Source organism: Capra hircus, chromosome 21 (assembly GCF_001704415.2).
Source record: "Capra hircus breed San Clemente chromosome 21, ASM170441v1, whole genome shotgun sequence".
In the NCBI taxonomy this organism is placed as follows: Eukaryota; Metazoa; Chordata; class Mammalia; order Artiodactyla; family Bovidae; genus Capra; species Capra hircus.
In genome coordinates, this window is record NC_030828.1 from 30,260,504 (window position 1) to 30,331,692 (window position 71,189).

The window sequence follows — 71,189 nt, forward strand, 5'->3', positions numbered from 1 at the left end:
GTCTAATTGAGAGGGGAAAAGCAATGTTTCCAAGAACAAAAATGAGCAGCTTAATTTCTCTTGGAAGTTAAAAGTCATTTCTCACCCCCACTGACTACCTGGAGGAGGGTATGGTGCTCGCCTCAGCCACAGGACCCAAAACGAAGCCAAGGGATCCCAGGAAGGTGAGCAGCGGCCTCCCCTCGCTGACAGCGTTCCATCCGCAAAGTCAAGGCTGGGCTGGAGCAGAAGGCCTGCAATTCTCTGATAGTGCTGCCTGCCACGCCCACGTCACTACAGTGAGTAGCGATCCTGGTTCCCAGGCACCCACTGGGAGCTGGGCACAGCGGAAGAAGCCAGGGTCTTGTTACCGCACCAGGCAGGGAGGGTCCTGCTGCAGTCTCCAGAACCACTCTCCTACCCGACTCCCCACGCCCATTGCGCCCACCAACCTGGACCAACCTGGGTGGTTCAGAGGAGGAGGGGTCTCTGCCCACCATTGGGAGACATGGGGGACGTCGCTGCTCCTATCTAACGGGCGTCATCTGGGGGACGTCACTGCTTACTCTTGGGAGACTTCAGGGGTTCCCAGTTGTGGGTAGTTGAGAGACCACCATCCACAGCTGGGGCCAGCAAAGCACCACTGTACGCACCTGGAAGGGCTTTGGCTCACCTCAGCCTTGAAGATGCCCCAGGGGGTGCCAGCAGCTGCAGGGCCTCGGGAAATGCGGCCCTAGCACAGTAGAGGGCCCCTACCCACTCAAACCCCCTAAAAAATGCAACAATACGAGGCAGGCCTCAGGGCGCATCCCAGCCATGACCAAACAAGAGGACGGCCACACCCCCAGGGAGAGGCCGGGTGGGGAACGCGGGGCGCAGCCCTCCCAGTCCAACCCCTTGGGGCAGGGTTCCCGCCGACGCTGCCCTCCAGACCACCCGATCCTCGAGCCGGCCAGACCCACGGACCCGCGGAAGGGAAAGGGGACGGCCTCGCGTCGGCGGGACGGCCGTCGGAAGGCGCCCTCCACGCCGAAGCCGTCTTCCAAACACCCCAACATGGCCCGGGGCGGCAGTCAGAACTGGAGCTCCGGGGAGTCAGACGGGCGGCCGGAGGAGCAGACGACCGAGGATACCGGGTGAGCCGGGGGGTGTCGCGCCGGGCCGGGGCATCGGGAGTCCCGGCCGAGAACCTGTCGCCGCGCCCCAGCCCACCAGGTCCAGGCGCCGCCGGAACCTCCGCGAAGGTTCTGGGCCTTTGTGGCGTCACTGTCTCCTTGCGGAACCTTCCGCCGGCGCCGAATAAAACCCGCCGCGGAGGAGCCGGCGGCTCGAGTGCGGCGGTGCCGGGCGCGGAGGTCGGCCCGGCGCGGGCGGACGGGAGGGCGGGGGCGGCGGCGGCGGCCGTGACCGTGACGCGCGGGCGGGCGGCGGGGGCGCGGGCCAGGGGCCCGGCGGGGGCGTCCGGGGCGCGCTGACCGTCCTGCCCGCCCCACCCCGCAGAGACAAGATGGTGAAGGAGACCCAGTACTATGACATCCTGGGGGTGAAGCCCAGCGCCTCCCCGGAGGAGATCAAGAAGGCCTATCGGAAGCTGGCGCTCAAGTACCACCCAGACAAGAACCCGGATGAGGGCGAGAAGGTGCTGGCCGGGCTCCGGGCGGCGCGGGCCGGGTTCGCGCGGGGCCCGCCGTCAATTATTCAGCCCGCAGCTCGGGGGCTGTGAATTATTGAAGGCGGCGGGGAACCCGAGCCACGCTTGTTGATGAGGCGGTCGCCAGGTGCCGCGAGCACCCCGCCGCGGGGCCGGGCCGGGCCGGGCCCTGGGGTGGCCCGAGGCCGAGGGGGCGCGGCGCGGTCAGATGGAGGGCACTTCGCCGAGCCCCAGGCTCGCCGGGCGGAGTATCGGGACTGGTGACCCCTGGCGACTCTCCGCTCGGCCCATTCATTCCTCGGTTCCGCTCCACAAGTGTTTAGGGGGCGCCTCTGAATGCGGGGGAGGGCCGGGACGGAAACGTGAGGGCCCCCGTTCTCCTAGGGTTTACGGGCATTCCTCTAGGAAAGGCTGCCAGCACGCAGGGAAACTGAGGCACACGCGACCAGAAGTTGTGTTCCTGCTGGGAACGACTGGATTTGAGTTAGTCTTGTTCTGGTTTTCCCTGTTGATGCACAAGCCTTGGAGATGAATTTCTTTAATCTGAGCTAGTACCTTGGACATCCCGGTGTCCCTCTAGAGAATGGCTGACTTTGTCCTGTGTGCCTATGTCCTGACCCATCAAGGTTGTCAGACACTGACTAATCACCTTTTCTTTATTAGACAGGGACATGGAGATCTTTAACCTGACATCATTTTATATGAACATTCTGGGTTTTCTGTGACCGATGACCCGCAGTTGACCTTAAGGACCAATAATAGGCTAAAAAATGCTCTGCATACATAAATGAAAGGCCTAAATGAAACTTTTTCATCCTGTTCATAGGAGAGAAGAATCAGCCTGCTTTTTATGCCCGAGGCTTGTTACCCACCAGAGCAGGTGTTTAGAAGGATGAGGCATTTATCCTTGGGAAAGCTTATTGGCCTTCTCACTCCTCCTCTGACTTCTTGCTGTTGTCTTATAAAACTTGGGATGTCCTGGATGGTTGTTGGGAGGTGGGGTTTTGTAGTAGGTGATAGCGATGACACTTGGACCACTTTTGAAGCTGTAGTTCACTCCTCTAGCTCTTAGACTTGCCCGAAACAGCGCCAGTATCAAAATACCTGTCTGTGGGAGCGTTTGCAAGCTGGAGAAAGCTGCCTAAGAAGGTTGGCTGGGTGGCAACAGTGATAGAATGTTTATATTTAGCCACATGTGCCGAGTGTGGCTGTCACAAGTTTAAAATGCTTTCCTGTAAGACCATTTGTCTGTTACTTGTGTTCTTTCTCATCTATATTTAGGTGGCTTACTGTAGCTTTGAAAGTCACTGGCTTTTTATGTAGTGTTGGTGATTCATAGATTTGCTCCCTATATTCATTGTAGGCTGTTTCTGAGAACATCCTTTAAGGAGAGCACAGCCAGGCTTCTAATTTCACGTTTCAGGGGCAGCATGTGGGACAGCCTCTGACCCCGGTTCAGGTCAGATCTCAAAGCTCTGTTCAAGCGTAAATCATGGCTGTGTGCCTGCAGTTGGAGTGAGTCGGCTGCTGGTGTTCTGAAGCTTTTTTTAAAATTAGACTTGACCAGTAATACATTTCTGTAGGTGTTGCCTTGCATATATGTATACCTGTCTGAGCAGAGATGGTTGATTTGTTTTAAACTAATATTTATAACCAGGTATTGAATTAGTGTCATGTAAGTGAGACTCTTGAAGTGTCTGGCAGGTCCCTTTCAGCTTAGAGGGAGGTAGGGGAGGGGTTCTATGATGTTTCAGGAATACAGTACTTCTCTCTCCCCACCGTCCGTGAAGGGGATAAAGCCCTTTAATTTAGTTCTCAGCTAAAACTTCTTCCAGGGGACTGCCTCTGACCATAGTGTGAACCACTTGTCCTCAACCTCCTTTAATTATGCTGCCCATATTCCCCAGAAACGAAAGGGGTTGAGGAGACTGGGGACAGAGTTTGTAGAAACTCTACTATAGGTTGCCTAGAGAGGACTCATGTGTTCATTCACCAGATGCCTCCTTTCTGGTCCTTCTATGTACTGGGCACAATGTGTCAGCCTTTGCTTCTTTGTGCGAGCCTATTTGGTTCTTGTCTACTTTATCTGCCATAGGCGGAACCTTTTTTATTTTTTTCCTGCTAAGTTAGTCACTGTACTAACATCTCTTCAACAATAGACTAACCCAGTCCCTTGCTCCTTGCTCCGGGGCCACTGAGAAGGCTGCTGGGGTGTTGGCCTTTGTTTTGGGCCCTGTTGTCCTCTGTTGCTAAGCACTGGGTGCCTGTGCTTGTTGTCAGGTGCTCTGTGTGGAGTTTCTACTTTTCTGCAGCTGGTTTTCTGAAAGACACACAGGCAGTGTGTCGGTAAGCGAGTCCCTTTCGGGGGCCGTGACTGGGGGGGTAGAGTCGTGGCTGTTAACCCCAGCCAGCTTTGGAGATGAGTTTGCTCGTTTGGCCAATTTCATTGTAACTTTCAGTTTGAATGACAGACGTTCAAATTCAAAAATATGAAGAGGGCAGCACTGTACAGGAAATGTCAGGATATTGAGGAAAACCCACCATTACACATGACCCTCACTGCTGTGGCTGTGCTTCCTTCCAGCCTTTTTCCAGAGTGACTGTATACGGGCATCCGGGCACATAGGTCTTTTTCCCCTCACCAGTTAATATTTTACCATCAGTGCTTTCCCAAGTTGCTGCATAGTCTCCAAAGCCATTTTTCCAGCTGCATAATAATCTTATTAAAAGTCCCGTGGCAGGGACTTCGCTGGTGGCCCAGTAGTTAAGAATCTGCCTTCAGTGCAGGGCATGAAGGTTGTTGGATCCTTGGTCGGGGGACTAAGATCCCACATGCCACAAGGCTGTGAAGCCCACACGCTGCAGCAGAGACCAAAGGAAAAAAAACAGAGCAGTCCTATGGCAGATTATTACTGTCTGAAAGGTGAGCTGGACAGAGTACTAATCTCCTGCTGTGAGAGTGGGGTCAGGCACGGACCTGAATTAGACTCTGGAGTGCTGAGACCCCCGGGGTTGTGGGAGCCCCCTGCCCTCCTGAGATCTGGCTTCTGGTTGAATGCCACAAGGAAAAGGGCATTCCTTTTCCTTTGTAGATTAATCACCTGTTCTGTTAAGTGCAAGTGTCTTTTCAAGTATCCATAATATTTGGTGAGTGTTTCTAGCGGACATGAAGTGTATTTACCTAGTGACTATTTACCTAGTGAATATACTTCATGAAGTATATTTACCCAGTGCAGACCCCAGGGACTCTCTCGGGGCAGCCTGGCCTGATTGCCTTCCGATCTTCCGTGCCTTGCACCTCATCCCTAAACCTTCTTCTTCGGCTGTGGAAAGGAGTAGTAGTGAATGCTGCCTCTTTCTTTACAGAAATGGTGTGCAAGAATCAATATATCAAAAGACCTAACTACCTTTGAGTATGACTTTGATATCTCTGAGACAGTTTTTTAAATTACTCAGTTGTTAGCTATTACTTATTAGCTATCATCGATTGTTTATTATTACTTATTAGATCTCCATCCAGGATCTGCAGTACAGGAGAAAACCTAGTGTCTCTGTCATTTCCATATTTATATATTCAGAGCACTTTTTTCCCTGTATGCTTTCTGGAGCCATCTACAATAGGATGTTTATATAGACATCTGTCTCACAGACTAAACCATACCTCTGAAGAACCAAGACTCTATCTCATTTATTCATTTCTCAATTCCCAGAATCGAGCCATTCATGTAACAAGTATTTCCCACGTGCCTTCTACATGCTCGGCAGCGTTTTAGGCTTGGATATGCTAGTGGACACAGCTGACCTAACTCCCTGTCCTCAGGGAACTGACATTGCAGTGGGGGACACAACCCCTACAGTAAGTGCTCAGGTGTTGGGGAACAGTGAGGAGGCCGGTAGAGCCCAAGCAGAATTTCAGGGAGCTGGAGGCAGTGGTGTCAAGTTGAGCTTGTAGATGAGAATAAGAATTAGGTTTTACTCCAAGTGAAATGGGCCCCTTGAAAGGCTTGAGGCAGAGGGTTGACATGATTAGCTGGCAAGTTCTGGCTGCTGGGTGCAGAAGACTGAAAGCTGGGCTGAGGGTGGAAGGTGGGAATCCACTAGGAAGTCACTGCTGTTATCCAGGCCAAAGAGGGTGGCCTGCGCCTGGGCAGGCAGTGGTGGTGAGAAGGGATGGATTTTGGATGTTTTATAGTGATTTATGTTAAAAACTCTGTATCTACAGAGAAGACAAGAATGGTACAACAAACATGTGTTTCTTTCACCCACTTTCACTGATTATAAATATGTCGCCACATTTGCTTTCCCCATCTCTATTACTATTATCTGCTAAAGCTTTTGAAAGTAAGTTGCACACATCATAACCTGTCAGCCCTAAATGTTTCTCCTGGGGAAAACAATATCTTTTACATAACCGTAATTATGTAAACCATAGCCAGACTCCTCTATCCATGGGATTTTCTAGGCAAGAATACTGGAGTGCCATTTACTCCTCCAGGGGATCTTCCCAACCCAGGGATAGAACCGGCATCTCCTGCATCGGCAGACGGATTCTTTACTACTAGCACCACCTGAGAAGCCCCACATAACCATATTACAGTTATCAAATTAACATTGAAAAATTATCCAATTAACATTGAGAAAAAATTCGTTTTTCCAGTTGTTCCAATGTCCTTTGTAGCCATTTTTTTCTCCAGTGTAAGATTCAATACAGAATCCAATTCAGGGCCACATGTTACATTTAGTTTTCCTGCCTTTTAGTTTTGCAGTGTGTGTGTGCATGCATGCTAGTCACTTCAGTCATGTCTGATTCTTAGCGACCCCATGGACCGTAGCCTGCCAGGCTCCTTAGTCCATGGGATTCTCCAGGCAAGAATACTGGAGTGGGTTGCCATGCCCTCCCCTAGGGGATCTTCCCGACCCAGGGGTTGAAACCGGGTCTCTTATGTCTCCTGCATTGGCAGGCAAGTTCCTTACCACTAGTGCCACCTGGAGTTTTGCTACTTCAGTTTGGGTTCTCTGATTCTTTTCTTACAATTGGATTACAAAATACATTTTTGGCAGACTTGGGTGTTTTGTCTGTCTTAGGGCACTGGAAATAGACCTTTGAAGGTAGCATCAGAAGGATTTGTTGACAGATGAGATGTGAGGGAGAGGAAATGAGGTTTTGGCATTGCCAATAAGTGAGATAGGAGGGAGACTGCAAGAGGGGAGGGACTTTGAGGGGCGATCAGGACAGTATTATGCATGCTTTCTGCAGCCTGAATGCAGAGTGTTGCTCACAAGATGTTTGTAGTTGAATTTCATGCTAGTGAACTAGGAAAGCAGCCCTCCTGAGCTGGAAAGCCAGCAGTATGCTGGGAGCTCTGGGCCTTTTCTGGCTGTAGGTTAAGCCCTGGCCTGGTCTTGTGGCATCTTAGTTCTGCTCCACTTCTTCCTGTCTGGTGCAGCCTGAGGAGGCAGAAGGTCCTTCCTACCTCTCTGTATCCTTACCCTCTGCAGAGAGGCAGTGGTCCTGCCTCTCATCCTGTAGTAATGCATGCCCTATGTATCCCACGCTACCAGGGGATTGAATGGCAAAGTCAGGTTCCAAATAACATACAGACCCACCAGTTTTGGGGGGTTTGATGCAGAATCCCTTTGTTACTGCATTCGTATGGTGGGTTTGCTTCATAAACAACTCAAACCTTCTCTCTCTCTCTTTAATCTTTTTTTTTTTCTTTTAAAGTTTAAGCTTATATCCCAGGCATATGAAGTGCTTTCAGATCCAAAGAAAAGGGACATTTATGACCAGGGTGGTGAACAGGCCATTAAGGAAGGAGGCTCAGGCAGCCCCAGCTTCTCTTCTCCCATGGACATCTTTGACATGTTCTTTGGTGGCGGAGGACGGATGGCTCGAGAGAGAAGAGGTAAATAAAGACGTTAAGCAAGTTTTAGTGTCCAAATTGTATGTGTTACTGGAATCAAGAGGGATCTTGCCTTAAAAGGGTGTAGTTACCGTGTTTGGGAAATCATTAACTTTAAGTAGTTCATCACTTGCCTAGTATCCAGGCTACCCAGAGTCTCTTAGTACAGCTAGTAGTTAATTGCCTGACGCTCTCCAAACCCCACATATAAAGGAGCAGATGGTGAATTCCCTGGTGGTCCAGTGCTAAGGATTCCTCCCTTTTACTTTTGGGGCCTGGGTTCAATTCCTAGTCGAGGAACTAAGGTCCCCCAAGTGGTGTGCTCCACCCCACTCTGCCCCCCACAAAGGAGCAAATGGTGGTGAGGAGGAAGGAGGAAGGTCAAGATTACCTTGCCCTCCTGTTCTCTCCTGTTGGGGTCAGACTCCCAGTGTCCTAAGAGCCGTGATGCCAGCTCCTGTGGTTAGTGCCGATGACTCTGCTGAGTGCGCGCCTCCTCCCTGAGTCTCCTGACCCGGGTGGGGCCGGCGGGCTCTGTTTCTGGCTGGTGTTCTGCCGTGCAGAGTGCAGCCTCATTTCCTCAGCCTCCTCAGGAGATTCTCTGGTAACAGAATTCACCTCTTGATGTTTGAACATCTTTGTAAAAGAAACTACCTTGCCCATCTCTTCAGAATGCATTAGGACTAGCAGCTTCATCCCCAGAGGTGAAAGAGGAACGTAGCTCTTGGTGGAATGGCCCCTGGGCGCTTGTTTTTGAATTCTGGGGTTTGTTCTTCCTAATTTTTCTATCTCTTACCTCCTGACAGGCTCTAGCTGTCACCGCTGACTATTACCAGTGGTCTCTTATAGCCCCCTTCCCCTGTCCAGCTTGCAGCTGGTACTCTGCTTTAGACCTCAAAACCAGATAGATAGCCAAGCTTATTACAATCCTAAGTGAAATCAAAATAAACAAGCTCTGTATTGAGGTTTAAGAAGGGTGGTTTGGTGTCAACAAGAGGCCCCTGGATGAAGAAGGCTAAACCGATTCTCACATTATAATTGACTTTGGGCTTTGAAAACCTTGGCTGTCAATTCTGTGAATATAGTGTGCTAAAAATCACAAAGTGTTTATTAGGCAAAAATCTTTACCCTGTTGTCTGGGTGCATTGCCTGCTCATATAATTGACGGTGTAGATGTGATTAAAACCTTTTGGTATTCTCTTGCCCAGCTCTCACTGTCTTGAGATGAACAACTTCACACCCTTAATTAAGTCCTCTCTCAAGGTTGACAGCGAATAACCAAGGACAGCATGTCAGTCCTTGACATGAGGACTCCTGTCAGTCCATCTCTCAGACCTCGAGAGCCCTGTGGGCACCAGAGGGGGACCTGATGCTATGGGTCCTGAGAGGCTGGGATGGCACCAGAGCAAACAGATGCCCTCCCTAAAGATGAAAGGCCCACTGTCCTGGGTGAAGAGACAGGACTTCCACGGATGAAAGAGTTTGCAGTCAGTCACAAGTCACAGAAGGGCTCAAAAAGTAAAGGGCATTATGTTCAAGAAAGAGTTTCAGTTGAAGGTCCAGAGACTGACTGCATGTGTCACCTGTAAGGAAAGGTCTCTTTTCATGGGGAACCTACTTCACCAGTCTCACTGGTTAACATAATGGGTTTCCTCATTGATCTCTCATTCTCAGATTTGTTCTCAGAAAATAAAGATGAAACGTCTTTGTTGACATCTATAAATGATTGAATAATTAGCCCATAGCTGGAAAAGGTATTAGTTCTCATATTGGCAGAGAGCCAGAAGGTGGGCCAGGCATAACTGAAGCTTTGCCTCCTCCCCCAGGGAAGGGAATGAATGACAACGGGCACAGTCCGAGTCTCTGGAGACTTCATAAAACTAAAGGTCATATATGTGGTATTTAATACAGTGATATATTTGATACAGTATTGCTAATTGGTTTCTTTCTCCTCCATAAGGCAAGAATGTGGTACATCAGTTGTCTGTAACTCTTGAAGATTTATATAATGGAGTCACAAAGAAATTGGCTCTCCAGAAAAATGTAATTTGTGAGAAATGTGAAGGTAAGGATTCATTTCTGAATGAATCTCATAGTTCTGGTTCCTCAGATCTGAAAACAATTCTTATTGTTTTACAATTCAGAGAAAAACAATTGATCTTTTCAAATATGAAGGTCAGAAATTACAAACAGATGGCCTCAGGGCCAAACCCATTTTATTTGGCTCTGTACACTTTTTATTTGGATTGCACATTTATTTAATGTGTTGTCAATTATTTTAAAAATATAAAGATGAAGATAGTTCACCCAGGCCTAGGGGTCAGCACACTTTTGCTGTAAAGGGCCAGATGGTAGATATTTTGGGCTCTGTGAGCCGTACTGTGTCTGTCGTAACTATTGAACTCTTAATGCAAAAGCAGCCATAGACAGGAAATAAACAGATAAACAAATAAACAGATGATGCACCTGTCTAATAAAGATTTATTTACAAAACCATGTAGCCGGCCATAGTTTACTGTCGTTGACTTAAACGTAAATGTAATTAGCGTGGGTTTTTAAAATCTAATTTTTCAAGAAAAGTCAGATCCAGTGACTTCATCACACGCTGTCCCACAGAGAAGTGGCTGGGCTGGGTAGCTGTTCCTGTGGGCAGGGATGTGTTCTCCAGCCTCCACAGTCACGTGTAGGCATGGGTGTTTTTCCACGCTGGGTTGGAAGAAAATAGTTGGTGGCATTAAAGTGATGAATTTGCCTTGGCACAGCCCAAACCACAAATATTTGCGATCGCGTGTTAATATCTGGATATTGTCTGCTTGGCTAGAATCATCCAGACTCTCCCACATGGCTTTTTATGACTGTGAATAGAATTCAAACCACAGTGTCCAGTTTCATGGTTCATCACCCTTCTGTGGTGGCATCCAGCAGAGCCTCTTTTAAGGGAAGAGTACAGCCTCGTTCCTGTCTCCCTGCAGGCGTTGGTGGGAAGAAGGGGTCCGTGGAGAAGTGCCCGGTGTGCAAGGGGCGAGGAATGCAGATTCACATCCAGCAGATTGGGCCGGGCATGGTGCAGCAGATCCAGACCGTGTGCATCGAGTGCAAGGGCCAGGGGGAGCGCATCAACCCCAAGGACCGCTGCGAAAGCTGCAACGGTGCCAAGGTCGTCCGAGAGAAGAAGATTATCGAGGTGCATGTGGAGAAAGGTGAGGCAGCACCGCACGAGCACCCCAGGCTGGCAGAAGTGCCCCTCAGGTGCTGAGTATGTAGCACGCAGGTTAGGCATCAGGGAGAGGAGCCACAGCACAGCTGGTGTTTAGATACCCTTAGTGTGTGCCATCAACTCTTCCGATCCAAAGCAATTTCTTTTTAAGGTTTTCTGATGCTCCGAAAGTCACTTGACCTTGATTTTGGAAAATTGCCCTCCCTGGCAACTTCTTTTTAAGGTTTTCTGATGCTCCGAAAGTCACTTGACCTTGATTTTGGTTAATTGCCCTTCCTTGCAATTCTCAAACCATCCTGTAGAGTCATTTGGAGTGCTCTTGCTAATGGCTTTTGTTGTGCATTGGTTGTGAGAGCTCACGTACCTCTGCATAGCTGTGCATCCCTTTCCTCCACACATTTCCTCTCTGTTGCAACAGATTCTCCCAAATGCAGCACCTTACCCCTGCTATTCATTTTGCCAGGGGCATCATTTTAAGGGCTTTTCCCCTCTTAGCTACTCCCCTGATTATTTTGTGTTTTTCTAATCCAGAGAATATATTTTAGGTGAGAGATGAGACCAAAGTACACAGTTCAGTACCCAAACCGACACATAGGTTGAGGGACTTGGCCCTGTGCCTGGGTGCACACGAGACTTGTTAGAGCGCTGCCTGTGCGTCAGGAAGCGGACGTGTGTTCACAGCCCGCTGCCAGCTGTGGTGTCGGGGCCTGGCAGACCGTGCACGGCTGCACCGTGCTCGAGGTGGCAGCCTCGTTTCCCATTCTCCCTGCTGTACGCTTGGCTGAGGACGCGGGATATGTGGAGGGGAGTGGGCCTCTCTGTCAGTGGTATTCCAGCCACCACTCCCAGCCCCAGGCCCGCGCAAAGTTGGGAGGTTTGACGAGTAAAGAAACCCCCAAGGGCTCTGTGAAGCCTTCTTCAAAAGCTTTGTTGAAAGTATGGTTTTTAAGAGAAATGGCTAATCAGAAAGGGATGATGTTCCATAGGTATGAAAGATGGGCAAAAGATACTATTTCATGGAGAAGGAGATCAGGAGCCCGAGCTGGAGCCTGGTGATGTCATAATTGTGCTTGATCAGAAGGATCATAGTGTCTTTCAGAGACGAGGCCATGACTTGATCATGAAAATGAAAATTCAGCTTTCTGAAGCCCTTTGTGGCTTCAAGAAGACGATAAAAACACTGGATGATCGAGTCCTTGTTATTACATCCAAATCAGGTAATGTTTCAAGTGTGTGTTTCGTTGTAGTTCCTCTGTTTGGCCCGATGATCCTGGCAACTTAACCTTGGTTTCACATTCAAGTTAGTGTGACTTGATTTTTTGTAAATTTAAAGTCATCAGTAGAGACTCGCGAATTTTGTGAATTTCTTTTATAGTCTGCTTGAAAAAAACTTCAGAGTTGGAATCTCTGGGGATCTAAAATTCTACCTGGAACCTGCCAATCTGACTTAAAATTTTTTAAAAATTAACTTTTGTGTAATAAAACACAGCTAATAATAGGTGGTTTTTTCCCCTATCATGTGGTGATCTGTGCTGATTCATCCACATTCCTCTAGCCTCTCTGTTGTTGATTACATATGAGACATTTTAAAATAGAATATTCCTGAAAAATGCCATCGCCTGCCAGCTTACCGTTGGTGGCATCTAGAGAACTGCTTATCTGCACACATGCACAGGAGCCGGAGGGAGCTACCTCTGAACCAAAAGGATTCTCACAGGCCTGAGAGCTCAGCCTGCCAGCACGTGTCTAGATGTCAGGCTCCCAGCTCCCAGGAGGGCTAGTGCTCACTGCAGCTAGGGCCTCAGAGCACCTGCCTGGAAGGGGCTGTGGGGAGAGGGGAGAGTGACCAGGCTGGGACCCTCGACTTGAAGCTGCCTGTGAACAGCACTTCAGGTCAGTTGTCCATGTCAGAGAATGTCCAGATGGGTGCAGTGGTGGCTGAGCCACCCGGATGCTCGTGACCCCATCACTGGCCATGAGCAGTGCTGTTCTGATCCCCTCACTGCTGGGGAGTCTAACTTTTCATGTGGGCATCTGAGATTTAAAGCTCGATGGGATGGGTTCAGGGCTGAGCTTGGAGGTAACCAGCCAGTGAGCCTGTCCAACAGCAGTGGAAATAATCAAGACGCTGCAGTCCAGTGGGGTGAGCCACCCGGTCTCCCCAACCACCTTCCGGGCCTTTCCTTCCTCTGTATCCATTTCTCTCTTTCCTTTTCTGGCCTGTTCTCTTTCTCTGCCACTTTCCTTTTTGGCTCTTTCTGTTTCTTCTTTCTCTGGGTTATAAATGAAATGGAATTATATGTCCCAGTCTTGATCAGAGGTTTTCTTTTGTCTTTTACATTTTATTTGGAAACAATTTCAAACTTAACAAAAAGTTGTGAAAATAAAAGTAGCACGAGGCCCACCAATACATGATTTGCCTATTGTTAAAATTTTACCAGTTGATTTTTTGTTCTGTGTTTGCACATAGATCTACTTAAGGATTGAGGGAAAGCACTGCACTATAATACAAATATGCATGAAAAACTTAAATACAACATCTTCCTTTAGATTCCATTTGTAAGCCTCCCAAGGTACCCAGTTCTTCCCCTCACTTGTGTAGGAGAGTTTGAGGATTGTAGTTTGCACAAAGCCCTGTGTTGTGAGTGGGTGTGTGCCCAAGACCCCTGTATCATGTCCAGTGTCCCCTAACATTACCTCAACCCTGATTCCAGCCCTTCTGGAAATAGGAGCTGGGTGGCATCTTTGGGATGCTGTGTGACTTCTTTGGGAAAGCTCCCTGGAGCTGGGGCCCGTGCCATGGGATGGGAGCCCAGGGCTCCTTGCTGCCTCCCAACTAATCCCAGCCACAGGGACAGGAGAGAGGAGGCGAGCCCCAGAGGGAAAGAAGTGGTAAACCCTGAGAAACCCATTTCTTTGCTTAGTTACAAGGGAGGCAGGGTGTCCAGAAAACCTCCTGCTGGAGATTTCGCTTGTTTTTTCTTTTTGACCATTTGTCTTTTTTTTTTTGAGTCCTCCCCTTTTCTTTTCAGCTCTTCTTCTGTTGTTTTGGCTTATTTCTTTTTCCTTCATTCATTTCCTCTTCCTTCCTGTGCTATTGTATTGCCTTCCTTGCCAGAGCCCCTTAGGCTGTCTTGAAAATGGCTGAGAATCTGGAGGTTAGAGAAAAAAGTGCCTTAAGAGCTTCAGCAGGTTGTGATCCCCCTGCCTGAAGGTGGAGCTGTACCTCACAGAAGAGCCAAGTCATCTCTTCTCCCTGTCTTATATGTGGTTGTCCATACTTGGTCCCAGGGTTTCCTTGCCCTCAGTGAATTAAAGCAGAAGCCTGAGGAGCTGTGCTGAGAGCAATAAGAAGTGACACCTGATAGGAAGAGACAGAAAGCTATTTAAAAACAAAATGAAAACCATGACAAGCCCAGTAGCATGGGGCTGTTTGGCTAAGGCTGCCATCAGCAGCTCTAAGGGCCCTGTGTGAGCCATACAGCCCTGTGCTGAATGACCCCCAAGGAGAGAGTCCTCCGCATGCTTTATTTTGAAAAATTCCCATGAGATACTTCAAAAGATCTCCTCTGCAGAGCATTTATCCAGGAGAGTGGGATGCTGAATAAAGAAGTGTTTGCCCCCCGCCATTCATATTTTTTCCTGGGTATTTATTTATTTACCCATTTTCATTACTGAGCTGAAAGGCATACTTAAAAAAAAGAAACCCTTTTATCTCTCTTCATATTTGGAAGGAAAAAATATTTTTAAATTTGGAGTGAACCAACTGCTCTGGTGGAGAAGGAAATGGCAGCCCACTCTAGTACTCTTGCCTGGAGAATCCCAGGGACAGGGGAGCCTGGTGGCCTGCCGTCTCTGGGGTCGCACAGAGTTGGACACGACTGAAGCGATTTAACAGCAGCAGCAGCAGCAAGTGCTCTGGGGGTGCTGAGCTCCCATGATACCTTCTGAAAAAGTGTAGAAATGTAAGACCCAGCGAGTGCAAGCCAGGCCAGCTCTGGCCCACGGGTGTGTGAGGAGACCTCTGTGCCTTTTGAGCTCTCCTCCCAGGCTCCTTCGAGGCCACTTCCTGCTCCAAGCTCTGCTCGAGTCTGTGAGGAGGAGAATCTCCTCCCACTCGTGGGAAAGTCATTTTGTAATATCTGAAGAGGCAGGCTAACATAATAGCCCTGTTTTCCCAAACTGAGGGTTGATTCCTAGTTCCCGTCTTTACACCCGCTTCATGATGGAGGCTGCAGCCCCTCTCCTTGCATACACTGCAGGAGCCCGGCGCATGGACCAGAGGGTCCCACTCCCACCCTCCTCACCGCCTTCGCCCAGCCAGTTCCGCTGACAGGGACCGTTCTGCCCGGGACCAGCTTTCTAGTCAGATGCTCCATGACCCCTGCCTTAGCCTGCTGCGCTAAGGGGGCTCGGGCCTGCCCCAGGCTCCAGGCCGCTGTCCATCTTCCTATTTCATAAGTAAGCCTTTTTTGTGTGTGTGTGTGACAGGTGAGGTGATAAAGCATGGGGACCTGAAATGTGTACGTAATGAAGGAATGCCGATCTACAAATCACCTCTGGAGAAAGGGATTCTGATCATACAGTTTTTAGTAAGTGCCTGTATGTGTGTGTGTGTTATTCCCATGGGGCATAAAATTAAATGCCTTACTTGGGAAGGGAAGAAACAACTACTCTTTCCCACCTCACCCTTCACAGGTTATTTTCCCTGAAAAACACTGGCTTCCCCAGGACAAGCTTTCCCAGCTGGAAGCTCTGCTGCCTCCTCGACAGAAAGTCAGGGTTACAGAGGACATGGATCAGGTGGAGCTGAAGGAGTTTAATCCCAGTGAGCAGAACTGGCGCCAGCACAGGGAGGCCTACGAGGAGGACGACGACGGGCCGCGGGCCGGAGTGCAGTGCCAGACGGCATGACGCGGCCCTGTGCAGCGTGGCCTGGCGGGACTAGCACGTCATGAATGTAAAGTTGGCACAATGAAAAATGGCATCGCTTTAATGGCCTCGTGTTTGGGGAGTCCTGTGTATATGTTCAGCATTCTCAACTGCTGAGTGTCTTTTGGTTTTTCTTTTGTTTTTCTTTTGGTTGTAACTTAAGTCATAACTTAATTTATATTTAAATGTTTTAAGTGTAAATCACCTCTAGTCTGCATATGGAATCTGTTTATTTACATTTTCAGGATACTTTTGAGATGCCAGTGAACGCACTGACACTTTGTGCTTCTAGTGGCTTTGCCATAATTCAGTTCCACCAATAAAGCACAGCCCAGACAGTAGCACTCAGCCCCCGAGCAAACCTCCAGGCGCAAAGTGGGTGACCTGGCCCATGTCCAGCTCTGCAGTTTCTTCCCCTCTGCACCTGCCTCCCAAGGCAAAGTTACGGAGGACGTGATCTCAGGGCTGCTAATGTGACATTTCTGAATCTAGATTCTAGATGGTTCTCCTCAAGAATAAAAGCACATCTGTGGGCTGGATTTGGCTGCAGTGCCTGGCTCACACCGAGTGGGCTGCAGGGCCAACTTGGTTCCTACTGTCTTATGCCCTTGAGTGTTTGGAGTGGGGTGGGTCTGATCATCTCTCTTGGAAGCTTCCTGGGCATTCCAAGCCTTGTGGTGAGAACAAATGAGTGTTTTAAATGAAACACTGATGAAACTATTTGCCTGTGACCCCTGCACCTTGCCTTTTGTTGTTTTCTGTTGACAGCATTTGCAGTGCTGTCCCACCAAAGTGCTTTCTTGTAAAAATGAAACCATCCACATCCCCAGCAGCCTTAGTGCAGCGACTGAAGCCGTGGGAGATGCTGGTGACTCAGCCCTGTGGCACGGCCAGTTTCCCTGCCTGACCAGTGATCCTGGATGACTTGAGGCTCTGGGAAGGCAGGGGACATCTCAGTGTTTTCCACCTCACTCTCCCAGATTCAGCTCCCTTCCAAAGGATGGATGGTTCATCTCCTTGTACAGCCATATCACAAAGGGCTTCCTGCTCAAGGGATAAAGTTTCAGTGAGAGCTTAAAAGTTCCACTCTGGACTGCAGTCTGTATGGACTACCACTGTAAATGATAACTTGTTCGGAAAGATACTAGTTACTTGTTTACTCCTGGCAGGTAGACTACAATATAAATTTAGATTCCTCAGCCTTCAGCCGTTACTGCTCCTTTCCTTCACATAACAGTCACAAAGAAAAACTGCTGCCTTCTCAGCTGCTGGGTTAAAGCAGAGGCCACTTTTCAGATCCACCCTTACTTGGTCATACAGTACCTGCAAGTCTGACTCAGACCAGGGACCTCCCCAGGAGGGCCAAACGGCAGATCAGACCCCCGGCAGGTAGGTTCAGCGGATGGACCACTCTAGCAGAACACTGCTGGCTGGTGGGTGGGCATGATTTACCCAAGATAGGTACAGGAGCAGCCTGCCTGTCCCACTTTGACCACTAGTCAAGAAAGAAAGTCTATTCTGCCAGCTAAGCCTGTATGAAAATCAGTTTACAGATGGACCACAACTCCAGGGTGTTCTGTTTCTGTGCTGTGACTTCCTAAAGAATTATTGCCAGAAAACTACTGTAGTTAATAAGGCAAAATTGCATTCAGCTCCTTGTCATGTAAATGGGATCTGGAGGGTGTTGCTTAAAATTTATTCCACCTGTACATTTGTCACTTTAAAATTAAAATTGAGCTGGTATGAGACAGATGGTTTTGTTTTTATTTACTTTCATTTCCAATAACCAGTGCTAAGGTGCAAGTTTGCCTCATATTGGTTGATAAAATGGAATGAAGTTTCTACTCTTATGGGGCTTATATTTGGGGTGGGGATAAATACATCAGGCAATGATGACTGCAGTGACGAATGAGAATAATGGGAAAGGGACCAGGGGAAGGCCTCTTATTGGGAGCAGACGCCTGAGAACAACCTGAAAGCAGTGAGGCCTATGAAAATCTGAGGAAGGGACGTCTGAGGAACGCGGAGGAAATGGCCAGGGCTATGTGGATACAATCTCGCGTGGCCTCAGGCTGCAGCGTCTTGAAGTGGGGCCTGGGTTCCCAGAGACTGAGGTCAGGTCATGACAGGGAGAGCACCAAATCCTAACCACTGGACCAGAGTTCAGTGAAAGGGGCCCTGGCCCTTTGGCTTTGCAAAAAAGAATTTCCACAAAGGCAAAAAACAGTACAGCAAGTAAAAGGCTGGGGGGTGGGGCAGGGTGGGGGAAGAACAGCACGTGTAGATAGATACATGGGCAGACTCAGAGGAGAGTCCCTGAGTCACACTCTCCTGCAGTCTGAATGCCTTTTAAGGGGCACTTTTTCTGGGTTTCCTTTGGCCAGTTATTTAGAGTTGCCCGGTTCACAGTCCATATTTGGTGTATCTCAGGATCTTCCTCTATGTGTGTGCACACATCTCTTAGCCAAGATGGATTCTACTAAAGAGACCTATGGGTACAACATCCCTTGACACCCCTCCCCTTTGACCTCCAAGGAGCCTTTCTGTGCATGTGTGGTCAGGGAGGTCTCCTGACTTTGAGAATGAGAAATATGTGGTATGACCAGGGCCCAGCTTCCTCCCTTAATTATCCTGCTCTTCTTGTCTTGCAGTTTCAGTCCACAGGGAATGAATCTCCAACTGCTTTACTCTGGTTGGGGGCCTATCTACTTCCTGCTTCAGTTACAGGAGGGTGAACAAGGCAGAGAGCGGCAGAAGAGGGAAGAGAGGCTGGGCTGGATTTAAGGGTTATGGGGAGTCTGGAGGAAAAGCACGGGGCCTGACATGAAGCATATGAAGTTACGATCAGTAAAAAGCAACAGACTTCGGAGTGTTAGCTACTTACACCTTTCCTGTTACATGGAGACCATGTTTCAAGTGGGCCACTGAGAAAACAGGTATAGAGCTCAGGGATAACTGAAGTAGGGCTGGAAGTCAACCAGAGCAGGTACAGGCTTGAGCCTCTAAACATTAAGGCAGCAATACCCACCAGCAGGTTACAGGTTTCTCTGAAATTAACAGGGTGAAAAAGAGTGTGGCATGGAGCATTTTTAATCTACCAAACAGAAGAATGCTCAGACAGGACTAAAGAATATTCCCACCCAGTCAAATAACCTGTTTCTTTCAGGATCACATTCTAAAATAGATCAGCTTCCTATCACAGCCTCTGCATGGCTCATCCCCAGGAAGAGTGAGCCTAAGTTTCTATACTGGAAAGTTTAGTACATGCCTGGATGTCCTCATTCCTGAGGCAATACTCGCTGTCACAGAATGATGACAACTCCTCTTACTGCTCTATCAGTAACGGGGCAAATGAGAAGGAAGCATGTTGAAGAATATGAGTGTTTGCATTAAGAACACTTTATGTTAAACTATGAATGGCATTTCCAATAAAACATGAAAAGATTCATATGTATCTACAAAATTTAAGTTTTTGATAAACTTTTTAATAAATGCTATATTAACAAGCTAGAAAGGTAAGGAATGTCATAATCAATCTATACGTTCTCTCTGCAGCATTAGCCTGGAAGATGTTGATGTTCAAATGGGGCAATCATAGATGTGAATTTCCTGGTCATCTCCAACAGACACAATTTTTGAGCCATTTCCATTGTATTTTACTCCCCAGACCTGTAAATAAAAAGAGAAAAAGTTCTACTAACACCTTTATTCTTTATGAACAAATACCCTTACCCTACTCTCATTATACTGAATCCAGAAAAACAGTAGGATGAGGATGTTCTCATGCTTTCTCAACAGTGAGAATGGGGCTTTTCCTTTAATCAGGCAGCTTCTATTACTACTGTTTAATTATCACACTCACCTCCCAACTCCAGATAATTCATTTCTAAACATAAATCAAGGTATTCACAAACCTTTCAAAGATTCACAATCGAGGAAGTGGCCTAATGTGAAGATGGAGCCCACAAGGGACCAGCACGGGTTCCCAGGTCTCCAGGAAGGAAAAGGCCTCACAGCTACCCTGAGGTCACTGCCTACAGGGGTAATTGCAAACTGCTCCTCGTCCACCTCCTTGTGCCCACAACCCACCTCAGCAATTCTCTCTCTCATTAGAGGCCTATAGCACCTGCCTGTCCCCAGGAGCTAGGTAACTTGGTGTTGCAAGTCATTGATTCCATTTCCTACATGTTCAATTAACAGATTCACACCTCCTTCCCAGACAGAACTGATGTGGTAGGAGTTTTATCAGGTCAAGCCTGTCACTCTATCCCTGAGGTGGGTGTTCTAGCCCTAACTTCAATGCTGTGAACAGGCCAGGTGATGGCTTTATTTCCACTCCAAATGTCTTCCTCTGAGGACTGCACCACACACTGACTCTCTCACACAAAGCAACATAGCCAGCCAGGACTTCCTTCCTGAGTACAATGTTTAAATCCAGGAGTGAAATGTCAAGATTAAATCCTCTCAACTTCACTGGCAACAATGTAAGATTAAGTGTAAAAAAGCATGAACATTTGTTAACTTTAAAATGCATTCCAAAGAGATTCTATGAGATCATCTTAAGAACATACAAAATACATAATTAATAAAAGATTACTTTATACTGTCATGGGTATTTTATTTTTTATACTGCTTCCCCAAGACCCTTGCTATTCAAAAGTGGTTGGAACTAGCAGTGCTAGTCTCACCTGAAGCTTGGCACAGAAACTCAGGCACAGGCCAGACCTACTGAAATCTGTATTGTTACCAGATCCCCAGAGTACATTAAAGATGGAGAAGCCCTGCCCGAATGCCTTAACATTTCACATTCATCTCACCAGAAGACTCCTGTGAGAATAGAGCCTCTTTTTCCTAATTTAAAGGCTGAAATAAAACTTAGCAATATCTTTAAAGTCAAACAACCTGTTAAGAATTTTTGGCTTCAAGTATATTCAAAGGAAAAAAAAAATCACATCACTTCTTTGGGCAGCTCCAAAAGAGAAAGTGACGGCTGTGGGATGGAATGGAAACTCCTGAGGAAGCGGGTCCTTCCCGAGACAGCCATGGCCCAGCTGCACCCAGAAAAAGGCCCAGGCATGCCCTAGGCGTTGCTGCAACATGTTTCAAAGAAGTCATTTAAAGGCTGTGCAGCCAGTGCAAGTTTTCCGGTCTACCCATATCATGGGTCAACATACCATGCCCTGTGGGTTTCCAGGCTGACAACACATCCCCAGCCTCTGCACCCCAGAGGAACACGGGCTGGATGGACATCCAAGCAATCAGAGCAGCTCAGCTCTGAAGGTCATCCAATCTTGACAACCTCAGCAGGGAGGTTAGGAAAATGAATGAGTTTTGGCATAGCACTCAGACAATGCTAGCAATCCAAAGACAAAGAAATTTAAATGTTAATTGTGCCATACCTGATCCTGGTGATCAAAGAAGGTGTGAACACAAGTCCTCGTTCCAACATCCCAAACTTTAACACTTTTGTCAGATGAACTATTTTAAAAAAGGAAACATCAGTATCAGAAAAGTTTTCAGACCGGTGTGAAGTTGGAAAGAATCTGACCAAAAATTCCACACTCCTTGACTCAACCTACCTAGAGGCCCCCTTGGTGCGTGTGTGCACAAGCGGCTGACCTGGTCCCCAAAAGGTGGTCAAGAATGTTGGCACAACTGGCTGGCATTCCCCACTCACAGAGCAGCTATTTCCCCAAACTTCTGATCTGCTTGGCCCTCATATTAAATATTCTTGTCAGGAGTCTCGGATGAGAGGCTCCCTCTGGATGGGAGGGAGACTGGTTAAAGCTTCAAAATAAAGGCTCTCAGAGTCTTCTATAAACCTTTGTGCAGTGCTATTAAGCTATCCACCTCCTGGTTTTCAACTGTGTTGGCCATCCTGGGCCTAAACAACATTGGGGTCTCAAAGCATAACATTTTACAGATTTTCATATCTTTAGTTACTATCAGAACACAGGTATCCTTATAATGGATAGCTACCTACTGTAGGTAGAGGCCTAGATTTATAAGGAAGAAATAAGAACTGAGTTGCTCAAAAGAATCCATCTTTGTTCCAGCTAAGAACAATTAACTTGACAATTTAAAAAACACTGCAGAAAACAAAGGCTACCTGAATAAGAAAAGGGTCACACCATCTTCAAATTTTAAGGCAATTCATACAAGATGACCATCTTCATCTTCCTAACATTTTAGGAACTGATAAGAGTCATAAGTACCTGGAAACAAAGTGTGTGTCATCAGGACAAAATGCAACGTTCAGCACCCAGGATGCGTGGCCACTCAATGTGCCAGCCAAGTTGGCATGTTGTCTGAAATGGGAAAGTTTCAAATAAAATGGAGATGTTAACTTTTAGAATATAATCACTGAAATGGAAGGTATACTGTGTCCATTTAATTGGACCAATCTGCTATCCTTGAAATGACAGTATTAACACAGAAATTCTCTTTCCACTAAAGTGCAGTTTCAGCATTAATTTTTTCATCATTCTCTTTTCACATACTGCAGAAACAAAATTTTCAATAGCATTAACCCCAAATATGTCAGAGCCTACAAGAGCCAAAAATAGGACCCTAAACAAGCAGAGCTTAGAAGTTCAAAATAAAGAAGGCTCAACAAGCCAATTCCTAAGGTGAGGAAACAGAACCAGCAGGCAAATAGCCATCTCAGAGTAACTGCAGGTTCTGACCCCTGCCCACCTAGCATCTTTTCCATGTGGAGCCAGTGCCTGTGTCTATGGAAGGTACCAAAATGTATTCTTTACAATAGGTGTGACTTGGACAGACTATTTTTAACTTAACCAAGAATAAGACAGGTCTAATGACTATAGTCATTTTCACTTCTAAAAAAAGTGAAATCAAATCACCCTGGCAGGAGAACAATCCTAAGACCTGACTAAGGTCAGCAGTTTCACCCCTGAAGCCAGCGGAGTAGAGCAGACCCCAGTTAAGAGGAAAGGTGACCTCAGTAGAAAGCTGGAGGACCATGAGAAGGTAAAAGTCCCGAGTGTTCATTCAGTATCAGCACCTTGGCCAAACCACCACCTCAGCTTGGGTTCCTCGCCTGCAATATGACTGGGACCTTAACCTGTGCTACCTCACCGTTAGTTGGGAAGATGATGAAACTGTAACAGTGAAAGCCTTATTAAAGAGAGCTGAACACTTAAGAAATTGCTAGTATTTATACTGGCCCTGCTGTTGACAAGCAAGCACAACTTGAGACAGGCATCTTTTCTTGGACCCTAATAGCTCATTCAGCTGTAACTCTAGAAACTGAAGTTCTAATTCCACGTCTATTTGACAACTTCCTGTTGTCCAAAAGCTCCCAAGTTTAAACTCCTACAAAACTCTCATAGGCCCACAAAGTAACATGCATGTGGATGGTCATGGTGTGGCACCCATTGCTGGGGCATAGAGAAGGGTAACGGATGCACCCAGTGGATTAGAATGCCACATTCGGAAGCTAGAAACCAGGCACACTGACTGCAGTACTGAGTCAAAGAATCAGGGACACACGTCAAACACCTTATAGGGGAGACCTCAGTGGGGAACAGGGTGGGAACTGAGAAATATAGGAGAAAAGGAAAAGAGAAAGGGCCCATGCACAGGCTTACAATGAAAGTGAGCTGTCAACTGAAGATTAACTAACTCACTTTTACACCTGCAGTCACAAACCAACAACAAAAAAGCTCCCTTATCTAGACTTGCTGTAAGCTGGCTTATAAATAGACAACTCCCTAACTAGGGCAGAGGAATGCCTTCTAGAACGTCACACCCTCAGAAAACAAATGTTCTAATTTTTTCATCATTACTTCAAGCTAGCTACAGCCCATGGCTCTATCTGTTCATCTGTACACTACTCACCTGTCCAAAAGAATTTAAAATCAGCGTGCCCCACAAGAGACAGGATGTGGAAAAGTAGCAGCAAGTAAGCTGACCCTAGTCGGTAACCCACGTACGTCCTCCTCTGTAACATCCTAAGCGCAAAGCAGGGATACTGGCAGGGGAGGAATGACTGGGGAGACTACAGAGTCTAACAGGACCTGAACACATGTCTTTCCTAGACATAAAGAGGGAGCAGCTCACTTGCTAGGGCTCCTCCTAGTGATAAGAGACAAAACAGGCACTGATATGAAGAGAGAAGTGCTGAATCCCAATAGGTAACTTACACATCATAGATCTTGATGTAGCCATCATCTGAAGCAGTGACAAGGAGCTGTGAATCCGGGGAAAAGGTCAAGGAGCGAATGGGCATAGCATGGCCTGAAATTCACAAAGACTCTTGTTAAGCTGAAGAATCACTGTCTCTTATCTCATACAGGTTTCCACGAACTATGTCATCTTTAACGGCTGTTAAGTCACTGAGTTGCACTGCTCAGGTGCTTCAGTCAGAGGCGAGCCACAGACTGTACCCTTCTTCCTAATGCTCCAGAAACATGCACAAAACGCGGGCCCCTCCTCCTGGGAGCCATTTCTCCTCAGATCCCTTCCCAGACCAACTGGACTTCAGGATACATTGCTTAGACAAAACTCCTCTGCCCCTACAGATATGGCCAGACATGGAAACATGCATTGTTTCTGATTTGTATGTTGAACAGATAGGATGCTAGTTCACTACCAAATCCTTTGTTGTAGGGTAAAGGATGCACTGGAGAGGTCTCCTCCCAACCCTTCCCCTGTCCTAGTACCCCATCCTCCTGCCCAGAGGTCACCAGTGCAGAGTGGGCACAGAACTTTCATTTACCTTCAAACTATTGACAAAAAGGGGCTATTTTCCAAAGTTATTTAGAGCCAAACATGACAGAAATAAGACACTCATGTAGCTAGGACATATTAACACATAAATAAAAAGTAAGCCTGGTCATCAAAATAAGCATTTAAAACAGTGGTACAAAAACTAATATGTCTAGGTTATAATTACAGTGACAAACGGAGAAGGCAATGGCACCCCACTCCTGTACTCTTGCCTGGAAAATCCCACGGACGGAGGAGCCTGGTGGGCTGCCGTCCACGGGGTCGCACAGAGTCGGACACGACTGAGCGACTCAGCAGCAGCAGCAGCGCAGTGACGAAAGTGAACCTTAGAGGCATTTCCGATTTCCAACTGAGAGTGATGTTTTGCAAACCTAAGGCTCATTTACCATTTAGTAGCATTTTAATGAAAGAGTAAGTCTCCCTTTGTGATCTGATAACCCAGTTTGCACAGAATGATGAACCGCACCTTCCAGCGTATGCAGAAGTTTCCCAGTTGCAATATCAAAAATATTGATGATTCCGTCTATGGCTCCACTGGCCAGGTATTTCCCATCAGGACTCTGTAGAGAATGTACAAAAATCATTTCAAACTCCATGTTGTTAAGCCATCCCTCCTCAAACACAAGTAATCTGCTGGTTCCCGGTCTAATTGGCTGACTGGCAAATCAAGCCAGCAGCTTCCTAGTGAGACCAATGCAGAATGTTTATCAAGGAATATAACAGGCTACAAGAGTAAACTGAAAGAATCAGACAGAAACAAAGCAATATTTCCTTACATATGCAATACTAAGAATGAATTTTCCTCTTGTGTCCAAAGAATATTCCTTTTTCCCACTTTCCACACCAAAAATGTTCACTTTTCCCACGTGAGTTCCTGTGGCCAGATACTGAGAATCAGGAGAAAAGGCCAAAGTCCAGGCATCCACTGAACAGAAAAAAAGGGAAAACCATAGTGAGAAAAGATCTGACCCTAATTTTAAAAATTTTAAAGCTTTACCAAAAGATACATGTTTTAAAATTGGAGGAATAGTGTCCTGATTCATAACAGGACATTGTAAAGACATTAATTGTATTAATATGGGCATAGCATGGCCTGAAATTCACAAAGACCCTTGTTAAGCTGGAGAATCACTGTCTCCTATCTCCTCATACAGGTTTCCACGAACTATGTCATCTTTAACGGCTATTAAGTCACTGAGTTGCACTGCTCAGGTGCTTCAATCAGAAGTCCAACATTAATATGCCCAATATTAATATGTTATAAAGATATTAATTCTATACCAATTTAATGTAAGGGTTTCTTAACTTTTCACTAAAAAGGTAGACAGACAGAACAATACCAAGTGTTAGCAAGGGTGTCAGTTCAGTTTAGTCACTCAGTCGTGTCTGACTCTTTGCAACCCCATCAATCACAGCACTCCAGGCCTCCCTGTCCATCACCAACTCCTGGAGTCCACCCAAACCCATGTCCATTGAGTTGATAATGCCATCCAACCATCTCATCCTCTGTCGTCCCCTTCTCCTGCCCTCAATCCTTCCCAGCATCAGCGTCTTTTCCAATGAGTCAGCTCTTCACATCAGGTGGCCAAAGTATTGGAGTTTCAGCCTCAACATCAGTCCTTCCAATGAACACTCAGGACTGATTTCCTTTAGAATGGACTGGCTGGATTTCCTTGCAGTCCAAGGGACTCTCCAGAGTCTTCTCCAACACCACAGTTCAAAAGCATCAATTCTTCGGCGGTCAGCTTTCTTTATAGTCCAACTCTCACATTCACACATGACTACTGGAAAAACCATAGCCTTGATTAGATGGACCTTTGTTGGCAAAGTAATGTCTCTGCTTTTGAATATGCTGTCTAGGTTGGTCACAACTTTCCTTCCAAGAAGTAAGCGTCTTTTAATTTCATTGCTGCAATCGCCATCTACAGTGATTTTGGAGCCCAGAAAAATAAAGTCAGCCACTGTTTCCACTGTTTCCCCATCTATCTGCCATGAAGTGATAGGACCGGATGCCATGATCTTAGTTTTCTGATGTTGAGCTTAAGCCAACTTTTTCACTCTCCTCTTTCACTTTCACCAAGAGGCTCTTTAGTTCTTCTTCACTTTCTTCCTTAAGGGTGGTGTCATCTGCATATCTGAGATTATTGATATTTCTTCCAGCAATCTTGATTCCAGGTTGAGCTACCCCACATCCAAGGTAAGGAGCAGTGGCTGAGCTTTGCTAGAGCAGTGGTGAAGAGAGACCCCACGTCCAAGGTAAGAGAAACCCAGGTAAGATGGTAGGCACTGAGAGAGGGGATCAGGGGGCAGACAGACTGAAACTACAGTCATGGACAACTAGCCAATCTGATCACACGGACCACAGCCTTGTCTAACTCAGTGAAACTAACCCATGCCATATGGGGCCACCCAAGACGGGCGGGTCATGGTGGAGAGGTCTGACAGGATGTGGTCCACTGGAGAAGGGACTGGCAAACCACTTCAGTATTCTTGCCTTGAGAACCCCATGAACAGTATGAAAAAACAAAAAGATAGGACACTGAAAGATGAACTCCCCAGGTCAGTAGGTGCCCAATATGCTACTGGAGATCAGTGGAGAAATAACTCCAGAAAGAATGAAGGGATGGAGCCAAAGCAAAAACAACACCCAGCTGTGGATGTGACTGGTGATAGAAGCAAGATTCGATGCTGTAAAGAGCAATATTGCATAGGAACCTGGAATGTTAGGTCCATGAATCAAGGCAAATTGGAAGTGGTCAAACAGGAGATGACAAGAGTGAACATCAACATTCTAGGAATCAGTGAACTAAGATGGACTGGAATGGGTGAATTTAACTCAGATGACCATTATATCTACTACTGTGGGCAGGAATCCCTTAGAAGAAATAGAGTAGCCATCATAGTCAACAAGAGTCCAAAACGCAGTACTTGGGTGCAATCTCAAAAACGACAGAATGATCTCTGTTCCAAGGCAAACCATTCAATATCACAGTAATCCAAGTCTATGCCCGATCAGTAACACCAAAGAGCTGAAGTTGAACAGTTCTATGAAGACCTATAAGACATTCTAGAACTAACACCCAAAAAAGATGTACTTATTATTATAGGGGACTGGAATGGAAAATTAGGAAGTCAAGAAACACCTGGAGTAACAGGCAAATTTGGCCTTGGAGTACAGAATGAAGCAGGGCAAAGGCTAATAGAGTTCTGCCAAGAGAACGCACTGGTCATAGCAAACACCCTCTTCCAACAACACAAGAGAAGACTCTATACATGGACATTACCAGATGGTTGATGCCGAAATCAGATTGATTATATTCTTTGCAGCCAAAGATGGAGAAGCTCTATACAGTCAGCAAAAACAAAACTGGGAGCTGACTGTTGCTTGGATCATGAACTCCTTATTGCCAAATTCAGACTGAAATTGAAGAAAGCGGAGAAAACCACTAGACCATTCAGGTATGACCTAAATCAAATCCCTTATGACTATACAGAGGAAGTGAGAAATAGATTTAAGAGACTAGATCTGCCAGACAGAGTGCCTGATGAACTACGGATGGAGGTTCATGACACTGTACAGGAGGTAGGAATCAAGACCAACCCCAAGAAAAAGAAATGCAAAAAAACAAAAGCAAGAGCGTAGTGAAACCAAAATCCTCATACACTGGTGGGAATATAAAATGGTATGGCTACTTTGAAGAACAGTTTTGATAGCGTAAGTGAAAACACACACCATAATACCTAGAAATTCCACTTCTAGAGAAATGGAAACACATCTTCATGAACAGAACTGAACCTGGATGCTCACAGCAGCATTATTAAGAATACTCAAAAACTGGAGAGAATCCAAATATCCATCAGTTGATGAATGAATGAACAAAATGTGGACTATCCCTATAACGGAATACTTACTAATAAGCAATAAAAAGGAACAGACTACCAATACATACTACAACATGGATAAACCTCAAAAACATTATGCTAAAGAAAGATATGTAAGACAATACAATTTCACTTACGTGAAATCTTTCAGAACGGCGAAACTACAGAGACAGAAAGCTGATCAGTGGTTGTCTGAGGCTGAGGGTGGGAGCACAGGTTAACTATATATGGGCATGAGGGAACATTTAGGGGACATGGAAGTGTTCTAAAACTGAATTGGAGTGATGGCTACACAACTATGGAAATTTACTAAAACTTGTTAAACTGTATAATGGGTTAATTTCAGAGTGTAATTATAGAGGTGAAAGTCTGCCTCACCAAGCTGCAAATAAATGAAGAGGTACCAGAAATATTCTCATATAAAACTATAATATGACAAAGTATTTATCATAAATTGGCAAGAGAATAAGGACTGGAAAGAGGCATTGTTGTTTTTTTTAAATCAACTGGTTTTTAAGTTATATCACACAATCTGATTTCAAAGCTTCTATTCAGATGCTATTTCTGTATTACAGTGCTTCTGTGTAAAGGTCTCCAGACTCCTGGGCAGCCTGGGTAAGCACATGTGCTTTATACTTCCATCTGGACCACTGATGATATTTCAGCATTTCTTTTCTCAGTTATGTGGGAAACTCTTCATGGGCAATCTCAAAGAGCTTTAGGAGCCTCTGGGGTCAGAGCCTAGAGAGCAAGGAACAGTCCAGTTGTCCGGTGCTGGTCGAGGTCCCTTTGCCCATGCCCAGTCTTATACGGGAATGTTCCCTAAGTCCTGCCCTTCCTGTACCTGCCCAGAAACAGTGCTTGTAAGATCAAAGGGAGAAGAAAGGCTGCGTCCCCAGTCACTCTCCTTACTCCTAGGGGAGGGCTCGAAGAGGTCAAGCCCTTCTCAGCCCACAGGAGAGAGGTCTCCCTGAACGTGACTCATGGCAGATAGGGGCTCCCAGCACAGATGGGTCAGTACCATATACCAGGATGAGTTTTAAAATAAAAATCTCTTGCAAATTTTAACACACATACTCAAAGTAGTAACTAATTTACCTCTATCACTTAAGAAATACTTGTTTCAGAAAAGAAATTAACTTCAAAAGTGCTCAACCAAGAAGATCTAAAAAAGCTTTTGTTATAATCAATCTCTCACAAGGCTGCTTTTTAGTGTCTATCTAATGACTACACCATTTATTCCAACAGGATTATGTTCTCTTATTCCTATTATAATTAGTTGTTTACAGGAATAATGGTTATTAGAAAATCTGATTATGATTCCTTGAAGTTTAGTAAAATAACTTTGGAATTACTTTTACATTTCCCTTATTAGCTGTTTGATAATATAAAACTTTTAGTGGTGAATGTCCTTTTCCTCGAAATTGAAGGAATGTTTATTCCTCAATTTAACCTTGCACTCTAAAACTTACTTTAACATTTGCATAATATTTATTTTAATCACTAAGTTCCACCTCATCAGTGAAGAGAGTAACTCTTCTTTACACTGGGACATCCTGAACCATCAATGTTGAGAGGCCCCTATGCTTGCACTTTCTTCTTCGACATCTTTGACATCAGTTTGCTGCAGCCACAGCCTGGGTGAGGCGTCAAATAAAGGATCTTCCCCGTCATCTTCCCTTTCTTCTACTTCTTCCCTTTCTTCTTCAGGATCTGAGCTCTTTCTCTTTCCTCCTCCTTCTGTTCCTCCTCTCACATTCTCCAGGCACATTTTCAAGGCTGGTATAACGTAAATGGCCATTTGCCTACATTCACTAGATCTAGACTTACTAGTTTTACCTTTAGATGAATTCAACTGAGCTGCTCCTCAGTTGTCAATAGCAATGCTTGATTTTATTATTTACTCAAATAACTGTTGTTTAATGGTCTGGTATAGTTTTTGAAGATTCCTATCCAAAAAAGAAAATAAATCCAACTTTATATTCATCTCAGTATCTTTTTTCTTTCCTAACAGTAATCTGTCAATGATCCCTTGCCACAACTGGAACCACGATGTAGCTTACGATACTATTTGTCAGAAAAGGCAAGCTGGATACAGACTTCATCCTTTTCCTTAGAACCAATCCAGCACTCATTTCTTCAACTGTGGTGTGGCCGGGGCTACAAAGCCACACAGTGACCTTAGCGTCATGGGAGGGCTTAGATGCCCACGATGAAGAGGCAGCAATAGATCCACCTCTTCCTCCTCTTCTCAGCTTAACAGACTCTGTGCACTAGTTTGGGGAACCAGGTCCTCCGTAAAAGATAGCAATAGGGCAAGGACACATGTAAAAACAATTATCTGGGGAGTCAGAATGTTTGAATGACTTTTTTCAAATACATATCCTGGCCCACAGACCCCAAAACTGATTCAGTGGACCCAAAATAGGAACTGGACAGATGTATTCAATGGACATGAGTCTGAGCAAACTCAGGGGGATAGTGAAGGACACGGAAGCCTGGCACGCTAGTCCATGAGGTCACAAAGAGTCACATACGACTGAGCAACTAAACAACAACATATGTGTTCCTTAAAAAGCTCCAACAGTTAAGACTCAGAGATGTCAAATATTGGCACTGAGGGGAAATGAACTCAGTTTTCAGACAACACAGAGTCCTTAAAACCCTGGGACCACCATTCTTTCCAAAATAAGTACAACTTATAGGATGCTACTGAACATAACACAAGAGAAGACTACACATGGACATCACCAGATGGTCAACACCGAAATCAGATTGATTATATTCTGTGTAGCCAAAGATGGAGAAGCTCTATACAGTCAATAAAAACAAGACCAGGAGCTGACTGTGGTTCAGATCATGAACTCCTTATTACCAGATTCAGACTCAAATTGAAGTAGGGAAAACCGCTAGACCATTCAGGTATGACCTAAACCAAATCCCTTATGATTATACAGTGGAAGTGAGAAATAGATTTAAGGGCCTAGATTTGACAGAGTGCCTGATGAACTATATGGAATGAGGTTCATGACACTGTACAGGAGACAGGGATCAAGATCATCCCCATGGAAAAGAAATGCAAAAAAGCAAAATGGCTGTCTGGGGAGGACTTACAAATAGCTGTGAAAAGAAGAGAGGCAAAAAACAAAGGAGAAAAGGAAAGATATAAGCATCTGAATGCAGAGTTCCAAAGAATAGCAAGAAGAGATAAGAAAGCCTTCTTCAGCGATCAATGCGAAGAAATAGAGGAAAACAACAGAATGGGAAAGACTAGAGATCTCTTCAAGAAAATTAGAGATACCGAGGGAACATTTCATGCAAAGATAGGCTCAATAAAGGACAGAAGTGGTATGGACCTAACAGAAGCAGAAGATATTAAGAAGAGGTGGCAAGAATACACAAAAGAACTGTACAAAAAAGATCTTCACGACTCAGATAATCATGATGATGTGATCACTCATCTAGAGCCAGACATCTTGGAAAGTGAAGTCAAGTGGGCCTTAGAAAGCATCACTACGAACAAAGCTAGTGGAGGTGATGGAATTCCAGTTGAGCTGTTTCAAATCCTGAAAGATGATGCTGTGAAAGTGCTGCACTCAATGTGTCAGCACATTTGGAAAACTCAGCAGTGGCCACAGGACTGGAAAAGGTCCGTTTTGATTCCAATCCCAAAGAAAGGCAATGCCAAAGAATGCTCAAACTGCCGCACAATTGCACTCATCTCACATGCTAGTAAAGTAATGCTCAAAATTCTCCAAGCCAGGCTTCAGCAATACGTGAACCGTGAACTCCCTGATGTTCAAGCTGGTTGTAGAAAAGGCAGAGGAACCAGAGATCAAATTGCCAACATCCGCTGGATCATGGAAAAAGTAAAAGAGTTACAGAAAAACATCTATTTCTGCTTTACTGACTATACCAAAGCCTTTGACTGTGTGGATCACAGTAAACTGTGCAAAATTCTGAAAGAGATGGGAATACCAGACCATCTAACCTGCCTCTTGAGAAATCTGTATGCAGGTCAGGAAGCAACAGTTAGAACTGGACATGGAACAACAGACTGGTTCCAAATAGGAAAAGGAGTACGTCAAGGCTGTATATTGTCACCCTGCTTATTTAACTTATATGCAGAGTACATCATGAGAAACACTGGACTGGAAGAAACACAAGCTGGAATCAAGATTGCCGGGAGAAACATCAATAACCTCAGATATGCAGATGACACCACCCTTATGGCAGAAAGGGAAGAGGAGCTAAAGAGTCTCTTGATGAAAGTGAAACAGGAGAGTAAAAAAGTTGGCTTAAAGCTCAACATTCAGAAAATGAAGATCATGGCATCCGGTCCCATCACTTCATGGCAAACAGATGGGGAAACAGTGGAAAACAGTGTCAGACTTTATTTTTCGGGGCTCCAAAATCACTGCAGATGGTGACTGCAGCCATGAAATTAAAAGACACTTACTCCTTGGAAGGAAAGTTATGACCAACCTAGATAGCATATTCAAAAGCAGAGACATTACTTTGCCGACTAAGGTCCGTCTAGTCAAGGCTATGGTTTTTCCTGTGGTCATGTATGGATATGAGAGGTGGACTGTGAAGAAGGCTGAGTGCCGAAGAATTGATGCTTTTGAACTGTGGTGTTGGAGAAGACTCTTGGGAGTCCCTTGGACTGCAAGGAGATCCAACCAGTCCATTCTGAGGGAGATCAACCCTGGTATTTCTTTGGAAGGAATGATGCTAAAGCTGAAACTCCAGTCCTTTGGCCACCTCATGAGAAGAGTTGACTCATTGGAAAAGACTCTGATGCTGGGAGAGATTGGGGGCAGGAGGAGAAGGGGACAACCGAGGATGAGATGGCTGGATGGCATCACGGACTCAATGGACGTGAGTCTGAGTGAACTCCGGGAGTTGGTGATGAACAGGGAGGCCTGGCGTGCTGCAATTCATGGGGTCGCAAAGAGTCGGACACGACTGAGCAACTGAACTGAACTGAACTGAACATAACTGGTGGGAAGCAAATCTACTGGGGCTCCAACCCAGGAAATTACGTTAAGAAAAGCCCTGAGCAGTTCTGTAATCACTCCATGGAGGGATGTGCCAGAGAGGCATCAGGCTCTCTGTACTCCTTCCAGTCATCACCCATTCTGGCAGAACAGGCTCTGCTCATGAAAGCTATATGGTCATATACAAGTAAATATAGGGCCACAAGGAATCTGAAATGTCATGTTGCTTGTCCCATTGAAATTATTAATTCCCATTATTTCAGATGTTTACCAAGGCTAGTGGACAAGACTATGCTGTCCTACAGAACTTTAAAAAAATCGATTTGCTTCTTTAGCAGTTTCATGTATCAATCATACACTAGAAATAGGCACTTTAATCATCCTTAGTTGAGATTACCATGACACAGATCTAGGAGGACACAGCGCTTTTCATTCTAGACCTCTATAAGTGGATCCATTCAGAATATGGCAGAGAACCTGTGGACCATCCAGACACAGGTCCACAATCCCGAGTCAGCGATTTGAAACCCAAGGGATGAAAACTATAAGTTTTTAGAAATAATTTTAGTACCCAAATTTACTTGGCAATAAAACTGGAACTGATATAAGGCTATTTATAGCTTATCTTTATCTCCTAGTATAAATACTCATGTTTAGTTGCTGAGATACTAGTATTTGATTAGAGTGCTGTCCCAGTCCCACTGAAGCGAAGAGGTGGCAAGAATACACAGTAGAACTGTACAAAAAGATCTTCACGACCAAGATATTCACGATGGTGTGATCACTCACCTAGAGCCAGATATCCTGGAATGTGAAGTCAAGTAGGCCTTAGAAAGCATCACTATGAATAAAGCTGGTGGAGGAACAGGCAGTTCATACACCCATATTACCAATCTCAAATCCAAAAACTTCTAAACACTAAAACACATCTCTCCCTAAAGATATCAAAAAGGAATCGTAAACCTCTAGTATCATTTCTAAGAGTAAAACGCTTACCAGGTCCTGCATCTATAGACTTTATCTGTTTGCCATTTTCCAAGTCCCAGAGACGAATATGAGCATCAAGAGAACTGGATGCAGCGATGGGCAGGGTGTGGCTGATGTCCACAGACACCACACCCAGCTGGTGGCCCTCCAGACTCCACTGTAGGTCCAGCTTCTCATCACGCCTTCAGTGGGGGACAGAGAAATGGATTTCTTCACACACAACACATGGTACCTGGCATCTGAAATTTTGGGCTCCTGTAACTATGCATTATCAGAGGTCTGTGAAACGCAGAATCAAGACAGGAAATGAAGAGCCACAGAACACCAAATGCAGCCAGCTTTTAACCATAGCAGTTTTTTTCTTTCAACTATAAGGCCTTAACAGTGAATAACAAGAAAACAAGTGAGGAAAAAAAGTCTGCCTTTTTATACCACTGCTTTCTTGCGTAGGTAATAGTAAATACTTCTCTGATTGTAACTTGGGAGCCCAGAAGAAAAACCCCAACTTCCAAGGCTGTATTGCAAAGGAAAGAGCACTCACCACTTCCAGACCTTCACCAGGTCATCCAGGGATCCCGTGACCACTGTCTCAGAGTTTTCTTTCTTGTTTGACCCCCAGGCAACTGACCAGATGGCATCATCATGGGCTGGAACAGAAAGTCATTCATATAAAGTCTTCATGCAACTTCTAAACTGAATGTGCTAAGATAAAGCGGAAATACTGTTACACCAATTCTGAGATTTTTGAGGTAATATCCACCTGTATCTGCTTTACTGTTTTGCAGATGGCTTGCCCACACAGCTTTTGTTAGAACAATGGAGGCAGATAACAAAACCAGAGGTTCTGAAAAAGTCGCTGGTCCCAAAACAGGTTTACCAGGTGGGGGAGTAGTACTGGAATAGTCCAGTGTCCTTTCTACTTTAGTATGCTGTCTGACATGCATTAGTTTGGAATGGCTCTTACTTGACTAAAGTGAAACCCACCTCCCAAAAGAGATCAAACTTGTTAAGAGTAATTTCTTAACAGATGTTTGGAAACCAGTAGGCAGGTCAACTATAAACAGTACAGGTCCGAAAATAAATAACTAAAATAGGCGCCACATGATTTGCCTTTTGCCACAAGTCTATTATGTTTAATGGGCCAGTTATTACTTTAATCCTTTTGTAGGGATTACCTCAATTAACCACAACAACCCTCTGAATAGCATGTTCATGCTACAGATAAACGGAGAAGGCAATGGCAACACACTCCAGTACTCTTGTCTGGAAAATCCCATGGATGGAGGAGCCTGGTAGGCTGCAGTCCATGGGGTCGCACAGAGTTGGACACGACTGAGTGACTTCACTTTCACTTTTCACTTTCATGCATTGGAGAAGGAAATGGCAACCCACTCCAGTGTTCTTGCCTGGAGAATCCCAGGGACGAGGGAGCCTGGTGGGCTGCCATCTATGGGGTCGCGCAGAGTTGGACACAACTGAAGCAACTTAGCAGTAGCAGCTACAGGTAAAAATCAGAGGCTTAGAGAAGCCTAGTAGCTCACCCAAAGTCAAAAGCTACCAAGAGGCAGAGCTGGTATTCAAACCTAAAAACCTAAACTCCCTACTAACTAGAGTCCACTTTAAATTCTAAGTCTGTAAGCTGTATATCTGGTGGGCCATACTGGTGGGTCTGTAGACCCGGTATACGAATACAAATGTAACAAGTGCCCAAGAGGCTTTCTTCATACCTGGCAGCAATCCTTCAGGGACACCTTTCCAAGACATGAATACAAGGACATTCAACTTAGACAGCTGTGAGTTACATCTTGGCTTCCACTACAACCCCCACCTGACCCAAGTCTGCCAGCTTGCCCCCGGATGGCATTAGGTGCATACAAGGTAGCCGACTGACAAGCTGACTAGCTGCTAGTTACCTATGCTCGCTAACTTGAAAGAATGCTTTGGGTTTAAACTTCAGACTACCTAAATGTCACTACTTAAAGAGGAAGAGCTTTATTAGGCATTCCACAAATTTCTCCAGGCTTTACGTAACCTATCTAGGCTTTGGTGACGAAATGAGACACACGTGAACAGTCCCTGCACACCCTCCTTTCCATGTATGAAGTCCAGTCACTGGCCAGTCACCTTTCCAGACAGACTCTGACCTCCCTCCTTCTCCCATCCCCACCACCACCACTGACACACGCCCACCCATATACTCAGTGGTCTTGACAGGAATTCACCTATTCTATCCTCCTCTTTTATTGAGGGTCAAAGGCCCTCTGTGAGACTCGCTCCACTTGTTAAGTGGAGGAGCCTGAATAAAGGCTCCCACGAGAACTTCTGCGTTCATGGCCAGGCTCAAGTTTACCTCGCCAGGTGAGCTGGTATTAACAGAGTCCTGAGACTCAGAGTTTCCTTCTTTCACTTTGATAGCCGGGAAGCTCAGTCACACCTTCCTCAAGCGGGAAAAAGTTTCCTCAGCCCAGAGTTCTCCAGTCTATCATTTGCTTCTTGCTCTTTAAGTTAGTGGTTGGCTTTTTTGCTGTTGGTTGTTTGTTCCGAAGTGTATTTGTTTTCAGCTGCCCCTGCCAATTCTTATGTAAAGTGAGTATGGCTGGAACTGCATGTCTGGTCAGCATGACAAAAACCTTAAGCCAGGGACAACAGCTTTTCATAGGTGAATATGCTTGAACTGGCAAGCTGCTTACCTTGCTCTTGTTTGAAGAGAATACTGTACTAAAAAAGAACAGAAGACACATTAAACCAATGGTCAGATTTCAGATGTGTCCCATCCCTTCCCTAAAACACCCCCCAACTCACCACCTTGTGCCCCAGCAGATAGAATCACCAGTGTTAGGTACCTCCCTTGCTGTGGCCTGACCTCCTGCGAGCTCATGCAAGGTTTATAGGGTTACTTCTTAAAGAAACTATAGTCTCTTAAAGAAAACAATTAGTTCTTAAAGAAGCTAGAGTCTCTTCTAACTACTTCCACCCACCAAAAAAGAGTAATAAATTATGTGCTTTTTCCTGCTCTGATTACCAGGAAGCTCAAAGTCCAGTTTGCAGCTTAATTTTTGTAGTTGTATAAAACCACACAGCCTGCATAATAACCTGTTAACTCTGTCCCTAATTTTATTACAAAGACATGTTTCTCCCTTTCTAATTTTTCTTTCTTGTTTTTGTGTACAAATTCTTTTAAGCTTCCTCAATCCCTTTGTAAACTGTGGTACAGACTGAAATAAAATTACCCTTCTCTCAGTGTTGTGCCTTTTACTAATGCCACCTAACCCTCTGGTGACTAGGTGCCCAGGATACCCTCTTCTTCAGAAGCAGAGCAGATGCTAGTTTTCTGACTACAAACCCAGACAATGTATTGGGCTCGAACCCCCAAAGAGACCAACTGGTACTCTTCTTCTCCCTAGGCCTTACCTGGTTGGTCATCTCCTTAACCAAGGATGAAGGGCTAAAGGCCAGACAGCTCTGTGGAAACAACACCAGGGCTTCAGTAAGAGGCGGCCATCAGGATAGAAGGCTATAGAAGGTTCCCTGGATCAAGACTGTAAGGCAACTCTTGGCCAGAGTTGACCTGACACTTTTCTATAGATTGATCCCAGGGTCCCTGTTCACAAGCCCTACCAGGTGGCACAGTCTTCTTTCTCAACTAATATCTACCACCTCTTATATTTTCTTCTCCTCAAGTTGACTACAGAGAGGATCCAGTCTCCCTCCTTGCTGTTTTTCCAAGAGATATAACCATAGGATCTTTTAATGTAAAGTATTATTTTATTAAAAACTCAACAAGCAAATATGGGGGAGCAAAGTTCTTACGGTCCATGCAGGGATCGCAGCCAAAAATGCATATAAGAGCCAGCAGGAGTGTAAACGAGGGTGTGAGCTAGAGGGAGATTACATGTCTCCCCAAAGCTATAATAAGGCTTCTGAACTTTTGTGTGTGTGCTACAGAATCCTCCGTGCCCAACAACCCCTCCCCCCCAACCCCAGGTAGCTTTGTAAAGCCTATAAATCCCTTTTCAGGATGTTTTAAAATACATACAATACATAGGATTAGAAAGGAAACCAAGTATAGCCCATTCTCGTTATTCCAGGCAGTTAAGTTCCATAAAGTCACTGAATACTGAGTTAGTGAACACTGATCCACTCTTCCTGGGAGAGACACTATATTAGGTTCCTGCAAGACTCTGGTAAATTTGGGACAACTGATCAATAAGTAACTTTATTTTCTGCGTGTTTCTGTTTAAAGACACCCTATTTTACATTGGCGATTCATTAATATTGAACTCACAGCTAACAGTGACATAATTCATGCCTATATGAAGTTTATCCACGGATGTGTTTTCTCCATAAGACACATCACAGTCTTCCTGGACTTAGGAACACTAAGAGAGCCTTACTACTGTGCTTGGAGGGCTATTTTAAACAGTGAAGTCACCAATAAAACCCAAAACTACAAAAATCCTAACACTAACAGATTGAAAAAAAGACACTTGTTTACAGCATGATAACTGAAACAAGAAAGCAGAGTGCTTCCTTGTTCAACTGCAGCTAAGAATGTGCGTCAGTTGACTCAAAATTTTCACCACCTCGCACACGTCCAAAATCACAAAGTGCTGCAAATGATGATTTGAGGGCTACAAATTTTAGCATGTAGATGAATTTGGAAATACAGAGCCTGAGAATAGTAAGGATCAACTGTATACAGAAATAAAATTTTACCAAATACAAAAATTAGATTTTGTGATAGCATATGTGAGTCTTTATTTACACATTATATAACAAGATTTAGCAGCAAATCTAACAACTACCATAATTTCAAAGTTATGATGAACTTATACAATATCCTAAGATACGAAAATACATGTGATTTCTATTGGTGACAAAGTCACCCTGTTAATACTTGGTTTGCTGACTACATTTATAATTGAAGGAAATGCTAAATTTCAGTTAGAAGTCTGAGAACACAAGGATGCAATTTTTTTTCTCATGCAAGTTCATGGCCCCCTCAATTCTATCCATGGACAGAGGAGACTATACATCTAACGTATCCATGTTCAGGTTACTTGCTTTAAATTTGCAAACTCAAAAAGACTACTGTGAAGGTTTTCCAAGGATAACAGAAAAAACAATTTCTAAATAACCTTGCCAGTGAAGATCTCAGTCAAGGCGGTAGTGCTTAATTCATTTGTGACCCAAGAACAGTGTCTTGGCAAGGGTAGGAAAGAAAGGCAGGAGGTCAAGCCAGTTTCGCTGGAGTAAACAGTATACAAACTCTCTTGGGCACCAACCCTCTGCCCTTCCAAATCCTGCCTCACATCCCTGCAACAGAAACAATTCCCTGCAACAAGGAGAAACAAGAGTAGGAAGGTTTGCAAGAAGTCAACTTCCAAGAAGCCAGGCTCCTCAAGATAGAGGTGTGCTTCTATCAATGAATGTATGTTTGATGATGTACCATGAGTCAGGGTACCATGATGTACCCTGTTTTACATATTACATGTAGGTTAGCTCACTGAACCCTCTCACCTCATTTAATAGATATTCTTATTATAATCTTTACATTCCTCATAAAGAAAGTGAGACTTCAAGAGAGGTTAAGGAGCCTCCCCCAAGGTTAGTCTCACAGAAGGTGGATACAAGCTTATAGTATAGGTTACACTACCTTGTGGCTCAGTTGGTAAAGAATCTGCCTGTAATTTGGGAGACCTGGGTTCGATCCCTGGGTTGGGAAGATCCCCTGGAGATGGAAAAGGCTACCCACTCCAGTATTCTGGCCTGGAGAATTCCATGGACTGTATAGGCCATGGGGTCGCAAAGAGTCGGACACGACCGGGCGACTTTCACTTTCACACTGCCTTTTACATCAGTTTCTTATCTTACAATAATTTCAGCGTTAAGAGGACCCCAAAAGCCCCTTTTGTCACCTTCCTTCTTTAGAAAACTCTCCTCTCATTTCCCAAGCAGAATTCATTGCTTCCTCAATGTTTCCAAAGAACACTACACATGCCACTATTAAAGTACTCAGGGAGGTCAGTTCAGTTCAGTTCAATCGCTCAGTCGTGTCCGACTCTTTGCGACCTCATGAATTGCAGCACGCCAGGCCTCCCTGTCCATCACCATCTCCCGGAGTTCACTCAAAACTCACGTCCATCGAGTCGGTGATGCCATCCAGCCAGTAACCCGCAATACTACATGGTACTTGAAGTAAAGATAACTCAGCCTGTGCCTGTACCTGTCCAGCTCACTACCGAAAAAGACAGCGTGGCCTACCACTGGAAAACTTCCGTTAAGACAGTTCTGACTATCCACACTGAGACCAGCCCTAACCTCGAGGCTGCACAGCATCCTCAGGATGCAAGATGAGGCCACCTACCCTCTCCCCTCAGGCCCCACACACCGAGGCAGCCAGAGTAAATGGAGTCACCGAAGCCACCATCCTCAGGCCCTGCGGCGTGGGGCATTCCTGAGCAAAGCCTCCTAGAGGTAGTCTCGGGCCCACTGTCGCTCTCTCGCCCTCCACCTGGACCGTTATCGGCACCTACGAGTGCCACCCCCAACCGCTTTGCGGACCAACTCACCGCCTCACTGTCCGGCTGCACTGCCCCACGGCTCCTCTGACGCTAGGTTCCACGCGACCGCGACGCAGGGTGATGAGCTCACGAAGAGGCGGGACATCTCGCCGGTCCCCAAGGCGCAGGCGCACACCGCAGCGCCCGCTGCCTCACTGCGCGCGGGGCGGGGAGGAGGATGGGCGGGGGGAAGGGAAAGAGACCACGCCCCGGTCACCTTGGTTTCCCCCGGGGCGGGGCCACTGAGAACCGGCTTGCGGATGGGTTCCAATTTCTTTATTTGTACTTTGAGATAGACTACACTTGATGACCGCAAGAGTTCTATTGCTTCAAAACTTTTTCAGTGACATAGAGCTTTATATTTCAACTGTAAAGTCACAACCGGTTGTTGTTCAGTCGCTCAGTCGTGTCTGATTCTTTGCGACCCCATGGACAGCAGCACGCCAGGTTTCCCTGTCCTCCCACTATCTCCCAGTTTGCTCAGACTCATGTCCATTGATTTTGCGATGCCATCCAATCATCTCATCCTGTCGTCCCCTTCTGCCTTCAATCTTTCCCAGCATCAGGGTCTTTTCCAATGAGTCAGCTCTTCCCATCAGGTAGCCAAAGTATTGGAGCTTCAGCTTCAGCATCAGTCCTTCCAATGAATATTCAGGGTTGATTTCCTTTAGGATTGACTGGTTTGATCCCCTTGCTGTCCAAGGGACTCTCAAGAATCAACTTTCAACTGTCAACACCACAGTTCAAAAGTATCAGTTCTTTGATGCTCAGCCTTCTTCATGGTCCAACTCTCACATCCATACATGACTACTGGAAAAACCATAGCTTTGACTAGATGGGCTTCCCTTGTGGCTCAGCTGGTAAAGAATCTGCCTGCAATGCAGGAGACCTGATCCCTGGGTTGGGAAGATCCCCTGGAGAAGGGAAACGCTACCAACTCCAGTATTCTGGCCTGGAGAATTCCATGGACTGTATAAAACATTGGGTCGCAAAGAGTCGGACAGGACCGAGGACTTTCACTTTCACTCCACTTGACTAGACGGACCTTTGTCAGCAAAGTAATGTCTTTGCTTTTTAATAGGCTAAGATTATCACAGCTTTTCTTCCAAGGAGCAAGAATCTTTTAATTTCATGGCTGCAGTCAGCGCCCGTGGTGATTATGGACACAACCGGTTAGGTTACTGTGATGCATATCAGTTTAGAAGCTCATGACCAGCATTTTAAAAGGAGATGGAAGGGTGAAGTCACTGCACCCCATCCTTGAAAAGCTGCCCGGCCCCTCCTGGCTGCTGTTCACTGTCTCAATCTCTCTGGGCAGTAGGAAGTGGAAGTTCTGGGTGGCGGGGGGCGTGCCCTGAAGGGTTAAGCTTTCTTTCAGCTTATCATGAGAGAGAGATCACAGTCTTTCCTGATTAAAACTGGTTTAGAAGTCCAAAAAGAGTCTAGAAGAAGGGGATGATGGTAAAGTATGGTCACAGTGAATGTAAACCCTTGAAATATCCATGTACCCTTACGCTACCCCGCCTACCCTCGAAAGTTAATTTCCCAGCATCTAGTTTATTAAAACATCTTGAGTTCTATGATGATTTCAGAAAACTGTTAGACCATACAACTCTTGTCCATACAACTGGATAAAATCTTTGAGGGCCTTATGAGGAGATTTTATGGCCCAGAAATTTGCTAAATACACTCACAAGACTTCCAGTGCCTGTTCTCTGGTCCTCAGTAATTCCTTCAGTGATAGCTCTGTCAATGGGAACTTCATCCAGCCCCAGTGGATCCCCTACATGTCACACAAGTTTAGAAAATTAGGGTCAAAATGAGCAGGCTTCAGCTGTTAACCTTGAATTGTCAAAACTCTTACATGGCCCCTGTTAAAAGTCCCATTATCCCTGTAACCATTCTGGATATACTTGACCAGAGTGTATTTGTCCCTGAAGCTAAAGAAGAGTGTACAAATTATACCCTCAGGCCAGGAAGCGTGTCTTCAAACTGGAGGCAGTTCCCATCATATTGACCTAAGCGCTGACTGGACCACAGCATTCAGGGAAATTCCACAGGACCCAACAAACAGAAATTGACACTGCAATGGCCAGGATCCAGGTTACTAGAGTGTGGAAAGGGCCTAACATCAGTCCCCAATGCAGTGGCTTTTACCAGTGAAATGAGGAGTGATCTGCTGTCTTCCTGTACAACTGGTTTGTACAATCTTGGTTTTTGTCCCTTTAATTTTATTGGCAGAGTTTCTGGGTTTCTCTGGGTTTTGAAAACAGACTGATTATTATATGACTTCTCCTTAACCAGGGCAATTGGGTCATCTTTATTTCCTTTTAGCTTATATAAAGAAATATTTTTGAACACTCCTACTTTAAGAATGGTGAAATTTTGTCCAGAAAAGTGCTTACAACTATGTAATAAAGTGAATTTTAATTTGTGTGATTTGGGCTTATGTGTTTTTTTTCTTTTTTCTGTGCATTAACTGTAAATATTCCATCTCTAGATTATTCTGAGAGCCCACTGATCACTTTCATGCCTTTTATCTGTTGTCAGAACGCTAAGGCTTTCACTTTTTTGTGCCTTCTTCCAAATCCACTACTATTAATTTCCAATTGAAGCAAATAGTTTGGGGATTAGCTTAATTTTTGTCAGCCATTATAGTTGTTCTGAATAAAAATTTAATTACCATCTCTCAAAAAGAAATACAATAGGTTAAGAAAAATAGGAGATATAAGAGTGTATCATGCATTTAAAGATATGTCATGCTTTATAAAAAAAACTTATTTCACATAGACAGGTAATGGATCACAAAGGAAAATGCTTTTCCTGCTGTGAGCTATGACCGTGAAGTTTGAAATTCATTGCTCTCTAAAGACTTTCCAACTCTATAATTCTATAGTTATGATAGAAACTCTATCATTCATTCAAAAAGGATGTATTATGCACCTCCTTTTACCCGTAGAACACTGCTACAGCCTGAGGCACATGACATCATTGGCCTTAGCATCAGGACTGTGGGGCTTCCTGGGTGGCTCAGCAGTAAAGAATCCGCCCGCAAGGCAGGAGATGAGGGTTCAGTCCCTGGGTTGGGAAGATGCCGTGGAGAAGGAAATGGCAACCCACTCCAGTATTCTTGCCTGGGAAATCCCATGGAGAAAGGAGCTTGGCAGGCTACAGTTCACTGGGTTGCAAAGAAAGTCAGCCACAACTTAGTGACTAAACAACAACAAAAACATCTGGACTGTGAAGCAAGGATAGCTGGCCTTTTTAAACTATTTATTTTTAATTGGACGATAATTGTTTTATGATGTTGTGCTGGTTTCTGCCATACAACAACATGGATCAGCTATTTGTTGTTGTTCAGTTGCTAAGTCGTGTCTGACTCTTTACGACTCCATGGACTGCCATGCCAGGCTCTTCTGTTCTCTACTATCTCCGGAGTTTGCTCAAATTCATGTCCATTGAGTTGGTGATGCTATCTAACCATCTCATCTTCTGCTGCCCCTTTCTCCTTTTACCTTCAATCTTTCCCAGCATCAGGATCTTTCCCAATGAGTCAGTTCTTTACATCAGGTGGCCAAAGTATTCAAGCTCCAGCTTCAGCGTCAGACCTTCCAGTGAATATTCAGGGCAGATTTCCTCTAAGATCAACTTGTTTGATCTCTTTGCAGTCTAATGGACTCTCAAGAGTCTTCTCCAGCACAATTTGAAAGCATCAGTTCTTTGGTACTCAGCCTTCTTTATGGTCCAACTCTCACATCTGTACATGACTACTTGAAAAACCATAGCTTGGACTATACGGACTTTTGTGGCAAAGTGGCTCTGCTTTTTAATACTGTGTCTAGGTTTGTCATAGCTCTCCTTCCAAGGAGCAAGCATCTTTTAATTTCGGGGCTGCAGTCACCATCCACATTGATTTTGAAGCCCAAGAAAACCTGTCACTGACTGCTTCCACTTTTTCCCCTTCTATTTGCCATGAACTGACGAGGCCAGATGCCATGATCTTAGTTTTTTGAATGTTGAGCTTCAAGCCAGCTTTTTCACTGTCCTCTTTCACCCTCATCAAGAGTTTCTTTAGTTCCTTTTCACTTTCTACCATTAGAGTGGTATCATCTGCATATCTGTTGAATATCATCTGCATATCATAAGCTGTTGATATTTCTCCCAGCAATCTTGATTCCAGCCTGTGATTCACTCAGCCCAGCATTTCACTGGGAAAGCCTGGCATGCTGCAGTCCATGGGGTCAGAAAGAGTCAGACACGACTGAGCGACTGAGCTGACTGACTCTGCATATAAGTTAAATAAGCAGAGTGACAATATACAACCTTATTGTATTCCTTTCCCAATTTGGAACCAATCAGTTATTCCATGTCTGGTTCTAACTATTGCTTTTGACTCCCATACAGGTTTCTCAGGAAACAGATAAGATGGTCTGTTACTCCTATCTTTTAAGAATTTTCCACAGTTTATTGTGATCCACACAGTCAAAGGCTTTAGTGTAGTCAATGAAGCAGATGTCTTTCTCGAATTCTCTTGTTTTCTCTGTGATCCAACCAATGTTGGTAATTTGATCTCTAGTTTCTCTACCCTTTCTAAACCCAGCTTGTACATCTGGAAATTCTTGGTTGCTAAAGCTTAGCTTGAAAGATTTTGAAAATAACCTTGCTAGTATGCGACATGAGCACAATTGTACAGTAGTTTGAACATTCTTTGGCATTGCTCTTCTTTGAGATTGGAATGAAAACATTTCCCAGTCCTGAGGCCACTGCTAAGTTTTCTAATTTTGCTGAAACAATGAGTCAATATTTTAGGATTTTAAATAGTTCAGCTGGAATTTCATCACCTCCGCTAGCTTTGTTTGTAGTGATACTCCCTAAGGCCTGCTTAACTTCACATTCCAGGATGTCTGGCTCCAGGTGAGTGACCACACCATCATGGTTATTTAGGTTATTAAGACCTTTCTTGTGTAGTTGTTCTGTGCTCATATCTTTTTGGCTTACATGCAGAGTCAGTCAGCTCAGTTGCTCAGTCGTGTCCAACTCTTTGTGACCCCATGGACTGCAGCATGCCAGGCTTTCCTGGTGAAATGCTGGGCTGAGTGAATCACAGGCTGGAATCAAGATTGCTGGGAGAAATATCAACAGCTTATGATATGCAGATGATATTCAACAGATATGCAGATGATACCACTCTAATGGTAGAAAGTGAAACGGAACTAAAGAACCTCTTGATGAGGGTGAAAGAGGACAGTGAAAAAGCTGGCTTGCAGCTCAACATTCAAAAAACTAAGATCATGGCATCTGGCCTCGTCTTGCCATGGTCCGCTTGAACGTGAAGACTTGCCAGGTCTGCTTAATCTCTTCAGTTTCTATTGTGGCAAAGGGTCTTGTGTAACGCAGTGAAGCTATGAACCATGCCATGCAGGACCACCCAGGAAGGATGGGTCATAGAGAAGAGTTCTGACAAAATATGGTCCACTGGAGAAGGAAATGGCAACCTACTCCAATATTCTTTCCTGAAGAACCCCATGGACAGTATGAAAAGCCAAAAAGATATGAGCGTCCCGCCCTCATACCCAGTTGGGAGGTGCCCTATATGCTACTGGGAAAGAGCAGAGGACAATTACAAATAGCTCCAGAAAGAATGAAGTGGCTGGGCCAAAGCGGAAAAAATGCTCAGTTGTGGATGTTTCTGGTGGTGAAAGTAAAGTCCGATGCTGTAAAGAACAATATTGCATAGAACCTGGAATGTTGGGTCCATGAATCTAGGCAAATTGAATGTGGTCATGCAGGAGCTGGCAAGAGTGAACATCAACATCTTAGCAATCAGTTAACTAAAATGGACGGGAACAGGCGAATTTAAACCAGGTGACCATTATATCTACTATTGTGGACAAGAATCCCTTAGGAAAAATGGAGTAAACTTCATAGTCAACAAGAGTCCAAAATGCTGTACTTGGGTGCAGCCCCCAAAATGACAGAATGATCTCGGTGTGTTTCCAAGGCTAACCATTCAACATCACAGTAATCCAAGTCTATGCCCAACCACTGAAGCCAAAGAAGCTGAAGTTGACCAGTTCTATGAAGACCTACATCTTCTAGAACATCAGAAAAAGATGTCCTTTTCATCAAAGGGGATTAGAATGCAAAAGTAGGAAATCAAGAGATACCCGGAAAAGCAGGCAAGTTTGGCCTTGGAGCACCAAATGAAGCAGGACAAAGGCTAACAGAGTTCCGTCAAGAGAACATGCTGGTCATAGCAAAAACCTTTTTCCAACAACCCAAGAGACAACTCTATACATGGACATCGCCAGATGGTCAATACTGAAATTAGATTGATTATTTCCTTTGCAGCCAAAGATGGAGAAACTCTGTACAGTGAATCAGCCATCAGTTCAGTTCAGTCCCTCAGCTGTGTCCAGCTCTTTGTGACTCCATGGACTGCAGCACCCCAGGCCTCCCTGTCCATCACCAACTCCCAGAGTTTACTCAAACTCAGGTCCATTGAGTTGGTGATGCCATAAGTATACATATATCCATTCCTCCTGAACCTTCCTTCCATCCTCCCACCCCACCCCTCTAGGTCATCACAGAGCATTGGGTTGAGCTCCCTGTTATACAGCAACTTCCCACTATCTATTTTACATGGAACAACAGACTGGTTCTAAATAGGAAAAGGAGTACATCAAGGCTGTATTTTGTCACCCTGCTTATTTAACTTATATGCAGGGTACATCATGAGAAACGCTGGACTGGAAGAAACACAAGCTGGAATCAAGATTGCTGGGAGAAATATCAATAACCTCAGATATGCAGATGACACCACCCTTATGGCAGAAAGTGAAGAGGAACTCAAAAGCCTCTTGATGAAAGTGAAAGAGGAGAGTGAAAAAGTTGGCTTAAAGCTCAACATTCAGAAAATGAAGATCATGGCATCCGGTCCCGTCACTTCATGGCAAATAGATGGGGAAACAGTGGAAACAGTGTCAGACTTTATTTTTTGGGGCTCCAAAATCACTGCAGATGGTGACTGCAGCCATAAAATTAAAAGACGCTTACTCCTTGGAAGAAAAGTTAGGACCAACCTAGATAGCATATTCAAAAGCAGAGACATTACTTTGCCAACAAAAGCCTGTCTAGTCAAGGCTATGGTTTTTCCAGTGGTTATGTATGCATGTGAGAGTTGGACTGTGAAGAAAGCTGAGCATCGAAGAATTGATGCTTTTGAACTGTGGTGTTGGAGAAGACTCTTGAGAGTCCCTTGGACTGCAAGGAAATCCAACCAGTCCATTCTGAAGGAGATCAGCCCTGGGATTTCTTTGGAAGGATGATGCTAAAGCTGAAACTCCAGTACTTTGGCCACCTCATGTGAAGAGTTGACTCATTGGAAAAGACTCTGATGCTGGGAGGGATTGGGGGCAGGAGGAGAAGGGGATGACAGAGGATGAGATGGCTGGATGGCATCACGGACTCGACGGACGTGAGTCTGAGTGAACTCTGGGAGTTGGTGATGGACAGGGAGGCCTGGCGTGCTGCGATTCATGGGGTCGCAAAGAGTCGGACACGACTGAGCGACTGAACTGAACTGAACTGAACTGAATGTATCTGTTTCAACGCTGCTCTTTCAATTCATTCCACCCTCTCCTTCCCCCACTGTGTCCACAAGTCTGTACTTTATGTGTGTATCTCTATTCCTGGCCTGCAAATAGGTTAGCTGGCCTTTTTTGTATCATAAACATCTTTGGCATCTCATGAAATCTTAGCATGATGTTTTTAAATGCATCAAAACAAAACACAGATTACAGAGGAAACCAACTATGTCAAAATAATTATCAAAACATTTGTGAAATAGTAGTATATGTGCTTCTTTATGAATGCAGCAAGTCTAATAACTTCTATAATTTCAAAGTGGTGATACACATAAACAATATTTCAAATGATCTGCAACAGCTGTAATGTGATAGGAGAATATCTGTGATTTGTATTGGTAACAAAGCCACAGGTACTACTAATACTTCTGGCGCTTATTGCCTACATTTATAATGAATGGAAATATTAAGTCTAGTTAAAGGTTAAAGAAAATATATAATTATTTTCTACCAAAAATCACAGATCCTTCAAAGGCCAGTAGCAGAGCAAATTGGGAGAGAACTGCTAATGCGATTGCCTGCCATTTAAACATCTATAAGTTGTGATCTTGTGGATCAGGAGGGATGGAAAGGATTTTAGAAAAAAATCAAGTGAAAATCCAAGCTAACTGTGAAATAACTCAGGTGTACAGTCTGCCCTGAAAAACTCTGCAGAGCGTAAGGGGGCCACCCTGAAAGGCAGCAACCCTGCAGAGAAAGAGCTGTTCCCAGAGAGTGGCTTGCTGCCTTTCCAGCCAGCCCCACACGCAGCCAGAGGCTGAGGCTGCGGTAAGTGATATAAGGTCACATTTCCCACTGTGACTTCCCACTAGACTCTTCTCCTCTTCCCTTCACTCAGAGTCACAGGTCTGAGCATTTTAAAAGGAAAGGAGCCTTGCAGGTCTACCCCACACCTATCTCCCCCTACACAACCCCATCATGGAATCAACAGGCCTCTGGTTGCACACCTCCAAACACAGGGAGCTCACCACTTCCTTGAGAGGAAGAGCTGCCCCTGCTCCAGTCCCAGGAAGACTTTGTCAGCTCCCTAGGAAACACCCGAGTCAGTGGGTGCAGAGTAGGGTGCGGGTGTAAGTCTTGCTTGCTGCTCAGCACAGGTAGAGGGAGGAGGGCATCTCTGGGCTGTGTCTGTCCTGTGAGGGCTCTCAAGGAACTCGAAGCGGGCTTCCTGTGGTCCTTCCCTGAAGCCCATCTGGCAAAGCCTGATGTCAGGAGCCCCACATCAGGCTGTGTGGGATTCATCTTAGCCTCCCCACACTGGCCCCCACAGCTGACCCCTCACTCTCCTCCTCACTGTCCTCCCTTCTCCTGCCTAACTTGCAGTCTGATCACATGGTGCCTTTCTCTTACGGCCAGACCCCTCACTCCACCCCCAAAGACTCTCCCACTCTCGGATCAGCTTGCCTTCCTTCTGTCCTCCTTGCCCCCACCAACAGGCCCCCAGGCCCCTCTCATTTTCAGATTGGGTATATAAGGGTTAAACAGCTCGGTCTCTAGGGCCAGAATGCCTGGGTTCAATCTTGGCTGCTCCACTCTGCAACTCTGGGTAAATTACATATGGTAAATAATATACATAAGAAGTTATGGTAAATAACATCTCTGGGTTAATAAGATAATCCCTTTATCTCTAAATTGGGGATAATCATGGTACCTTCCTTTTAGGTTGATGTGAGGATTAAAAGAGTTAATACATATAATGTGCTTAGAACAGTGCCTCTCACATAGTAAATAATAAATGTTCGCTATTATTACTCTTACAATTATTTTCTGGGAAGTTGTAAACATACAGCACAGCCACAAATCACCTTTAGGAAGGTCTCAAAAGTCTCAAGGTCTCCTTCCCTCACTGGCTCCCTGGACACCTAAACATATTTGCATCTCTGAAGCTAACAGACAGGGGAACCCTTAGACATCACCCAGAAATGATCTACTTTGTGCATTTCCTCACAAGGAAACGTCTAGAAAATTATGAAGACCTTTCATCTTCTAAAGCAGTGATCTCACATACCAATCATTAAAAAAATGTTTGTTGTGCACCCCCATATGGAGAAGGAAATGGCAACCCACTCCAGTATTCTTCCCTGGAGAATCCCATGGACAGAAGGCCCTGGCAGTTCTTCTGAGCAACTCCATATGTGACTATCATTTATAAATGATGTGTACATACTACTCTGATAATACATTTGTGTATCTTATAGAACAAATACAGAAATAGAATTTAAAAGATGAAATATGGCCTTGCCTGGTGGTCCAGCAGTTAAGAATCTGTCTTGCAATCCAGGGGACGCCGGTTTGACCCCTGGTCCGGGAAAATCCCATATGCCGTGGAGCAACTAAGCCTGTGAGCCACAACTGCTGAAGCCCGTGTGCCCTGGAGCCCATGCTCTGCAACAAAAGAAGCCACCTCAATGAGAAGCCCATGCATCACAACTAGAGAATGGCCTCTGCTCGCTGCAGCTAGAGAAAGCCCACACATGAGTGAAGACTCAGCACAGCCACAAATAAACACATGAATGAATATTTTTTTTAAAGATGAAATAAAAATAATCAGGAGGTCTAATATTTTCTCTCCATATCCCAGCGGATGGTCTTGCTCACTTTCTGGTATACACAAATCCCATGAACTGGGAGATGGCTATATCTTTTTTGATTCCCATTTCCATAGTTTTAGGAGAGGGAAAGGTAGGGAAGAGAAAGTCACAGGAAGGACAGGGGTGGCTGAGAGGAGTGGGGACAGAACTCTTAGTGGGCCAGAGGCAGGAGTTTGGGCTCATATCCAAACCCACAGGGATCCCACCACTCCTTCTCCAGCTGGTCCGGGGAGGCTGAGTCAGGAAACTTCCTGGAAAATGGCTTCCTACCAAGCAACCTGGGTCCCTGGGTAGTCCCCACCCAGTCTGGGCACTCCACCCAAAACACAGTCCAGAACTGTGGAGCCACCAGCTTGGGCCTTTACTGCTATTGGCCAGAGGGTGGCAGTCACTGCCTGCCCTTGATCACTCGGCCCATGCAGGCAGAAAGGGATGGAGTAGCAGAAATCGGCTGTCCTGGGCTCCTCTAGATCCCAGAGGCAGAAACTGCCTACTGCTCAGTCCCTGCTATGGGACCCCAAGCAAGGGCGTCTCAGGCCTCAAATTCCTTATCTCGAAAGTGGAGGTCATAATACCATGTCCTAAACCGCTAATGGTTTTCAAAGCGTGGTTCCCAGATCAGTAGCATCAGCATCACCTGGAAAATTTTCAAATTGCAAAATTCTCAGGCCCCATCACAGACCTGAGGCTGGGCCCAGCAGTCTGTGTTAAGAAGCCCTCCAGGGTGACTACGATGCGGGTGAACATGTGCAAACCACTCTTCTCAACCAAACGAGAAGATGGAGGAGGAAGCAGGCTATCAAGGATTATTGTTATGCTCCTTGGAACAGGGTAATGGTTCTCACAAAGCGTGGAGGGAGGAGCATAGAAACCCCATTTTCTTCAGGGGCCTTGGAGACGGAGCTATGGGATTCCCCTTGGTAATCCCTGTAGGCATAGTCTAGGAAGATCCCCCAAGGGAGTGCGAGCAGATGGTAGAAGCAGGGGAAAGAGAGCCTGGCAGGTGCAGCTGAGGCCCTCACTCTCCGCACACACCTGACCTAAGGGCTGCAGCCTGCAGAACGGCCTGGGGAACTGATTGACCTTGCACCCAAGCACCGAGGAGCGTGATTCTATTCAATTCACCAGCTGCTGGCCAGGGGTTGACTGTCACCTCCTGCCCAGGGCTATTGTGCCAATGTCCACCAGCTTGGCTTGTATGGGGTTAGGCTGGGAACACACAAAGGCATCAGATGGAAATGCTACTGCTCCCAGTGATTCTCACCAGGCTTCTAGACCATCCTCAAAGGAGTCAGCCTTTGAATCAGAAAAGCCATAGCCTGTCTGCTTTTCCCTACCTCAGAAGTCTAGGAATCAATCACAAGTCCCCATTTCATAGAAGGGGGCTTCCCAACTGGCGCTAGTGTTGAAGAATCTGCCTGGCAATACAGGAGGTGCAAGAGACACCGGTTTGACCCCTGGGTTGGGAAGATCTCCTGGAGAAGGAAATGGAAACCCACTCCAGTATTCTTGCCTGGGAAATTCCATGGACAGAGGAGCCTAGTGGGCTACAGTCTGTGGGGTCACCAAGAGTCGGACACGACTGAGCACAGAGCACACGATTTTATAGAAAAGTCGGCACAGCGAAAAAAGTTAATACAGAACACCTGGTAAAGCCACGGGAAAATGGGGCTGGGAACCCAGTCTCCCCGAGGCCCTGGGCACGTGGCATCTCTGACCCTGAGGGCCAGAGTCCCACCTCTTCCAGCTACCCGCAGTGCCCACACCACTCAAGAATGGGCAGGAGCCAGGGGCGAACTCACCATAGACTAGGGGACTGGGCCGCACTCCTGGGGGAGTGCAGCTGTGCTGAGGGAGAGACAGGGGCTGGGCAAGCCCAGCAGGATCTAGGATTCTGCCGTAGCTGGGGCCCACACCACGGCTTTCTGGGCACTTACCGAGTGACACAGGAAGCAGCAAAGTCAGGCTGCAAAAACAGGCTGCTGAAGAAATAGAGAGTGTCAGAGGATGAGCCAGGGAAGCCAGGATGGTGGGCTGTCAAGAGGAGGCTCTGTGTCCAAAAATGTGGTGGGAATTGGGTGGGAAGCTGTAAGCCAGTCCCACAGTCTGCAGAGAATGAGACGGGACAGGTTGGTAGGTGAGGGTGATGAGGAAGGTAGAGGGCGGGGGGTCTACCTGGATGATGAGAGTCTCAGAGGAGCGGGAGGAGGAGGAGCAGGGGTTCCAGCCGTGCGCTGGTGAATGTTTAACAACAGGCTCTTCAGAGAAAGCATCAAAACCTGGTTCATAACACAGGCCAACTACTGTGGTGTAAATATAGCTCCTGTGGGTGATTTCAAGTTACTGACATGATGTCACTGACCAGTGCACAGAATCTGCTCTGGTAAGCTGATATGAGAGGCTCCAGCACACCACTGGTGATGTTTGACCCAGGGTGTGCCCGGGGTGTGCATACCTTGTGGTGTCCACTCCAGAGGCTGCTCTGGGAAAAGCAGAGTCAGAGCAAGGGACTGTGAAATTTAGGAATGTTTACTTGCAAAGTTAGGGGGAGTAAGGATTGACAGCAGAGTGCAGAAGGCAGGATTGGAAGGAAATGCTGAGCAGAGGGGCCTGGACTTGGGAGGCAAGGGGGCAAACCGAGCCTTGCGAAGAAGGGAACTCACTGCCAGGGGAACTTGGGGATCTCTTCCCCTCCACATTAAAGCCCAGAATCTCTTGCCAGGACAAACAGGTGCCAGCACCAAGCTGGAAAGCTTGGGAAAGCACCAGGTATTCTGTATTGAATGCACTTCTGAAGGACAAAGGGAATAAAACAAAACAAAACAGAAAACAAAGGGAGCTCTAAAGCAGCCTTGCCACAAAGCTCCCCACCTCCCACAGCCCTGACTCACGGAGGGGGCTGAGGTCCAAGCCGCACACCAGACAGGGATCTCAAATGCATTCCTGGGATGCTCCGTTCAGCTGAAAGTATCAACATTTTCCCTTGTCTGCCGCTGCGCCAGAGTTAAGAGCAGAAGAATGAAAGCATGGAGAGAACCTGCTGGGCAGTTATATCAAAGATGCCCCAGGAAGCTGTGTGGTGTGGCAGCCAGGACAGGGGACTTCACATTGGGAACTGTTATCATTCTTGCCCTTGTTATTGATAAAATTCCGATTTCCTAGCACTTATTGTATGCCATGCATGAAGCTGGCATTTCGCCCAAATTGTCTCCTGCCGCCACTAGAGGATCTGGAAGAGAAGGTCTCTGGCTGGCCTCTGCCAGAGCCCTCTCTGGGCCTTAGTTTCCTCGTCTGTCTGTCCAGGGAGCCCATCTGCTCTGAGGCACCTTCCAGTCTTGACCTTCAGATCCACCTCAGCTGTTCTGAATCAAGGTGTTCTGCCAGCTGGTTGGCCATGTCGGCTGTGAGCTACCCGTGTTGCACACAAGGGGTACTTTCTGCACAGCCCTGAGTATCCCTCAGCCTCGCCTCTCAGTCCAGCCACTCCCCCAGGCCCTGCTCAGCCCAAGTGGAAGCCGATGGCATCTCCCCTCTCCATGACTCTCCACCTTCCTGCCTGGGGAGCTGCTCCATGTTCTCCAGAAAGGGTGGGGGGAATCATGGCTGGTGGGGTGGCCCTGACTAATGTGGGGCGGAAGCCACTGGGTAAGTGTTCCCCCAGTTCTGAGACACCTGTCACATGACCCTTCAAAGGCCCCACGAGGTCAAATGCCAGCCGCTGGCTCTGGGGGCCAGCCCAGTAATGCATCCTCGGTTTGGCCTTCCCTTCTCCCCTGTTTCACCCCTGTCTCTCCATCCTGCTCTTGGGATTGCTTTTCTAATAAGCTCCCAATTTGGCAGTCTTGGCCTCAGGCTCTGCTCTGGAGGGAATCCAGGCTGAGTTTCCAAGGGCCTATGGCTGAGGATAATCCACCATTTGACAAAGCAGGGGTGATTCCGTGTCCTAGTGAAGTTCTCATTCCCCTGCATTCAGATGACTTCTGGAGGAGTATGAAGGCCCATGGAACCAGGGAGTCTCTCAGGAGCCTTGCTCAGCCCTGGGGAAGGGGGTATAAGAGGAAGGTCTGGAGCCAGGCGAGATCAGCGAGGAGCCTGTGCTGGGTGGGGAGGAGTCTTGATGAAACGATGAAAACTCATCACATTGGTGGGGAGAGGGGTGGGTCGTTGCTACTGAGGTGTCCTGTGCAAGCAGAGCTGAGTTCTTCTCTGAACAAAGGCCTTGATGAAGAGGAACTGACTAGGTCCTCCGTAGACCTCAATTCCAGAACCAGGGAGAATAAGGCTGGGGTAGGGGGTGCCAGCCAGTAGATACCAGCTGTGGGCACTCAGTCATGAGACTGAAGGTTCTGCCCTGCCGAGGTTCCCCGGAGGAGAGACAGTATTCAGGTGCGGGGAGGAGGTTATACTCCCTGGAACAGCTAGCTATAAGAAAATAGCGTTGCAAGGAAGGAATGGAGACGCAGATGTGGAGAATGGACTTGTGGCCCTGGTCGGGGCGGGAGAGAGTGGGACAAGTGGAGAAAGTGGCCTCATTATATCTGCACTGTCAGATATAAGATGGATGGCTGGTGAGAGGTTGTGCTATGTAGCACAGGGAACCCAGTCTGGCATTCTGCGATGACCTGGAGGGCTGGGATGGGGGAGGGCGAGGCTAGGGAGGGAGGGGATATATGTCTGGTTGTAGCTGACTCACGTTGTTGTATGGTAGAAACCAACACAACATTGTAGAAATTAAAAAAACAAAAACAAGATAATAGCATCTTTGACCTGCAGAGACCTGGGGGTTTGGGGTGGGAGTGGAGGTGCCTAAGCCTCCTCCACAGACTTCTGCCAGGCAGTGCTGGTCAGAGGAGTGAATGCAGGCTCTGACCTCAAGGTGGGGCCACAGAGGGGTGTCTGAACTCCCAGCCGGAAGGTTCTTGTCACAAGCACAACCATTCCACGGGGCAGGGACTGCCTCCTAGGAGTGAGCCTCTTGTTCTGGGGAAGATGCGCAAGGCGTAGCCTACCAGCCTGATGTGGGGCTGGCAGAGCAGAGCGCAGGACCACCACAGCGTAGCCTCGGGGCTCTCCCTGCCCCCTCTGTACTGCCTCCTCCTCGGCAGCCACTTTGGATTTGCTCCTGTTTCTGAGCGGCTGACAGCAGGGCTGCAAAAGGCTGAAGGGAGCTTAGACTCAGGACAAACTCTCAGCCCAGCACTGCTCCATCCCCCCAAATCCACTGAATCCACACCAGGATCTTCCCCTGGGCGACGCCGTACTCACAGCCCCCAGATCTTGGGGACCTCTGCTATGCAGAGCTGTAAGGTCCATTTACAGTCCTCCCCGATGGCGTTTGGGACTCTCAGTCTGGGATGCGGCCCTGCCTCTTTGGCCTCAGCGTTTGCTTTCCCTGCATGCAGATTCCTCCCCCCTCACTGTGGCTTCTCCTCTCGCAGTCTCCAAGTCCAGCTGGTCCCCAATGCCCTGTTCAAGCCATGCAGGAATCCTCCTCTGAGGCCCCTTCAGGGGCTCTTTTTGTTCAGGTCCAGGAGTGAAGACAAACCCACTGTGACGGGAAGGTGGAGGGAGGGCAGTAATAGGATTAGATGTGCTCAGGTGATGGACCGGGGAGTGTCTGGGTGCTGGAGGCTGTGCCCCACGAGGTGACCTCACTCCATGACGTAGCCTCAGGACATGGAACCAGAAAGATAGAGTGGGGGAAGCAAGGCTAAGGGTTTGAGGCTGTTGAAATCTCCATGACAACCAGGCTGAGGCTACCAGGATGTGGCTAACCCTGTTGTTGTTCAGTCGCTAAGTCACGTCTGACTCTTTACGACCCTGTGGACTGCAGCACGCCAGGCTTCCCCGTCCTTCACCATCTCCTGGAGTCTGCTCACACTCACATCCATTGAGTCGGTGATGCCATCCAACCATCGCATCCTCTCTCACCCCTTTTTCCTCCCTTCTTCAATCTTTCCCAGCACCAGGGTCTTTCCTGAGTCGACTTTTCGCATCAAGTAGCCCAAGTATTGGGACTCCAGCTTTAGCATCAGTCCTTCTAATGAATATTCAGGGTTGATTTCCCTTAGAATTGACTTCTTTGATCTCCTTGTAGTTCAAGGGACTCTCAAGAGTCTTCTCCAGCACCATTTGAAAGTATCAGTTCTATGGTGCTGAGCTTTCTTTATGGTTCAACGCTCACATCCGTACATGACTACTAGAAAAACCATAGCTTTGACTAGATGGACCTTTGCTGGCAAAGTGATGTCTCTGGTTTTCAATATGCTCTCTAGGTTTCCCTACTGTGGGAAGGGGGCTGAGGCAGAGGTTCAGGAGGAGAATGGAGGGCTTTCAGCAAGTCCTGCTGCGATGTGGGCTGGGCAGTTCAGAATGGTGAAGCCACACTGTCCTCTCTACCCTGCGCCTCTCCCCAGGGGCCCAGGGCCGGGCCTCCCCACTCTAGAACCACGCTTCTTGCCCTCCTGGCGGGAGCTGGGCCTCTGGAAGTCTGTCCCTCTCTGTTTCCTGGCCCCTTCTCTCTTTGTCCCCAAGCCAGAGGAGTGCCACAGGCAGACTGATGTCCTGAAACCAACTGCGTTGTCAGGCTGGGTTCTAACCTGGATCTGGCCACTACTGAGAGAAGTGCCTTCAGCTATTTATCTCTCAGTTTTCTCATCTGTAAGAGACGAGAACTTCTTGGGGTTGTTATGAAGCTTCAGTTAATGAGATGACTCTGCCACACTTCGCACAGGGCTGGGTTCCCAGAAAGTGCTCTGTACGTAGGAGCTATTAGGAGCTGAGTCACTAGTTTTTGTGCGGAAAGGCAAACTGAGGTCTAAAGAGAGGGCAGGTCTGACGGAGACTCTGAGACGGGCCAGTGGCAGAGCTGAGCCCTTGAAGCCCACTCCATCCAAAGCCCTTTTTGGCTTCAGTGAGGGGCCAGCTATGACTTCAGGACTGCTGGCGCCTCCTCCATCCCATCGCCCACCCTCCACATCTGCTCTGTATCTGCTTTTAAGAAGGGCCTGGCTTTCAGGGGTTTTGCCAAGGTGGGGGATCAGGCCCTGGGCTCCAGGGAAGGCCTAGGCTCTGTGCTGGCTCTGTGGGAGGATGGGCTGGAGTCACTGGCCTTGCCCTTCAGAGGATGGGAGGCCCCACTGTGCATCAGAGCCCTTCAATGCCTCCCCTGGGACTTGTCCATAGAGTGAGGGGAAAGGTTTGGGAGGGCAGTTAGGAGACCTGGGCTCTGGCCTCAGCTCTTCCCCCAACTAGCCATGTGCTTGGACCGCATCATGGCTCTCCCTGAGACCCCATTTTCTTAATCACACAAACACAGGCACTCTGCTGTAGCTAAGGTCTTCATCAGCCCAGAAGGCCTGTCAGGGGATGGTTCTGTCCTCACAGAAAGTGATTGCTCCTGGGGCCAGGCCTCTGGGGATGGGGGTTCCTGCTCTGTGGTGGCTGCCTCAGCAGACCCCCTGTCACTTAATTTGGCAGCTCAGTGTCCAGGGGCAAGTGGTCTTTGAGAGGCATAATGCATCTGTGTCAGAAATGAGTTAGGTGATTCACCATGGGGCCACGATCATGCCTCCCAGCTCTATGCCCTCCCCCAAGAAGCTTGCTTTGTCATCCGGTCCCTGTATTTGCATGCGCCATTGCCCGGCCACCCCTTGGTCAGCTGGTGGCCACAGGGGACTCGTTGGAGGCCCATTATCGGCCATTGGTTGTAAGGGATGATGGAGGGCAGGCCCATCTGCACACACATTAGGCCTTTGTCTTGGAGGTGGTGGGGAAGATGAATGAGGCCTGTCGCTAGGCTTCTGCTGCCTGGGGGAACATCAGGGGTCTGAGACAGACCCTGGGCTGGGTACTAGAGGGAAGTGGCCTGCACTCACCTCTTCAGACAGAACCAGATGAAAGAGGCTTGAACAGAGATAGCTGGAAGGAGGCGATAGTGAAGAGGCACGCCAGAAAAGCCACCCAAGTTGACTGGAGGCATTTCTGCTGGGCCTGTGCCAGTGCTTCTCCCATTACAGCTGACGCTTGATAGAACTGGGTTCCATTTGCATTGGGTTAAGTCCAGGCTGGCAAAATCCTCAGACCAGCTGATTCACACTCTTCAATATGTGGTGGGGAAACTGAGGCCTGAGAAAGCCAGGGACTTGCCCAAGGTGGCTTCAGGAATCAGCAGCAGAACCAGCACATGAACTGTTGTGACGAACTTCCATGGATACCCCCTCTCCATCTGGTACAGAGCTAGTTCAATACACCCCCAGTGACCCTGAAGTTCAGGTTCCCAAGGACTGCAGAGGGCAGAATGCGGCTTTTGCTCATTTCTGGGCCTTTAAGAGTTGAGCCTGAGGCTGGGGTGGCCTCTAGATGTGGGAGGCTGGCTTGTTTCAGAGGTTGAGGCAGGACCAGCAGCCCAGCAGAGATGGGAACAAAGGACCTGAAGCCAAGAGAGCTGCTTCCAGCCTGCCTCCGTCAGCTTGTTATAGCTCACCCATCTCCCATGGACCTGGGGCACAGTCCTAACTCCTTGACCTGGTGCCCAAGGCCTTCTGCCCACTTCACGTGCCCATCTCAGAAAGGCAGCTGGTCTCAGTGCCACTGGCCCTGGGGAATCTTCCTCTAGACTCACAGTGCACTGCTCCAAGGGCTGACATGCTGCCTGGTTTTAAGCAGTATGTCGATAAAGATCGTCATTTCCATGCCTCTCCTTTGACTGAATTACGTGCACTCTGTGCCTGACCTGGTTCCCCAGTCCCGACACCAGCAGAGGAGCTCAGTGAACGAAGGAAGGAAGGACATGACTAAAGGCCCAACCCTTCAGGAAAGTGTTTCAGGCATATTTGCTGAGAGCCCTGGCATGGCCCCACCCTCTGTCTCAGCAATCCCACTCCTGGAACGGTTTCTAAGGAAGTAATCCAAAGACAGAAGGGGAAAACCTACAGACACACAGATGCTCATTGCAATGCTCTTCATGGTGTTAAAGAAAAAAAAAAAAAAAGTGCAAGTCCTAAATGTCTAATAGAAGGGGACTGCTTGTTAAGTAAATCAGTGTATATCCCTATGATGGAATTCTCCATGCTGGATATTCTGAAATTGGGAGGAAAAAGAAAGAGGAGGGCATTTAATTCTGGAACATTTGAATATTATGTAAGTGCATTATGTTTGAAGTGCCACTTTTTTCTTTAAAAAACTTACTTATTTGGCTGCATCAGGTCTTAACTGTGGCTCACAGGATCTTTGTTGCATCATGTGGGGTCTTTCCTTGTGGTGGACCAACTCAGTAGTTGCAGCACATGGCATCTGGGATCTTAGTTCCCTGACCAGGGATCAAACCCACATCCTCTGCATTGCAAGGTGGATTCTTAACTACTGGACCGCCAGACGAGTCCTTAAAGTGCCACTTTTTGATCTACTGCTTTTCTACCTACACGTGGATACTTTTCTGGATTCTCAGTTTTGTCCCACTGATCTGGTTGTTTATTTCTATGCCAATGCCCAAGGTTTTAAAATACTAAAGATTTCAGAAATATTTTATGTCTGGTGAGATGAGTTCCCCCTCTTTGCTTTTTTAAAAAGTTGTTTTGGTGATCTTTGTATATTTATTCTTCCACATAAATTTTAGAGCCAGCCTTCCAAATATAAAAAAAAATCCTATTACTATTTTTGATTAGACTTGAATTTATAGAGTATCTTGGGATAGAAAACTATATAATAGAGACATCCTATTGCATTATTTTTGAAAATTTTAAAAAAGTAAAGTGAACACCATACTGCAACATGGAAACCGCTTATGCTATAAAAGTAAGAAAATAAATATTGTCCCTATTTGAGGGGAAAATTGGAAGGAAATGTAAAAATACAAACAGGGTTTTTTCCCCCCATTTTCTAATTTTCCTTTAAAATACTTTAATCTTTAAAATATGTGCATATATTTTTAAAACGAAGGACATTGACAAAGGAGAACGTATCTCCAAAATGAAGCCCAGGGTAAGGAAGAAACTCGAACGTGCTACATCAGAAGAGACTAGGAGGGTGCTGGGGACAGGAATCTTGGGGAGGAGATGGCACGGTCCAGTCACACCGTCTGGCTGAAGCATCTGCATTGCTGCTGTGGCTGAGGCCAGAGCCCCACAAAGGCAGAACCAGCTGAGCGAGGAAAAGTGGGTGAGCCAGGCCATCTCACAGGCTGGGCCACTGATGCTCAGTAGCTTGGACTGCCTGAGAGAGGTCGTCTGGAGGAATTGCAGACAGCATGCACAAAAGGTGGAGAGGGTCTCTTCTAGAGGCCTGCGGCCCAGCACAGCCTGGGAATCTGTACGTCTCCACACCTGGGGCTGAGAAGCCCCTCTGCGCCCACACCACTTGATACCTGGCAGTGGATTTGCCTCTTGGAGGATCTCTGGTGAGCAGTGCTAAGGGCTGGTCTGGGTTGGGGAGAAGAGGTCCAGCGCAAGTCAACTCAGAGAACAGCTCGACAGCCGAAAGCCACATCTACACAAGGGTCAGCAGAGCCCCATCTTGGTGATTGAACCACAGACAGCTGGGCAGCGTGAAATAGCCCATCATTTACTGATCTCTTCCATCGCCCTCCAGAAAGTCGGCAATGCCTAGACGAGATTTCCGGAGGCTCTTCATAAGTTATGCATACGGACTTGATGCCCAGGATGTGAAGCTGCCAGGTCAGGGTTTTCCAAGTGAGCGTGTAAACAGCGGAACAGCGTTGTCATTTTCAGGTTAGCAATCCTGGCATCTAAAAAGCGGGAAGCGCCGGTGTCCCCATCCACTGTCTTACTTAACTTTACAAACACCCCATTCAGGGAGGGGTTGGACTCCAAAGTTTATAGAGGAAGATGCTGAAGTTCCTTGAGAAGGGAACTGACTTGCCCCCTGATAGAAAGCAGGCTTCTTGGTAACCCCACAGCATTCTGTGGTTTTCTAGTGGTCGAAACAAATTTTCAAGCAGACATTTTATTCTCCCACCCAACAATCCCACTCCCCATCCCCACACTGAGGGTGATGCCTCCCGGACAGTCATGTCAGCTGTCAGCGGCGATGGATGTGTCAAGGCAGAGAAAGAAGATGGATGGGCCATGGTTAATGAGTTAGTGAGTCTGATACCCCCTTTGTGGGCTGGGCGGATGGCTCTAATGACTGCAGGGCCTAGCCTCCCTGAAGGCCATCAGCCCAGTCTCTACTATTCTTCATTTATGCCCCCCCCAAATGACTTTTCAGGGAACCCCCACCTCCCCTTGTAAGAGCCACTCTCCTCATCTCTGAAGCACCCATGCCAAATAAGAAGAGAGGAATCTGAGCTTTGTTAGGGACAAGCCAAAGGCGGCATCAATGATGGCCGCATTTCAAGGAAGGGGAAAGGGCAGGAGGTGGGTAAAGGCCTTCCCAGCCGAAGTGTGAGGTCACCTGGGCCCAGAAGAGCCTCCAACTCAGGTGAAGGCAGGAGCTCCATGCCAAGGGTCTCACTTGCCTCATGAAACCAGGTGTTGCCCCACTTCTCAGATCATATTTTTGCTTCTCTCTACCGTGGGGAAAATAGGACACAGAGAATGATGAAAGGCCTCGGACAAAAGCCCCTAACCACCATTACCAGCTGCCCCACCCCCAGGGGAGGGGCACAGATTAGGAGCCTGATAAGCTCATCAGATCCTGGGGCCTCCCACTGGACTCCAGAGAAGCAGCATTGATTGGAACCGGGCCCCAGATGCATGGGGCTCCAGCCTGCCCCTCTGCCTTCTCCTCCTCTGTCCTGTCCACCCCCATCTCCAGGGCCTTTTGGCTGTCAGCCCTGAGGAGCACAGCAGACAAAGGCCTGGGAAGGCAGGAAGGTGTGCAGCCCACAGAACAGCTGCTCTATGGACGTGCATACTTGTGGAACCAGCCAAGAACCCACCTAGAGAAGTCCTCTCATTCAGTCACCGACCTATCTACTCACTGGCCATCACCAAAGTCTGCTCTGTACTGTGCCCTGGGCTAGGCACTCAACCAGAGCTGCTCTTAGACTAGGCAGAACACAGAGGCATAAATATACAGGATGGGGATGCTCTGAGAGTGGTATGATGGGGGCTGCCAGGTGCCAGAGGCAAGGGTCTGAGAAGATTTTAGAACTGGGGACAGGTGAGCTGGGTTTTGGATTGTAAGAAAGGAGTCTTGTCAAGCAGATAGAAGGGGGAGCAGTGTAAAACAGAAGTGAAAAGGGGGGCGGATACAGGGAAATGAGGGGAGGTGGGGTGGAGGGACCCAGATCACAAAGGTGCTTGAAGCTGGGGCAAGGACTCGATGCTGAAGCTGGGGGACACATTAGAAGGGTTTCAGGCAGGGGAGGCCACAGTCAAATCTGTGACCTGCTGAGTGAAGACTGACTTGAGGACTGGGAGACCCTTAGGCTGCCCCTAAGAATCAGGACAAGGCCTGGCCGGGGCAGTGACTGAGGGAGCACAGGGAGGTGTGAGGATAGAGAAGGCCTATCCATGGTAGTGTCCCCAGGGCCTGTCCTCATTTACTGGGTGGATACCCCACAAGGTCAGCCCTACCTGGGCTCTAAGAGAGCTACAGGGGCAGCTTGAGATAGCCCTCCACTCCAGACCCCAAGACTGAGGATATGCCCAGACAACCAGCTGCCTTTGGTCCCCTGCATGTGAGCACCAGCCCCCAGGCTGCAGCACCCCACCTCCACCCTGGGTGAACACACGGACATTCCCGGCCTGCACTGTATCTCGGGGAGAAGTGCCCACCCTTGGTCCCCTGGGGTGAGAACCACTGAGCCAATCTGGGAACAGAGCTGAAAGAATGAAATGGTCCATTTCCAAACTCTGTTCCAGAAAAAACCTCTAGTTGAGAGTAAGCCGATCCACAGTCAGTCCCAGTTTTGACTGTGTTCTAGGCATGTCCCTTTCCCTCTCAGAGCCTCAATTTCCTCATCTGTATGGTGAGAGAGTTAGCCCTTCCAGCCTTGACTATGTGTTATATTCCCCCAAATGCACAGAATTTTTTATGGTTTCCCCAGCCCTTGCAGCATCCCATGAGACTGATGGAATAGATATTAGTACATGCATGATGTAGATGCTGAAATTGAGGCCCGATGACCTACCCAAAGTCAGGAGCACACGGCACCAGAGCCCACAAAAGAACCCCAGGGTCCTGCTCTTCCATCTGACGCTCTTCCCTCAGAGCACCGCCATCTGCCCTGCTCACGCTGGTGGGAAGATGTTTGGTAATTATGGTCCACTATTCTTGTATGTGTTTGTTTCTGAGTGGGGCTAGGGAGGAGACAGGTTTCCCATGGAGTTGTCCCCTTCTCCCTAGAATAACTAGCCTGAGTCAGGCCTCTGCTCCCAGGGCAGGGTAGGGGGGGCGCCTCCTCAAAGACCCGTTAATGAACTGTGGTCCAAACCCAACATGAAGCGTGGCCTCTGATTTCCACCCTGGGTTCCATGGAAGGGGAGGCAGGCTGTGTCCAGGCCCGGAGCCCCTACTGCTGCCAAATGCTGCAGGGGCACAAGGTGTGGACGGACCCGCGAGGACGGGGGTGTTAAGCTGCCAGGTGGCTGACTCTGCCCGAGAGATGCTGCAGGCGGAGCGGAGCTCCGTTGAGGTAACAATGTGGCCATGAATCATATTTACAAACACTCCAGTGAGCAGGAGAAAGACATTAATTAAATATTCACATCCTGCAGGGCCTCAGGGAGCCGTGAGGATGAGGACATGATTGCAGCCCAGCAGGAAGCGCCGTGCTGCCGGAATGCGGGCAGCCATTCGTCTCCTTCAGCAGCCGGCAGATCTTATTATGATGATTAATTTCAAGTTATCAGCAGTAATGCAATCATCCTCCTAGGCCAGGAAAACCCTCTTCATCACTCAAAGCCCAGGCTGGGGCAGCCTCAGGAGGCAGAGGGGCACACTGAGCTTGTCACTGGGGTGACGAGAGAGAAGCAAACCAGCCCCCCAGCTCTCAGGATCGAAGCCCTGCCTGTGCAGGGCCATGTGGTCTGACCCTGAGGCCCGAGGCCCAAGGCCCCTCAGGTGGGGCTCCCAGGGCTCGCCCAGCTGCCTTTTGATGCTCCCAGGGCTGGCCCAGCTGCCTTGTTGATGGGGAGAAGAGAATGGATTCTCCCGGACATCTGGGAAGGCTGAGGCAGCTGTCCTGCCCATCAGCCCCGCAGAAGGAGCCTGGGGGCTTCTATAGACCCACTCGCCCCACATCCGTCAACCTCGATCAAGGAGGGCAGCAGGGAGCTGGGGGCTGCTGGGGCCGCTGCAGCATTGTCCTGGAGACGCCTGGTCTGGGGATGAGGGAGAAGGAGGCGGGCGTTTCTCTCATCTGAAAAACCATTAATCCTGCTACAGTGATCAAGCACCCGTGACGAGCAGGCTTTGTGCTGCACCCGCACGTGCCGGGCAAGGGGCGGTAAGAGGTAATTGATCAGGGACGAACGGGTCTCTTCCTTTGTGGACTTTCAAAGGCACCATTTGGCATCCCAAGCAGGGCGATCGATGAGAGGCAGCTGACCCCCCTGTGGCCACCTCCAGGCAGCAGGTGGACAGGCCCAAGCGGGGGACGGTCGAGGGCCAGCTCTGTATCACGTGCCGTGCACTGTTAGCTGGGCCGGGGGCCTTCCTAGTGCAGGGCTGTGGGCCATCAATTTACCTTCTCTTTGCACTGAAAGGGAAGCTGGAACAGTTGCCGTGTTTTCTGATAAATTATAGCCAACCGTTCCCCAGCCTTGCAGTCCTGAGGATCCCAGCACTTGTATAAATCAGACTAATGAAAGCTGAGGTTGTCATCTTCGAGAGCAGGCACTCACTCAGTAAACCTCATGGCATGCCCGCCGGGTGCCCGCGCCTGTGCCGAGCCCTGGGGCCATGCAGACTGGCTGGACTTAGTCTCAGCCTACAAAAGGCCCACGGGCCAGTGGGGCAGGCAGATTACCCAAGGCAGCACACAGGGGGCCTGGTGGGAGGAGTCTGTACTTTGGAACAGCTTCACCGTCTCCTAGCTGTGTGGCCTTGGGCCAGTGCCTCAGCCTCTCTGAGCTCTGGTGGCTTCACCTGCAAAGCAGCTGTGATAACGCCTACCTCACAGGATGGTTATAAGAATGAAATGAATGAAATGACAATACAGCACCGGCCTAGCCTGGGCTCAATAGAGGGTGAGTTCCTTCCCTTTCTGCTTGACTCCCTCCAGCTGTAGGAAACCGCCCCGGGGCTGTCGGAGGGCAGAGGAAGAAATGCTTAGCTCCGCCTGGGGTTGGACAGAGAAGGAGTCACAGAGCAGGGGACATCGAGGAAAGACTTCTAGAACCAGGGTTGGGGGAAATTGGGGATATAGGGGCATGGAATATGGAGGAGAGACAGAGATATGAGGAAATAGCTACTGCAGAATGCAGGGTGCTGAGAAGGGGGAGGTGGGACGTAGGCAGGAGACTGAGGGGTGCCTGAGAGCACAGCAGTGTCAGAGAGCCTCGGAGGTTGCGTTGAACTGGCAGAAGTTCAAGTTCAACATTTACGCCCTGAACCTCGAAGGATGGATTGGGACAGAGAACTGTCTGTTGAGATGGTTCTGGGCTGGGCCCAGGCCTGAGGATGGAGAGAAGGTGACTGAGAAAGAGCTTCACTGGGGAGTGGGGATGAGTAAAAAGGGCAACTGAGCCACAGGAGGGGCCAGCTTGGCAACAAGTCCACAGCAGGGACACGACGTCTACTCCAGAGAACACGTACCCCCCAGACACGGGCTCCCAGGCAGGGAGGTTCACAGACGCAAGGCAGAGACCAACTCACACAGAGAACGCCTACCAGAGCACGCAGATACAAACTAGCAGAGACTGGGACAGGCGGGCATGCAGAGATGTGCACAGTTTGCACACACACAGAGGAAGCTTGCGCATGAAGCACAGTCCCGGAGCATGTATATCTCGATGGTCAGACTAGGGTGATCAGCTCATCCCGGTCTGCCCAGGACTTCTCCATTTTACTGCTTCATCACGTTCCCCATGTCCTGGAAACCCCCTCAGTCCCAGGCAAACTAGGACGAGAGTTGGTCACCATAGCACGGAGACATGCACGACACACAAGTGTCTGCACACATGGAGACACAGACACACCTGGGCAGACACACTGAGTCACACACAGAGCAGAGAGACACAAGGCACCCAGACATGCCCCAGCCCATCCCAGAGACCAAGTACACACAAACACACACCCAGATACAGACACACAAGGGCTGACTCGCATGCATGTACACACACACACACACACACACACACACACACACACACATCTACTGAACAAGAGAAATACCAAAACCTAAACCACTAAATATGCATTGGAAGGACTGATGCTGAAGCTGAAGCTCCAATACTTTGGCCATGTGATGCAAAGAGCCAACTCATTAGAAAAGACCCTGATGCTGGGAAAGATTCTGGGCAAGAACGAAAAGGGGTGAAATGGGATGAGATGGTTGGATGGCATCACCAATTCAATGGAAATGAGTTTAGCAAACTCCAGGAGATAGTGAAGGACAGGGAAGCCTGGCATGCTCCAGTCCATGGGGTATGCAAAGAGTCAGACCCAACTGAACAATAATAAAACCAATAAAACAAAGGCCAAGCAAATTTCAGAAAGAACAAAATCAACCATTGAATCAGTAGACTAATGGGAGGTGGGCCTTGCTTGAATGTTAAAGAAATGCTCCTGGGAAGGGAAGAATAGGAGTGAGCAGACCACAGCCGGGGCCCACACGAGAATCCTCCTAGCAAGGGAAGCTTCTCCAACCCGACTCAGCCAGCCAAGTGCACAGGGGAGCGTCCTGCATGCAGTTCACTCCGTGAACTGGACGCCACCTTCCATCCTCACAGGATGTGGGTGGGATTAAGGGAGCAAACGCGTGTGAAGCAGCAGGCACAGTGCCAGGCACATGGAGGGTCATGTTCAATACATCACAACCGTTATGGGACAGATCCCTGGGCCCTGTTTTGAATTTCTGAAACCCCAAACTTACTGAAAACAGCACATCTCTTCCTAACTGGTTAGGAGGTACAACCTTATCCAAACTGACATAAGGTTGTTTATCCAATTTCGTGTGACTATGCATGTGTCTCCGTGGGAATGTTAAGGTGCTTGCTTGTGGGAAATCATATTAGTTTTGAAATGTGCACAGTTCAGAATCTGAAACATATTGGTCTCAAAGGATTCAGATAAGGGACCATGGACCTGTACTTCTTTGAATTCAGGTAGATGGTTTATCATTACGTGTGTGTTTGCACGCACTGCCTAACACAGGCCTCACCCTTAACAGTATACAAAGCATAGGTGTCTGTCCAACAGGCATTGCCCTTAACAGTACATGTTCACATACATTATCTCATGCGACCCTCCCAGAACCAGGGAGGTCTATGAGTATCAACGCTACCTCTAGTTCACAGACCCACACCAAGGCTCAGAGAGGCTGAGTGACTAGCCCAAGTTCACACAGCTAGTTAATGAGGAACTGGGTCTCAAACCTTGGATCCCAGGACTCCAGAGCCCACGTTCTTTCCCTTATACTCCCTTACCCCCTACTGTCTCAGCTACTTAGTGAAAAACATTCATGGGCATCAATGGAAGCAAATGGAAAGTAATTTTAACCTCAAGTTCAACATTTATGCCCTGAAGGCCCCAGCTGCCTACCACATAGACTAATGTCCAGAGTGCAGGCTTTGGACTGGGACGCCCTGAAAATTTGGGAGCAAGGTCCTGCCTTTTCTCCCTCTGCTGGTCCCTTGCTGGTTTCCAAGAAGAAATGTTTTTTCCCTTCTACCTTCATTATAACCATCTGGTCCTCAGAGTCAGTAGCAGCCTGTTTGCCTTTCCTGAAGTTCATCAGTGTTGGACATAGCTTGGGTTTCACAACAGGAGCCTGGAGTTGGCTCAGTGCTTCACGACATGAACCTTTTATGACAGTACACATGACAGTGGGTTCTGGGCCCCAGGGGACAGACTATAACATTGACTTTGAGCAGCAACGTGCTCCTACAAGGACCCAGACCCACCCACAGGTCCCAGCCCTGCCAAGAATAGTCATGAGCTCTTGGGTAAATTACTTAACATCTCTGGGCTCTAGGCAATATTTCCAAGTCCCTCCCAGGACTTAAATGCCACATAGTCCAAGAGCCTTCTCAACTCACTTGAACAACGCCCCGACCGTGCCTTTCACTGGTCAGGGACCATCTGCAGTGGCCCCTCCCCAGACAGCCAGGGTCATTTGGGGGTTCTCTACCTGGACTTCCCAGCTTTGGTTTTGTTATTTGCTATAAAAGTTTTCTGATGGGAAAGGGAGTTAGTGTAAAGACCTACAATAGAACAGCAGTTCCCATATTTGGCTGCACATTACGATAAACATGGGAGGCTTTTAAGAATCAAATGTTCAAGCCACACCCTGGAGTGATTACATCAGAGCCTCTGGGGGAGGCACTCAGGCATTTGTAGTCACTTAGTGTCCCCAGCAATTGCAGTGTATTGCCAAGTTTTATTCATTCAGTTAATAAATTTTCATTTAATTCTTACAAACTGTTTGTGATTCAACTGATTCTTTCCCCATTTCTCTTCCTTTACAGGTAAAGAAATCATTCTCATCTTTATAGGTCCTTTTCAATTTGCTTTGTGAGTAAGAAGCCCTCTAATCGACTGTTTTTCTTTTGACTTTCTTTTCTTTTTTATTTTTTAATAAAGAAGCATTTATTTAAGGTTTGTTAGTACTGAAGCCTGGGAGATACAGGTGAAAGAAACACTCAAATTGTGTTCCACCAAAATGGGGGAGACTCATAAAGGCAAATTTTCAAGTGTTATTTAATCTTTTTCACCCTAGCTAAGCTAGTTTATTTACTGTGCTAGACCATTCAAGTATGACCTAAATTAAATCCCTTATGATTATACAGTGCAAGTGAGAAATAGATTTAAGGGCCTAGATCTGATAGAGTGCCTGATGAACTATGGAATGAGGTTTGTGACACTGTACAGGAGACAGGGATCAAGACCATCCCCATGGAAAAGAAATGCAAAAAAGCAAAATGGCTGTCTGGGGAAGCCTTACAAATAGCTGTGAAAAGAAGAGAGGCGAAAACCAAAGGAGAAAAGGAAATACATAAGCATCTGAATGCAGAGTTCCAAAGAATAGCAAGAAGAGATAAGAAAGCCTTCTTCAGCGATCAATGCAAAGAAATAGAGGAAAACAACAGAATGGGAAAGACTAGAGATCTCTTCAAGAAAATTAGAGATACCAAGGGAACATTTCATGCAAAGATGGGCTCGATAAAGGACAGAAATGATATGGACCTAAGAGAAGCAGAAGATATTAAGAAGAGGTGGCAAGAATACACAGAAGAACTGTACAAAAAAGATCTTCACGACCCAGATAATCATGATGATGTGATCACTCATCTAGAGCCAGACATCTTGGAATGTGAAGTCAAGTGGGCCTTAGAAAGCATCACTACGAACAAAGCTAGTGGAGGTGATGGAATTCCAGTTGAGCTGTTTCAAATCCTGAAAGATGATGCTGTGAAAGTGCTGCACTGAATATGGCAGCAAATTTGGAAAACTCAGCAGTGGCCACAGGACTGGAAAAGGTCAGTTTTCATTCCAATCCCGAAGAAAGGCAATGCCAAAGAATGCTCAAACTACCGCACAATTGCACTCATTTCACATGCTAGTAAAGTAATGCTCAAAATTCTCCAAGCCAGGCTTCAGCAATACATGAACCGTGAACTCCCTGATGTTCAAGCTGGTTTTAGAAAAGGCAGAGGAACCAGAGATCAAATTGCCAACATCCACTGGATCATGGAGAAAGCAAGAGAGTTCCAAAAAAACATCTATTTCTGCTTTATTGACTATGCCAAAGCCTTTGACTGTGTGGATCACAATAAACTGTGGAAAATTCTGAGAGAGATGGGAATATGAGACTACCTGACCTGCCTCTTGAGAAATCTGTATGCAGGTCAGGAAGCAACAGTTAGAACTGGACATGGAACAACAGACTGGTTCCAAATAGGAAAAGCAGTACATCAAGGCTGTATATTGTCACCCTGCTTATTTAACTTATATGCAGA

The 71,189-nt window shown here is 47.1% G+C and overlaps 2 protein-coding genes across 3 annotated transcripts; one reads left to right on the top strand and one right to left on the bottom strand.

Annotated features, from left to right (window-relative positions):
• On the top strand, window positions 481-17,434 carry DNAJA4 (DnaJ heat shock protein family (Hsp40) member A4). 2 transcript variants are annotated; one of them, XM_018066337.1, is made up of 8 exons: window positions 481-1,115; window positions 1,480-1,618; window positions 7,356-7,536; window positions 9,494-9,598; window positions 10,506-10,733; window positions 11,737-11,967; window positions 15,242-15,342; window positions 15,449-17,434. In XM_018066337.1, the coding sequence occupies exons 1-8, from the start codon at window positions 796-798 to the stop codon at window positions 15,662-15,664; spliced, it is 1,521 nt and encodes a 506-aa protein (XP_017921826.1). In that variant the 5' UTR covers window positions 481-795; the 3' UTR covers window positions 15,665-17,434. The 2 variants fall into 2 exon arrangements, with proteins under 2 accessions (XP_017921826.1, XP_017921827.1); XM_018066338.1 differs by lacking the exon at window positions 481-1,115 and adding an exon at window positions 1,272-1,334.
• WDR61 (WD repeat domain 61) lies at window positions 19,066-40,962 on the bottom strand. The gene is made up of 11 exons (XM_005695094.1): window positions 40,875-40,962; window positions 37,714-37,764; window positions 36,993-37,020; window positions 34,844-34,949; window positions 34,312-34,484; window positions 25,210-25,358; window positions 24,900-24,993; window positions 23,848-23,941; window positions 21,898-21,990; window positions 21,082-21,160; window positions 19,066-19,351 (listed from the first exon to the last, which is right to left on the bottom strand). Exons 2-11 carry the CDS (start codon window positions 37,723-37,725, stop codon window positions 19,262-19,264), a joined length of 918 nt encoding a protein of 305 aa, XP_005695151.1. The 5' UTR covers window positions 37,726-37,764; window positions 40,875-40,962; the 3' UTR covers window positions 19,066-19,261.

What these genes read in the sequence shown, in the direction of transcription:
- WDR61 (XM_005695094.1), bottom strand. An exon ending in TCTCTTCAAACAAGAGCAAG is followed by an intron (nt 34,950 to 36,992) that starts GTAAGCAGCTTG and finishes TTTCTGTTCCAG; the next exon opens with CCCATGATGATGCCATCTGG. An exon ending in GTCTATAGATGCAGGACCTG is followed by an intron (nt 25,359 to 34,311) that starts GTAAGCGTTTTA and finishes TTTTCTGTTCAG; the next exon opens with TGGATGCCTGGACTTTGGCC.
- DNAJA4 (XM_018066337.1), top strand. Translation starts at nt 796, where the DNA reads ATGACCAAACAAGAGGACGGCCACACCCCCAGGGAGAGGCCGGGTGGG. An exon ending in CAGACGACCGAGGATACCGG is followed by an intron (nt 1,116 to 1,479) that starts GTGAGCCGGGGG and finishes CCCACCCCGCAG; the next exon opens with AGACAAGATGGTGAAGGAGA. An exon ending in TTCTGATCATACAGTTTTTA is followed by an intron (nt 15,343 to 15,448) that starts GTAAGTGCCTGT and finishes CACCCTTCACAG; the next exon opens with GTTATTTTCCCTGAAAAACA.